The sequence below is a fragment of the Uranotaenia lowii genome, chromosome 3, assembly GCF_029784155.1.
Source record: "Uranotaenia lowii strain MFRU-FL chromosome 3, ASM2978415v1, whole genome shotgun sequence".
In the NCBI taxonomy this organism is placed as follows: Eukaryota; Metazoa; Arthropoda; class Insecta; order Diptera; family Culicidae; genus Uranotaenia; species Uranotaenia lowii.
In genome coordinates this window covers 91,120,767-91,192,855 of record NC_073693.1, presented here as the reverse complement: position 1 = coordinate 91,192,855, position 72,089 = coordinate 91,120,767, and the positions used below count along the sequence as shown (strand labels likewise).

The window sequence follows — 72,089 nt, the reverse complement described above, 5'->3', positions numbered from 1 at the left end:
GCAACTTTCAAGTTCATTAATGAGTACATAACGTTCACTCAAGTGGATTGGGCAGTTGATTCTCTTTGACAGCCAATATGTAACTTTCAATGCCTTCATTCAAGTAAATATGTGACTTTTGATGGCTTGGGTGCTACCTCACTCACTCACACGCTCTCTCGCAACACTGACAAAATTTTCGGGACACTACCACCCGATGGCAGTGCAACACCAGGTCAAACCCAGTGCAACATTGTCCGAATAAACAAACAGTTTGACAGCACTTAGTGGTGCACCAGTGCAACACTCGCCATAAACAAATACGGTATGACTATCACCTATTAATTATTTTGTGAAGGTTTCATGATATTTTCAGTAATTTACAGCTTTGAAAATAAAATCGGAAGCCGCCATCTTGGATTAATGATGGTGTCAAGCAACATTTTTTTTTCTTTCTATTTGGGCTCTTTCACTCAATACTCGTATTGTAGAGATATTCATTCCACTTCGGGTAATGAGAAGTTTTCAAAGTTTTTTATATATTTTTATTATTTTAACTCAAAACCACCACACATAACTTATCAAAAATGTGTATAAATGGGAATTCCAATTCAAATATGTTCTATCTGATCTGAGCGTGTCTTGGTTTTGACATCTCGATCGAGAACTGTCATTAAGTTTTATGGCGGTTTAACAATCAGGCACTGAGTGCTATCATAAAACATGCAAACGGAAGCTTTGTGTTTTATTATAGTTTATACAGAGCATTCATAACTCTTTCAAAACAACTAAAAAAGTTTGTTTAATAAAAGCTTTATTAGCGTTTTCAAAACTATCTGAAAACATAGACCATAACTAAACCGTCATAAAACTAGCTGCACAAAAAATGCCATAATGCCATAAATTGTCAATCGCTGTCAGAAAATGTAAAAGACGGTAAGTTGCTAAATTTTTCCAAAAGATATGATGAAAACTAGGAAATGGGATCAAGTCTCCCCATTCTCAAACACTTTTTTGGATTTGCTCTTAAATTGAGGTTAAAAAAAATACCTATTGCAAATGTTGAATTGAGCCAATAAAAAGGTTCTTTAATCCAACGAATAAAAGGAACAAACTCTACTGACCTACTTACTTCCGGGGTCGACATTTGCTGAAAGATAAAGCAACATCCTTTCACTTTCTGCCAGGGACAGACTTTTCCGTCGAAAGAGATCCTTTTTCAGAAACGCACATTTTCCCTCTCACACCCTTTCCGGATGCAACGGTTCTTTCTCCTCGAGAGCGTGAAATATGTTCGTGTCTGGAATGCGTGGCGGCGCTACTGAGCCTGAAACTGACAGCGCCACCTCCTTCTGATGGTGACGGACGAGATGATGTTTATGAACCGACAAAAGTTGAAGGGCTTTCAGTTCATATGTACATACATACATACGGATATCCCTCCCGGTACGTCCCCGGAGAAATGACATTCCCTTTGACTGTATCCGTGTTTCCTTTCTTCCGGCAGTTTGTTGATATGGAGTATCTTTTTGATGATCCAATGTTCTTATTTCAGAATTCCCTTAAGTTTGTGACGCATTATGACACATGTGGGTTTGTAAAAAAAAGGTGGAAATATTTTGAACCATTTTTGTTTTTCTAATATTTTTATTAAAAAGGATTTTTGAAAATATTTTGTTAGTGAAGAGACTTTTTCATTTATTAAAACTCAATTCGGAATCCAAAAATAAAAATTAATGAGAAACATATTTCCAAACTCACTGTGCCACCACACAACGAACCTCAATTTTCCCTCTAGCCAATTCATTCGCAATTTCTCCGTTTTATCAACTGAATGAAACGTTGAAGCTCTCGAAAGGCCTGCAATTCGAGCCATCATGAAGAAGGAAGGGCGACTCAATCCTCCAGGGTTCCAACCCCATTCTTCCTGCTCCCAGAACCGCATTATTGTTTGCGTATTACATTCATAAACGCATACCGAACCCCTTTTTCGCGTCGCGCGCCTTCACGGCAAATCGTATGAATGTAAGTCCTTACTCGTACGACCGACAAACCCCCCCCCCCCTACTCATCGTCGTGTTGAGTTGAGAGGATATAAATCATAAGGATATGCGTGAGCTCCAACGTTTGGCTGTAGGTGTGTGAAAGCGGCAGTACGCCTCAGAACATTCGTTTATTCTGCAATGTTGGACTATTATGAGATCATTTCCGGTGCTATTATCATGTTTGGTTTTCGCTGAATGAATAGGGTTGGAGTGGAAGGAGAAACCATTCGCGAATGGAAACGTTTACGTGCTTTTGATGATATTTGCCTGGCGGGATGACTTACTTGCTTACTTACTTTCTCTCGACATCGTTTGTCGACTAAATTGCAGTTTTATTTTTATGGTCCATTGTTATCGCAGTTCTTGGCAACGTGTTTTTGATGGGTGGATTGGATAGTCTTCATGAATGGCGCTTGAGAAAAATTGGTAATTTTTTGCGTGTATTTAAAAGATATAAAATATAGGTTGTTGAATTCAAAAAACCAATCCATCGTCTTCTTTATTTCGAATTCAATAGAACATTCTACCCTGACAATTATCTATGAATCCACCTTTTTTTTTCAATGTCGAAAGAAGCTTTTTCTAAAGAATTTAAAAGCCAATTTCTTCTCAAACAGAAGGATCCATAGTTGACATTTGGCTGGCTGAATGGCAATCGAGGGAATTTAACATCGTTTTCCCGCGTGGGTCTAGCTTCGATATATGTTTGTTTATTAAGGTGCAAAAAAGACTTCATACATGTGGGCTTTATCAGCTTAGTCGAATTGGTAAGTTGATTTTTTTTTTGTACATTCTTTTTTTGAAACGGCTCATACCTTTAGGCTTTAAGGAGCCAAACTCTTGGTATGTTGATTAGTAAGTTTACCTAGTTGAAAAGTTTTACGTAATTTCAGTTTCAAAATTTTTAAAACTTTAAGATTTTACGATGAATTTTTTGTACTGACAGATAATCTTTCTTAAATGTAAGCAATTTCAAGCAATAAGTTTTTACCGAACTTTTGTGCTGTTTGTACCAAACTTTAGAAACTGTACCATGGCTCATACACAGAGAAAAAAGTATAGTTTTTCCAAGAATACTTCACCTATACTCAACTTTATTGATAATTGGTTCTCGACCAACTATAAATATGAAGATTTCAACTACATACATAAAAGATTATCTGATTGATATTTTGCATTCAACAATATATATAACAGATTCATCTATAGAAGTATGATTGATTTTATGCATGCAACTGATAATAAATTAGATTCAACTATAATCGTATGATTGATGTAGTGCATTCATCAATAAATATAGTCAATATAACTATACCCTGTATGGTTGATTTAACTGTAAATATAATAGATTCAATTATATTTTTATGATTGATTTTATGAGATCAACTATAGGTATTGTGATTCAAAAATGTTTATTTTAGAAGTCATCATATTTATAAGTAAATACTTTTTTCTTGTAGGTAGAAACAGTTCGTTCTATTTTGAAATTCTGATAATGATTATTTATTCCAACTCTCTACTTTAATCACTCGTTCCATGACTAACTTCCTCCAAAGACTGGCTTTTTCTGCCTTGGGCAGGAAGTTTGATAAGAACGCACAGGAACGTTTTCTGAATGCCGAGCTCTCATTTCTGTGTGATCGATCGGATTGATCGGAAACGTGTTCTGCAGGAAAAAATCATATTATAATTTAAGAAAACTCACCATATTTCAAATGATGCCATGGTTGAGAACATGCCAATCAAGCTGCGATGCAAACCAGCTCGAAAAAAATAATTTTTAACTATGCAATTTAAATTTTCCGTTTGATTGAGCAAAAATATGCGGACGAATCCAAATAAAATGAAGAATTATTAGCATAGAAGAAATTAAAATTACTGGGCTGAATCCATTTTTTTTATCAAATATTTTGCTTATTTGATTTTAACAAACAAAAAGTTTACTTAAAGAATGCCTTCAATTTCTATAAATAAAGGTTTTTTCAACGATTTTAATCATCAATTAACATAAATCAAATTTTCAAAAGAAAAGTTTTAGATCATAATGATTCAGTTTAAGTCTGATTCATGCAAATTCGATCCTTGTGAATGATTTTAGTTCTAAATTAGGTTCTTGAAAAAAAAAAATACTGCAATATTTATAATCTTGAGCGAAACGTCAAAAACGTATGAAATTCCCTGAAATTTTTTTAAAAGAAGATACTCGGTTCTTTATCATAAAATACTTTTATTTTAAAATCAATTTCTGAGGACGTTTTTTTTTGAAAATAACCACAGTTTTTCACAAGACAAAACTTAGAAAAAGAACTTAAACTACACTCATTTTTTGACATGTTCAGCTGAAGTGTGCAAACGAAATGACTTTGGTTGAAAATTTAAAAAATTTAAAATTGAACCAACAATCAGAATTATAAGCTTGCGATCTGTTGCTATTTGAACTTCTTTCCGAAATAGCCATCTTGATTATTTTATTTTGATTGTGGAACTCATTTGCGCGCTGAACCATGAGCTTAATGTGGATAGTAATTTTGAATCTGAATTTTGAAAATAAATTCAAAATTTCCACTTCGGATCTATTTCGGAATTTTAAAACGATTTTTGAAATGTACAGAAAACGAAAAATTCCTGATTAGAATTTCAAATATGTGCCAGGAAATTGAATATTGTTTCGGAGAACTCACTCATGAATTCAGTATAATAATTCTGATGTTCATGTTAGTCCTTTATTTCAATCATTGCAAATCTTAAAAAAAATATTTTTTTAAGAAATGAAACTTTATCGCCATTTAAAAGCTATGTTTTGTTTGAACTTTCCATAAGAATTAAGTTCAAGAACTTTGAATGTGAATATGAAACCAAAACACAGCATGGTTTCCAAGATTTTCTTGTCATTTCGGGATTTTTTTATCCAAATTTAAATTGGAACTTTAATCTCTGAAATGAGTTCAATCTTATTCAAAACTTAATATTCAGAAATGAATAACTATAAGTGAGAAAACTTTGAAAGACTGTAGCCAAATTATGAACCTGGGATCAGCTTTCAAGGATGATTTCCTTAAATATTTGTTTAATGACAATGGTAATTAATGGTATTTTTTAAAAAATATCAAACTTGTTATAATATTTTAACTGTCATTTTTATGCAGATGTCACCTAACCAAAAAAATCTCAAACAACACTTATTTAAATGGAATTTACTCGAAAGAGCGTGGAATTTATTGTCATGTTTCATACAAAAAAATGTTTCGAGATTAACTGAAATTGGTCCACGGTTCTATTTGCCGGTATTTTATTGTAATTGTAAGATATTTATGAAAATATACAAATATTTGTCATTCGTTGATTTTATTAAAAAAAAGTCGTTATTAAAAAATCGCTATTTTCAACAGATTTTCAAATTTAATGAAATTTTTTAGTCCCAATCGATCACAGAAGTATTACTGCACTTTATGAACAATGTTTGGGAGAAATTTGCAGAATCGTTCTACAAAATTAACGATTTCAAAAATCATTCCTTGACTTTGATGGGTCATAACTTTCACATGACTCAAAATAGCGGCTTCACACCGGTTCAGTTGTTTATTTGAATTTAAGTTAATATCAATTCACTGAAGTATTGATTGCTCTATCTAGTGGGGAAAACTTTTGCAATGAAGGGTTACAAATCAATGATTAAAAAAGTATTTCGAAATGTTGAATTGAAACGAACATTTGGATCAAACTGAATTTTCCAAAGCCATATTTTATAATGTTCGGTTTTTCAATGATTCATTTAAAAATAACAATTTCGGGTTTTTTGAATCTGAAACTCATGTGTATTCAAACATTTGGAAAAATTGTATTCTAAACTTTTTAAAACACCCTCCATTTTTCGATAATTCGACTTTTTGCTCTTCGAAAATATAAATTTTTCTCGATGTGCCAAGAAATAAAATTATTTTGGGATTGCCCAACACAAGTGCTTGTTATTTTCATATAAATTTTCAAGTTTTATAACTGAGATTTCATTGTAAGCATTTGAAAAAAACATTAAAAAAAATATGAAGCCTTTTTTTAACCGTAGAAAGTTACTGAGGTTTAAAGGTTTAAAATTATGATAACCCTTTTCCATGTTCGCGGTAATTTTTGAGTATTAAATCGTCCAGAAAATTCAATTAAGCTTGAAATGAAGCTTCTCTTTAATACTTGGCAATGCCTTATCTTTAGATTTTTTTTTTTTGGCTGAGTATTTAATGAATAAAGTTATATCCATTTCAAAATTCAAAACCTAAATGCATTAAAAAACTATTTGAAATGGACAGGTTTTGCTGGATAGAGTTTTAACAAATTTCAAGAAATGATTTTTTGAAGTTAAATTAGTCAACAAATTCATTGGCTTTGCAAATCAGTTTTTTTTGCTATTTTCCCTTTTAATTCTATGGTTAAACAGATTTGAAATGAGCGGTCAAAACCGCTAAAATTCAAAAATTATATTTTGATTTTTTTAATAACATCGAATATCTTTTCTGGAGTAAGAGTAAGGTTTGAAGTTGTTCACAAGAATTGTCCTGCGGAATATCATCCGCGCTTGGTGGCCTGGCAACTGGATCTCGAATGAGGAACTACATCGCCGGTGTCATCAAAGGGAGCTAGATATCGAGATTCGGGAACGTAAGTGGAGATGGATTGGGCACACGCTGCGAAAAGATGAAAACGAGATTTGCAGAGAGGCGCTAGACTGGAATCCAGAAGGTCATCGAAGAAGAGGCAGGCCCAGAAACTCGTGACGGCGAAGCCTAGCCGCTTAAATCCGAACTGTCGACGAAAATCTTGACTGGGACCAGGTGAAGACGGATCGTCAACAGTGGAGGTCTTTTACCACGGCCCTATGCACCGGAGGATCGACGCGGGATCATTAAGTAAGATCATTAAGTATACAAACTTCCATTCAAAATTAAAACTCGTTGTGCTAATTCAGAACTGAATGAATAGCTTCCAAAATTTTTATTGCTATTTGTGGCAGTAAAAACAACGAAAATATTTGATGGGAGGTGTAAAAATGTGTAAATTAGGAAATTACATACAAAGCTTGAAGCTGTCTAATGAAAAAATAGAAACATAAATATGTTTTCAGTTTGCTTATTCATGTACGTTCAGGAAAATATTGGCGAATTTCTACTCAAAATGTTTTAAAGTGATAATTGATAAAATTTTAACTCAAAAATATCTCTCAGTGAATCAGTTTTCAAAAAACTTGGAATCATGATTCGTTAAAACAATACAATTCTTTATTTAAACACCTACACAGTAAATTTTTGCCTCGATTTCCAGCAAAAACAAATTGCTGGAAAAATTCAACAATCCAATTTTTGCTGGAAAACCAGAAAGCATTCTCCGTCTTGATGATTTTTCCAGCACTTGATCTGCGTTGCTGAAAAATCAGAAATTGGGCTGTCAAAATCGAATTTGTTTTTGTTTTTGCTAGTTATTTTTCGTTGCGCGCGAAAAGTGTTAGTTCGTTTTTCGTTTCTGCAATGATCACCTAATTTTACTAGGCTCCATATTCTAGTGATGAACCATTTCAACCAAAGGTAAATAATTTTTTTGAAGTGATGAAATATTTCGTTAAAGAAACTAATAATTTTTGTTTTTATTTCAGATAATGTTCAAAACTTGGCGAAAGCGGCCGACCCGACAGATATTGTTTTATTTAGTATTGAAATTTAAATAAATGAAAGAAAAATTAACAAACAAATTTTCATTAATAAATATGATCACCATGAGGGTTATATTGAAATTTAAAATTAAATTTTAGAAACCAAAAATTTCCGGTTGTATTTGAAAAAAAAAAAACTGATTTGAAGCAATATAGATAGCTGGTTTCCAGCAAATGAGATTGCTAGATTTCCAGCAATTGAGTTTGCTGATCGTTTTCAGCAATTCAAGTTGCTGGAAATTTTGCTGGAAAACCAGCGGGACAAAAACCTGTAAAATTTTGCTGGTTTCCAGCAATTAATAATTTGCTGTGTAAGGAAATCTTCCAATTACTTAAATGAAGGACAACTTTTTTTTATCAAAATTTTTCAGTTTCAGTTATCAATAATTCATTTTACTCAAAACTTTTGAATTTTGAACTTTCGAATACATTATCATACACAAAGTGTTACCGAAGTTTTCAATTTTAATATTGGAAAATAAGCATCAAAAGTGCTGTTTTCTAGTGTTTTCATTTAAAAATTTTAAAATCCTTTGATTAACAGTTTTCCTAAAAATGTTTGTAGACTTACGTTGTCTATTTTCATATTGTCATATCTGAAATGAGAAAAGATAAAAATATTGATTAGTATATATATTCTTTAATACATTATTTTTGTGAATGAATTTATGAATGTCTCTCTTTTTGGTGTATTTTTTCACCGAATCTCGAAATTTTGAATTAATTGATAACCTTAAAAAACCGGTACACCACAAGTTAAAAAACATTCGTAAAAACCTAACCCTCATTTTACATTTCTAGGAAAGTATGTAAATGATTTCATTTTAAACCTTGCAAACAAGAAACAGAAGCAAGTAGCACCTCGCTATAAACACATTTAATCGGTTAAAATTAGCACACGAAACCCACATGAAAGGAAACAAAAAAAAAACGAGTCACTTTGTTATGCAAATGAAGTGGTTGCTTTCAGCGTTTTAATTTTTTTCGTTTGTGCCCCTCGGTGTAACCCAGTATTTTTTAGCTTAAACTAAACCGATTATATGTCACAAGTTACACACGCAGAATCAAAGCAATAAATTTCATCATGAAGGTTTACACTGAAAGTACTATTCAATTTTTTTTCAAATGATTTAAATGAATTTATTTTTTGTGCAAAAACAATTACAAATTTAATCTTGTTCAACTCAGGGTTAATGTAAGTTTGACTGAAAATTTGCAAATATTTCTCAAAAATTTAATTTCTTGGTCTCGCCGGCAGACTTTCATCAATTTAATCGTTTGATCTTCATCCAATACCCTAACAAAACTGTCATCGAAAACTCGATGAAACAATACCGTCACTGAATGAACATTCAAGTTATTAACAGTAATGAGGGACCAGTTATTTTCACATAAAAGTTTATAACGATATTACAATTTGCCATTCCGGCCAGGCCATCCCGGCCAGGCCAGCCAGCCAGGCCAAAGTTCACCAATTAAACAAAGTGCTGTGCTACTCTTTAAATGTTGAATAATCTGGCTAAAGTGAGACTTTTTCCCCACACCTTCCTGGACCCTTTTCCATCAACCCAACCATCATCCGGAATGAAATGGGCGAAATGTCCCAAAACCAAAACCAAGCTTGAAGAAAAAGCTTGGAGTACCCAATTACATACATGAGTTTCGAGGAACTAAAAACTAGCCGCAAGCAGTTTGGCACCGACGACGACGACGACCACTTTCGGAAGCAGGAACAAAACCAAAAACGTAACAAGGGCGTCTACAAAATCGGAAAAGGAATGATCTCATTTCAGAAAACCAACCACTCTGGGTTTTCAACTCTAGTATTTTGCCAAAAAGAGGTGGGGGTGGTGGGTTCAGGGACCAGTCCAGCTTTATTCTCTTCAAGCACCCCCTTACATCCGCCCTTTGGAAACAACGGTGTTAAAACGAGCCCCAGGCAAAAGACCAAAAGTCAAAGACAGAGTTTATGAAAGGACACACCTTTGTTCGTCTGGATTGCTACAGAATGAACAGGTGTGCGCTACTCTATCTGGTAGGAAATAGTTATATTTATTTATTTATTTTTTTTTTGATTGAAGAATATTATACAAATATTTCATCTGACGGATCCGAAAATCCAACACAACCGAAAAATAAGTAAAAAATTTCAATGGAGTTTCTATTTAATATTTAAAATAAACTGAAATTAGGGCTAGAATCTTTCGAAAAACACGAAGTCTTTTAAAAGATCACATAGTTTAAGTTTGATTTGGAAATAACTATGAGAATTTGAATAGAAAACTTGTAAACTTGCATTGCATGTAAATACCACTTCTTGAAGCCAAAACATTCAATATCGAAATCCGGGGTAAGATTGATAATTTGTTTCAATATTTTTCGATTTTTTTTTGCTTAGGGGGAATGTTGCATTTTTCGTATTTTTAAAACCAATACTGGACTCCTATGAACGTGAAACATGGTTGCAGAAATTTTCGTCTTTGTTTAGAATTTGATACTTTGGGGTGACGTTCATCAGTCTCTATTTTGACGGTTTTAACGAGCTGATTATAAAGGATACAAAACACCTTCAGAATTCCTGTATTTCTTGGTTAAGATTACATCGCGGTCCAAAACTAAAACAACATCGCGGTCCTCAACGTGTTAAAGCCGAACAACAATTAAAATCGAAAAATGGACAAAGATGTTGCATAAATTAAGGGGTTTAATTTTTTAACTTTACTTTTAAAATTTTAAATTGATTATTGCCTTTATTAAATTATCTAGGCCCTCGCCTTATTCCCTTTTTTTCCCTCTTCCCTACTTTGAAAGGGTTTCTAGCCTTTTGTCCTAGACTCTTGGAAAATATCAGAATTTTTTAAGTATCAAAAACTAACCTCAAATAACAACAAAAACTACACCTAAATTATAAATTTACAAAGGAAAAAAGTTGAGCTCTCACATAAATCAATCTGTTTGCTTCGGAACGCTTTGATTCCATCAGGAAAGGGTGTTTTCTTGCAAACCTTCGATAAAATAGGTATTTTAAAAATTTTAAATTACATTTTTCACTTACGTTTGAATTTTCAAAAACAAAGCAAGTTTTTTTTCCCAATTTGAATCTCAACTTAAAGGGATTTAAGAGTAGAAATACATTCATTGTTGACAGCCTTTCAGTAATTTTGATAAAAAATAAACATATGATAGCTGTAAGAGTGATAAATGAAGAAATTTTGTTCATTATTACCCCACTTAGCCCTGCTAGACATTAAATTGTTCAGTTTTTCTCTTTGTTTATCTCCGGTAGATGCAGGCGAAACTTGTCAAAGAAAAGTTTCAGGTTGGAAACCTGCTAAATAACCGCTGAAGAGCTCGTTTTGCTGTCCATTACGACCTTTTTTCAAGAAATTTCCCCGTTAGCATTCCAAATATTTTGCGCGCGATTTGACCACCGCATTTTGTTTATTTTACAGGTGTGCAGCTTTTCTACTTTGTTGAAATGAAGACAGGCCTGTTTAGTAGTCAGCTAGACGAACCAGTAAGAAATATATATCTTTTTAATCACTTCCTTGATATTTTTGGATTGAGCTTGAAAAAATCTCCTTTTCCTTATCTTCAGGGAATCAATCATCTTAATTTTTATTCAAATTTGAGCTCTCTAGGTCGTCCTGCAGAGCTTCTTCAAGGATTTACCATGTGAATTTTTGTCGAAATGTTAATTTTCAAGCTGTTTTTGAGTGGGAATTTTCAGGATTTTTGTCGATCCTGCTCAACAAATTTTGTCAATGAACTTCAGTATAGGACGCTTTCTCAAAAAACCACTTGACAGATTGAGACAACATTTTGTACACGCACACATTACATTACTAGGAAACTTCACTGAAAGTTTCATCAATTTCCATCCATGCATTCAAAAGTTATTTACAAAACAAAGTGTTGCATTTTTTCGAATTCATTCCTTAAGCAACGCACTATGGAAGATTTCCAAACCAGGAAGCGGACAAAGGTATTTTCATAATTTTTTCAACAACTTGACTGCTTTTTTTAGATCGTACGTTAACATTTCACGTTAAAATTTTGGAAGTGGCGGTTTTCTTATAAAAAATGAAAAATTTAAAATTATGATAAATCCAAGCCAAGCTAATAAACACAAAAATTTGGCATTCTTTATTACAGAATCCGCTTTAAAAAACTCTACAAACGAAATTTCTTGGATTTGCCAAAATTGTGTTTTGTAGAAAAATAGTGTTTTGCAGGAAAAAAATATTTTTAATAAAAAATTACGACACTTTTCCATCTTTATTGCATTCGTGTCTGCATTGTGCATTCTTGTTGCATCCTTGTTGCATTCGTATTGCAATCATTCGTGTTTGCACATTTTGATATCGAATTTTCCACGTCACTGTTTCGAGAAAAACGCGTTCAAAGTTAGACAGCTCCTCAAGATCCCAGCAAAAATTGTATTTAGTAAAATTTTTTTTTCGTGAACCAAATATCCTTCAGTTGACGTTGTACACTCAAAATGTAGGTCTCCGAATGTTCTTTATCACCCAGCTGTTAACTCCATTTGTTTACATTTGGCGCATTCAACCTTTTCAAAATTCACCGATTTGGGTTATCTTTCTTAGTGTAGCGTCTAGCTAACACAATCGAGAATTCTCGTATTTGATTCGCAATGCGTTCAGAATGATACCTCCTAGAGAACTGAAATTTCAGGGTTTTTTTTTCGAATTGTCTGGTTTCTACTATAAGATCAGTTATGTCCACGATTTTTTTCCACGTGATCATTCAAAATGCAAAGTAGTGCCAGGTTTTGTTGATTTTTCTTTGTTTTCTCTGCTATTTTGATGGTGAGGTTTGACAGTTCTATTCGCTTGCAGCGACTGTCGTGATTTTGAGATTCTTATATGTCTCAATTCAGAGTTTCACTCAGACACGTCTTACACTCACAAGAATATATCAATGACTGACTTGTGTTTTTGTTTACACTTTGTAGTATTTTTCCAGTGTTGCCAAATATTTGTTTTAATTATTTTCATAACATTATTTTTTAATGTTGTACATTCTTCATCTCATCTCTACTCTTAAATTAAAACTTTCTTAATTAAAATAAAGAGTTTTTCTCATCCATTTACAACTAAAATTCTCAATAAACAAAAACTGTTAAAACGACGAATTAAATAAGATTTCAACCGGAGCTAAACATACCAAAAACGAAATGAATAAAATCTGCGATTGTTTTTAGCCGCCCATCTTACTAACAGAAAGGAAATGATGGAAAAATAATCTCAGCAGCCTCGACAAATATCGCATTTCTAATGTATCTGTCTTATAACCCGCAGGAAAAAACAAACAGTAGCAACAGACTTAAAAATCTGCTCGTTCCACCCGAAGGCCCAATCGAAACCAACTATCAGCAGCAGCAGCCTTGCAAATCGGTGCATCCTAGGCCAATCTGTCTTTTTCCACCGGAAGGTCAAATCAAAACAAACAAACAGCAGCAGCGTACTTCAAAATCTGCACTTGCGCCAATCCGGCATTTGCCACCGGATGGCCAAATAAAACCAGACAAACATCAGCAGCAATCTGCAGAATCTGAGTTTCCTAAGCTAATCCGTCTTTTTCCCTCGGAAAACCAAATCAAAACAAACAAACAAACCATTCCGTCTTTTCCACTGGAAGGCCAAAGAAAAACAAACAAACAGCAGCAGCAGTTTAAAAAATCAGCGCTTCCAATGGCAATCCATCTTTTTCCACCGAAAGTCCAGATTATAACAAGCAAAGAGCAGCAGCCTTGAAAATCTGCGCTACCTACACCAATCCGTCTTTGATTCGTCTCGACTATAAACGATAGTAAAACACATCTTACTTGTTCAAGATAGAAACCAGAAAGAAATTTTATTGAGTTTTCATAACTTATTACAAATTAACAACAAAATGTTCAAACTGGCAACACTCAAGCATTTTCAAAACAACCAATCTGTCGTTTGCCACCTGAAAACCAAATCAAACAAATTAGTATCAGCAGCAGCCTTGAAAATCTGCGCTAACTAATCCAATCCATCTTTTACCACCGGAAGGCCTAAGAAAACAAACAAACAGCAGCAGCAATCTGAAGGTTCTACGCGTCTGAAGCCAATCCGACTTTTTCTACCGGAAGTATAAATCAAAACAAAGAAACATCAGCAGCAGCCTTGACAATCTGCGTTTCCTAAGCCAATCCGTCTTTTTTTACTAGAAGGCCAAAACAAACAATCAGCAGCAGCATCCTTGAAATTTTGCGCTTCTCTGGCCAATCCGTCTTTTACCACCGGAAGACCAAATCGAAACAAACAAACAGCAGTAACAGTCTTGAAAATCAGCGCTTCCAATGGCAATCCGTGTTTTTCCACCGAAAGTCCGAATCAAACAAACATACAAACATCAGCAGCGGCCTTGAAAATCTGTGCTTTCTAAGCCAAGAAATAGTTTTGTTCATGCCCATTTAAATTACCACTGGATGCAATTTTTCGGGGTTTCTTTTGTTGATTCTGTTCGGCGATATTTGTTTTTTTTTTAATAATTCGCTAGTTTTACGTTTCAGTCTACTTTTAATCGACCATCCTCAGAAAAAAACCATTTCCGTCTGCTAGGGCGGTCTCCCTGCTCTTACTTTGAGCACTTAAAGCAAAGAAACGGCCCTAGCAGGCGGGAAATTTACTTTTTTCCCCTGAGGATGGTCAAATAAAACTAGACTGAAACTTAAAAATAGCAATTTTAAAAAAGAGATCGCTGAACAAAAGAAACTCCGAAAAAAAATTTCAAGGAATAAGGGATAAGGTTTTGAAATCACATACATTTTTCAAAATGTTTACTTTCATGTAATTCAACCATATTTCAAGACATCTGTTAACTTTCTTTCAGGAACAGTTCTTATACCCAGTAGTTAGATAATATGGAAAATCTGATTTATTTTATATGTTATCTCTTTTTCACACTTAGTTCCGCATTAAAAATCTGACTTATATATTAGTCCAAACAATTAATTTTGAATTATAATGAAATATTGAAGTTATACAAATAACTTTACAGTTTGATTCTGAATTCTTATTCGGATTTCGTTCTCAAAATTTTCAAACATTCGAATGAATCATTTCATTCGAAAGTTTTAACGTTTTCTGTTTTGAACTCAAGGTTCAAAGAATTCAGTCAGTTAAATTGATTTTTGTTATAATTGGTATAGAATTTAATTTTAAGATCCTCTTGAAAAATTTCAATCCATGTAGAAAGATAATGAATTGAATAGCTCATACTCTGAATTTGTATTTCTTCTTTCATTGTCTTGAACGGTCAGATGAAACATATACCGTAAACTGAGGGAACTTTGATCTGCGGGGTAACTTTGATCGACATGAAATTTTTGCAGATAATCATCATTAACTAAGTATAAAGTTAAAATACCTGAAAACTGTTTACTACGTTTGAAAGCCTGTAGATTGAGTTACAAATGAGCTTAATTTGGTTTTTATAAGAAGATTGTTTATGTAACTTAAAATATAATTTTAAAATCTTAAAATAACTGTTTTTTTGAAGGCTCACAAACAAACATCTCTCCTGATCAAATTTAAGCATGTAGGAAGCAAATGGGCTGTTTAATGTGAAAGTTCAACTCTTTTCTTGGTTTAGGTTAAGTTTAAGTGTTATTTTTATGGTCATTTGATGATGATTTTTGGATATTAAAAAAATGGTCGTTTTCCATGAAAAAGCCTGTTTAAAAAAATGGCTACAAACCCTTTCAAATTGTTAAATTTGAAGAAAAAAAAAGAACATGGGAACAGTACGAGGACTTAAGGAATTGCATGAAAGTAAAATTTTATTTGTTTTTGAAGCCAATAAAAATTAAGGAATTTTTATAATTTTTGCCCCTGAATGTATGCAGAAACATTTTCCATCTTTCGAATATATTTGTTTTTGAAAGAAAACGTTGAAAAATTCAATTGAGTCCAAACAAAAAAATACTGTTATCGATGTTTTAAGCTTTCTGTGCTTAATGGCATCAAAACAATAAATTTGAAGATGTTCAGATTCGTTAATCTCCAGAGCGATCAAACTTACCCCGAAACTTGAAATCTGGTTTTGTAACAAACATTTAATTATAACCACCGATGTCGTTTGAATTAGCTGCAATCAATGATAATTTTTAATACTCCTCACCTCAGTAAGGGTTTTAAAGCTTTTAGGTTTTACGAAAATGCAACCCCTTCCAAAATATTCAAAAATGAATGAAAAAAGTGATCAAAGTTCCCCCAGTTTACGGTATCAAAAAATGTTTCTTCCAACTAACAGTCCTTCCAAGTAATAATTCAAACAATTACCGCCCAATTTCGGCTGTCACGTTCAATTTAGCCCCTTTTCTGCCATCCTTAACCGAAACCAACACATGTGTGGCGTGGAAACTAATTGAGAAGCATTTACTTGGAATTCAAAATGTGAAAACTTTCACACCAACTCCGGGGCTCGGATTTTTCTCTCTCCGCCACCGTACAAGAATTCCTCCCTTGAAAACCCTGAAGCATTGAGTCGGAAAAGCTTGAAATGAAAAACCCGGGAAAGCGAATGGAGAAAAAAGGTGGGAAAAAATCTCTTCCACGTTCGAGCCAAACCAAAGCTAAGCGCCCTGGAAGCCATAAATTTGGACCAGTTAGCACTAAAACGTTTTATTTATGGACTTCGGGCCCCGGAACTGCAAACAGCCCCGTTCACAGATTCGTATTCGAATATGTTTGTTTGAATTCACTGAGATTATATGTTTACGCCCTCCCAACCGCACCACCACCCACCCTTTAGCTCGCTCGTTGTTTGGGATTGTATTTCCGGCTTTCCGGTTTTTGCTTTCGGATTTTTGGTTTTTGCGATGCGTTCTACAAACGAGTTTGTGCGTTTTTCTGAATGGGGATGTGTACAAACTTGGCTACGTTCATATCAACATGTGGCATCGGCCCTATCTCTCGTTTGTTGGGGCGAAAAAAAAAATAATCTGAAGCGAATTAGCAACATTCATATACATGTCGAGGAGCGATGCTATCGTTGGATTTATTGGTTCAAGGGCTGTGGTGATTTTGTTTTGGTTTTTTCTTTCGGTAGATGGAATTAAATTACTCTATCAGCCAACGGTTTATAGCTTTAACGGAGATTACTGAAATCAAGGAAACATTTTCAGTTTGAAATGTGATGAAATTGTACTGAATATAATAAAGTTATAATTAAAAAAAATATTTTACTCATAATACGTAATCGATTCAGAAAAAACGAGAAAAGGGTTTTTTCCTGATAAATGAGCAAATGAGCAAATGAATAATTGAATAATTGAATGCAATTATGCCACAAGAAGGTATTTCAAGTTTTCATTCATTATAATTAATCAATTAAAACCATTTTTTTAAATTCTAGCCAAGCAAACAATTTTGTAGGTATATTTCACAACAAACTTTGTTAAAGGTTTCATATACATTATAGAATCATCGCATAAAACTCGAAAAAAAATTCGTACTCTCTGAAACTATGTGAGAGAGCTCAAGTTTTGCTCTCAATGCATGTAAACCGTTGCCAGTGACAATATTTTCTGCTTCTCACATTGTACAATTTCTCCAAATGAGCCATCTGATTTTTTGCAACCTGGTTGCACTGCTTTTCGCAGAGAGAACATCAACGTTGTTTTCTCACTTGAATCCCGTGTGAAATAACAAATTTGCAAACATGGCGGACTCTTTATCATATCCGACTTATACCGACCTTAAACAATTTTAACGATCGTATACTTTTTTGGTAGGAGTTTCGAGTCGCATTAGCATTATTAACTATTTGAGCTATCATTTCTAATGCGATTTTATGTTTTCTGGAAAATTTATTTAAAAACGATTTTTTTTTCTTCGAAAAACTGTCCAATATATAGAAATAGGTTGATGATTGTTTGATTTCATTCATACTTTAAACTTGTTTAGTTAATAACCTGAAGTTTTCCCGAAAAGAAGTGATATTAAGAAAATAAATTTGATTTTTTAAATATGAATAAAAAAGAAAATTAAAGGCGAGAGTGAGGTATCGATGGCCACTCTTTATATCTCGGATGTGTGTTGAGATGAAAATCTCAACCAACTGTCATTGCCATCTTTTTGCGTAAGCATATATTTCTATTTGTTGTTAACTTGTGTACGCATCATATACTTCTTTTATTAAACTGGCTAAAAAAACTCACATACATAACTAAACAAGCACTCGCGAATAACACCGGTGGAAAACCTAAAGTTGATAACAAAAATATGCTCATATGCTTATCACCTTAGTCCCAGAAAACATTTTTGTAGCTTTATTCTTATGCTGGTTTGATATACGTTCCATTTAAATTATAGAAAGATTGTATTAAAGTTGAAAAATAACATTTACCTTATAAAAGTTGAGGCATTTTGCATAAATAAATTTCATTTCTTTCTAAAACAATGAAAACTACCTCAATTGGGTGCTATCCGACACCTTATTCGTACCCAGCGTTGTAAGATCTACAGACTTCTTCGTAGATCTACAGAATTTCAGCATATCCTATGGATTTTTTGCGGATAATCGGATTCTACGGATTAACGAAAATTATACTTGACGACCAAAAAAACACATCAAGTTTCATTAAGCAAAAACAGTACATTTTTCGTTTTTCGTCTCAAAACTATGGACTTGAGTGGTTTCCAATCTGGCAACGTTGATTCATACCTATCGGAAGAATGTAAGAGAGAGCTAAGTTTTGCTCTCAATGCCTTCAAATCGTTGCCAGCGACCGAATTTTCCAGTCCTCTCATTGGTCAATATTGTGTGAATGGATTAAACCGACCCTTGGTCATCCCTCATGAGCGTGTACGCTGGGCAGTCAGTCAGTCAGTCGGCAATCTAGCGAGCGAGTTAAGTGGTGTGTGCATTCCCCCAGTAGCTCGTGATCCGGTGATTCAAGGTGTTGTTCCCGAGCTACGGAGCTCCGGACAGGTCTGCACAAATATAACTCAATTCCCAAATGATTCTTAGCCATCTGGATTCACTGCTGGTTGCAGAGAGAACATTCCGATGATTTTCTTACGTGATGCTCGCGCGGGAGCAAAACCATTTCAAACATTAAACATGGCGGACTTTATATCATATCCGATTTAAACTGACTTCAAATGACATTTTATACGATCTTTTAACGATTATTTTTATTTTACGATTATATCTTTTGCGATTGACTACAACATTGCACAGTGGTCAGAAATTACAAAAATTGGAACTTTTTTCTTAATGCCTTTGTGTTTCATTTGAGCTTTAACGTGTTTTCAGAAAATTTGCTCTTCCAAACATGCTTCATTACTTGAAAGCATAAAAAATTATTAAAAGCCTGCTTTAAAAAAAAATAACATTCTCACTTTTTTTACTTAAAGAGACAGCTTTATTTTGTTCTACAAAGTTAAAGATACGCGATAAAAGACACATTGTTGAAAACATCAAAACTATATCGCTGTTCAAAGTTATTTCAAAATTTCTTCAAAGTAGCTTTTCAAACTTAACTACTGTAAGATGAGGATTTACATGAAAGATATTTTAAAAATTTGTAAGGACCTTCAAATCACACGTTTTGCACTAGATTTTAATACTCTACGACAGGGATGAGCAACCCGCGGCCCGCGGGCCGCATGCGGCCCTCGAGGCATGTCTGCGCGGCCCGCGAAGCTTATCTCAAATGAAATTTATTTCTCGATTTCTTCCACGATTGATTGTTAATTATCATTAAATAAACAGCAGTCCCTACTAAACCAAAAAAAATGAAATATATCGACCACTTGATCATATATGCACGTCAGTTGTTTGCAGTTTCACTTGTCTCATAATCATCCAGGTTGTTGACTTTTTTGTAGGATTTAAGCTTTTTTTGAGTTCTTTTGAAGGCATGGATGCAATATTTATTGGAAAAAGGTAAAATAGTAGTTAGTTAAGTCATAACTGTTTGTTTCAAGCGAAGTCAAAATTTCATGATAAAGTGACATATTTTTGTTCTTGATTAATGACGGAGTAAGGAAAGTTTTATAATAAAGACTGGATGGACGATTATAGATTTCAAATCGACATGACTCAGAAAAATTCTGATTTCTTGACTAAAACAGTATTGGTAATTCTGTGATTCATCCCAAAAAATTATTACGATTACAAAGGGGAACAGCATCCCTCGCGTGTGGAATTTTTTAAATTAATCAGTTGTAGGTAAAAACCTATCTATCATAACTGATCAACAAATAAACTCGCTTTAAAACCAAAAGCTGATTTCAATAATTTACTACCCTTCATTCCAATAAGGACTCAGATATTGCCCAGATATTCTTGTTTCAGAGATACAACGCTTTCAAAAAATTTAATTCTACCGCAATTTATAGAAATTCCATAAAAAAATAAGATAACAACTTCTGCTGACATCATTAAAGAAAGTCATTGAATATTGGATATACACCCTTTGAAAATCATTCAACAACTTTGTTTAATACTGTGAAAGGATTTGACTTTCAGTTTTAAGAAATATCAAAAATGCAGATAGTTTAATTTTGTTTTTGAATTTTGTCGAAATTCCCTTTTTTGCAGGTTTCAAAATAAAATAAAATAAAAACTACCATTACTTTTTTCTCCGAATTCAAAATAACTCGCGGTCTTTGGGAAAGTTGATCATTGAGTCAATAAAAATTTGTACTTTACAGTTTCGTCAAAAAAAGTACTTAAATTTGTGTGATCTCGAACACCGGCGGGAAATCACCCGAGCTACGAGGGTACACTACACGAGGTACAAAGGACTTGCCAGTTAGACGGCTGATGCACGACGAACGGAGGTGCTGGTGATAGCCTGTACACCAGAGTACTGGTGTTCGCCTGTGTGCGAGATATCGTATACAATTATAAGATAACACAGTGAATCTCTTATTGTTCGATCGTGTACCACACATCTTCCTTCTTCCCTAAAAAAAAATGTTTAAAGAAAAAAAAACTTTTCTACACTAGCTTCTCCAATTAATATAGCTTAAAGTATACTGTAAATAAATTCAGTGTTGCGCCCACTGTAATGGATTCCTATTAAAGTTCATCTGTTCACATAACCTGTGGTCTGGGGTTTTTTTTTGTACTAACATAGGTGGTTTGAAATTTTCGTGAGTACCAATCTCAGGAGGCTTGTCAAAATCAAAATTGTAAACAAAACAAAAACAAAACTGAACTGTTTGGTTATCCTAACTAATTTTGATTTATTCCAAAAAATAGTTGATTAAAACTTTCTTTTTTTTTTAGCGGAAACTACAACTAGTGCATATATTCAGCTAGATATGCTGGAGTTCGTTTCTCCCTAGTAGGACGTTCATTATTTTCAACAGCACCATTGAAGTTCTCGTTGCTCTGCGAATTGCCAAGTGCTTCGGCTTGGACTCTCCATGGATATACTTTTTTTGTCTGCGAAACGTGACGCTGGAGTTTATGCCCATCGGAGTCAATCAGGATCAAATTTCCGTTATCTACCGAATCAACTGCGAAACGTTTCGGATGGAACCTAGTTTGTCCTTTGCTTTTGGATTGCCGCTCAACAACTACAGTGTCACCTTCTTTGACTCGGCATGGCCTTGCACCACGTCGCTGGTCTTCTCGGTGTTTTGAGCGGATTTTATTATCACGGTCGTGCCTGTCCAAGGTTTCATTTGTATGCACTGTATCTGGAATGTGATCATCATTAAGGATCGGCAACCCTCGTTGAACTCTACGGCCCATGAGAACTTCTTCAGGGGACATCTTTGTGGTAGAGTGGTCCGCGGCGTTATACGCGTCTACCGCTGCCTGTAGTTCGCATCGATAGTCTGTGTTAGAATATAATGCAGTGGAGATAGCTTTATTTACCACTTTCATGAAGGACTCCACCAGCCCATTTTGCTGGGGATAGAAAGGCGTTGAGAATATCGTTTTTATACCGCGTTTGTTACAATATTCTTTGAATTCCTCTCCATTGAAAGGTGGCCCATTATCACTTTTAATAGCTTTAGGAAAACCTTCTCTCCGAAAGATACTATCTAACACCGCTTTTGTGTATTCAAATCTTGTCGATTTCACAGGCGAAGCTATCGCATATCTTGACCGTAAATCTATCACCACAAGGATTAAGATTCCGCCGAGTTTGTGATATGGGCCGTTGAAGTCGATTGCTAACGTGTCCCATACCATTCTAGGGGCAAATATTCGCTGCATAGGTGTGGGCTTTTCTGGCTTGCCGTTTATAGCACAAGAGGCACATGATTTAACCCACTGTTCGGCATCCTTTGCCATTCCCGGCCACCAGACCCTTTTGCGAAGAATGCTCTTGAGCTTAGCTTCTAGTGGGTGCCCCAGGTGGGCTATGTTTAGGACTTTTTCTCGAAGTTCCATTGGTATAACAGCACAGCCGTTCTTCACCAAAATATCTTCAACTACATGCAGATCGTTCGCCACCGTTTTGTATCTGGATATATTAGCGGGCCATTTGCCTGATTCGAGCGAACAGATAACCTGTAAAAGTGATCAACAAGTGTTAAAACAAAAACTTTTCCTAAAGGAAAGCTTTATTTTCGAGTTTCCACATACCTGTTGCAGAATTTCGTCATTCTTGGTGCAATCCTGAATTTCCTGCCTCGTTAAGAATTCATAGAAGTTGGTCTGTAAGTGGCAGATTTCCCAAGGACTTACGTCTTCGTTGAATGCTTCGTCTTCCCCACGATATAGGCGCGATGAAGGGTCGGCAATGTTATCCAGACCTTTTATATATTCAACTTCATAAATATAGGGACTTAGGCGTAGGGACCAACCATCAGCCCTTGTTAGTGCTCTTTTGGATTCTTCACGAGGTCTACTAATGATGAATGCCATACCCTGGGCATCAGTTCGTAAAGTGAAGGGTCGGCCGGTGAGGAAATAAGAAACCCGTTCCACTGCCCATACTGCTCCCAGAGCTTCCCGCTGGTTCTGGGGGTACTTTCTTTCCGTCTCCGTTAACGCTTTGGATGCAAAGCTTATGATACGGGGAATCTTATCTGAATTTTCCTGCACTAGCACCGCTCCCAAAGCATGAGGTGAAGCGTCCGTGTACAGTATAGTTTTATCCGTTTCAGAAAAGAATCCAAGGGAGGTCGTACAGTGGATGATTTGATTTTTCACGAGATTAAAAGCTGTTTGTTGCTCCTCTCCCCATCTCCAAGCATTGTTCGCGGTTGCAGCCCATAGTGGTGCGGTCAAGTCAGCAAAGTTTCTTATGTGTGGACTTATGAACGACGCTAGCCCAAGAAAGCTCCTGAGCTCTGATGCGTTTGATGGACTCTCAAATTTTTCAATATCTTTTATTTTTGAGATTTCAATATTGAAACCGTTTTTATCGAGATGATGACCCAAAAATGCTATTTCGGTTCGATCGAATTCGCATTTGGCAGTATTTAGTGTCAGGTTGTTCGATTTAAATATCTGCAAGACAAGGCTAACCGTTTCTCGTAGCACCTTAAGCGTCGTAGCGTAAATGAGGACATCGTCTATGTAGACTATTTTGTTCTCTATGTGTTCCAGTATCCGGCACATTTCCCGCTGGAATATCTCGGGAGCACAGTTCACCCCGAACATAAGTCGAGTGAATCTGTACATCCCGTTATCAGCTAAAAAAGTAGTTAAATCGCGAGACTCAAGACCTAACTCCAAGTGATAATAGGCATTTGATAGATCCAATTTGGTGAAATACCTAGCCCCGTGTAGCTTCACTCTCATCTCGTCGACCAGTGGCAGTCGGAAGTACTCCCGTTTAATAGCTCTATTGGGAGCCCTCATGTTAACCACTAAACGGAAATCATCTTTCCCCTTAGGTACTGCACTCATACCACTTATCCAACGAGGTGCATGCGTTATTTTTTCAATTATACCACTGGCTTCCATTTGCTCGAGCCTTAAGCGAGCTGCCTGACGATATGCTGCTGGTATATTGCAGTAAGCATTTTTAACTGGCGGGATTGAGGTATCTATGCTGAAATTAACGCGCACTCCGGGCATTTTCGGGAAGATTTTTGTTTCTGTGCAGCTATTTATTTCGACTCCTACCCTTAACAAACCCATGTCGCTTGCAGTAGCCCTACCTAACAGCGATTGTCTTCCCTCTTTGACTACAATAAATTCGGCAGTCATGATCGATTTCCGAGATTTAACAGTCTCAACGGTAGCTTCAAGAATACACTCAATATTCATAGGTCGCCTAGTGGCATACGCCTGAAGGTTACGATTAGTGTGTGAACTTTTAGAAATCACGTGAGCTTGTCCAGCACATATCTCCTGCTCAAGCTTGCTCCAATCGTTGCCTCCGATTACATTGACGTCGGCTCCAGAATCGATAAGGAACTTTATCGGGGTGGAAGATCCAATGCGGCAATCTACCAAAACATCGCATAAGGATAGGGAATTGATTTGCTTTTCCGACAATGAGAAAAAAAAGGGAATATGTTTTTTTTAATATCTCGCAATGTAATGAGAAAGATTTTATTTCATTTATTTAATGATAGTACGATAAAACTACTCAATTTATTACCTGTTCATGCTCATCGTTTTCTCTCTTAGGACTTCGATCGTGTCTCAGTTCATTCACTCTATTCAATCTGCATGCTCTAGCTATGTGTCCTTCTCTGTTGCAGTTGTAACAACGTTTTTCCAATTTCGGACAAATTCCGTTATCGTGTGTAGAACGGTCTTCGAAGCACCTGGTGCATCTGTATCTGCGACTGACTGAAGAATTATCGGAACTGCTTCTGCCTCTACCATAGCTGCGATTATCGGTGTACCTGTACCTCTTGGTGTGTGACGCAAACTCCTTTGCTGAATCTGATCTACGTTTGTTTCGGGACCTGCTATCACGAGTTGAATAACTGCGTATAGCCATAGCACTGCACTCGGCAACTCGAGTTTTAACTTCGGTGTGAAATGCTTCGGCGCGGGTTGCTGATACAACTATTTCATTCGTTTTTAACCCATAAATACGAGCTTGTTGTTTTACTTCTTGGTTACGCAAGCCTCGCATTAGCTGCGCTCGTACGAACACATCCTGATCCGGTTCGCTATAGCCACACAACCTGACTTCCTCCGACAATCTTGCATGGAACCCAATCGCAGATTCCCCTTCTTCCTGCTGCATGCAAGAGAATGCCTCATGCTCCGCTGCTGGATCCGTCATCGATTTCAAATATTGATCGATATTCCGTACGAATGTTTCATAGCACTCACCGTTTTCTACTGTGGGTTTAAGTTTCGCGGCTCGTACAACTCCCTTCAGGTCGTCTCCCATGTACAACATCAGTAAGTCTATTCGGCGCTTGGGATCGTGGGCGTTAAGCAGGGTAACTGACAGTTGAAAGTCCTCAATGAACTTCGTCCATGCTTCCCACATCTTACTAGCTGGGACGTTTTTGGGATAGGGTTTTATATCGCATCTGATACTGCCTTCGCCCGATGTTGTGGATTTTGAAGAAGAGTCTGGAATCGGTTCATTATTTTCGAGGCATCTGTTGGTATTTTGCATTTGTTGAATAACTTCTTCAAGCTCACGGATTTTGTCTTGTAATTGCGTGTGGACGTCTTCTTCGGCTTCATTATAATAATGAGCGTACATGTTTGCGGCCTGTTCTTCTGATTCTGATATCACAGGTGCACGGACGTATCTCCCGCTGCACTCCAGGTGATTTCCTGCGGACTCTTCTTCGTTCGATAGAGAATTCATTTTGTTATCTCTAGCATCATCTCCTGATGATGGGGCACGCACATACTTTCCTGCCATTATGCTGCTTTCTAGTGCTCTAAAAGTGGACATTTCATATTATATTTATGCCACGCGCTAATTCACAATAAATCATATAAATACTTGATATAAACTTGGACGCTTACTCACCAGAAGACACAACGTCTTATTATTGTTAATAACACCTTGATTGTTTTCGAATTACGCCTTATAAACTTCGAATGCTTTTCCCTTAGCAAAATGGCTTCCCACGCGTTTTCAAATTTCTGCTGCCTGAAAATTTGTAGCTAATACTCTCGCCGATACACACAACTACTACCGTTCCTTCCTACATTATTTTTTAAATGTGTTGGTTTTCTTCAAAGGTTGATTCTCATTTCCTTTCGTTCTCTCATCATGTTGGAGAAATCAATCTCTCTCTTCCTCTTCATTCGGCCAACCTCACTCTGTTTCTCTTTTACTGTTGCTTTCGCTCCTCTCGTTCCTCCTAATTGACTATCGGCGTGCTCGCTTTTCTGAGTGGATTCTCGACAACTTTTTCCCAAGACGGACTCTCAGCACGTCATTCTCTTTTTTTTTTTTTTGCAAGCAGACTTCCAACTCGCTTTACTATTGACTACCAGCGTGCTTTTCGATTCGTACATTGTGTAAGCGGACTTCCGCTTTACTTTAGACTATGATGCGGACTCCCAGCACGCTAGTCGATTTGTACATTTCATAAGCGGACTCCCAACTCGCTTTACTTTAGACTATGATGCGGACTCCCAGCGCGCTAGTCGATTTGTACATTTCATAAGCGGACTCCCAACTCGCTTTACTTTAGACTATGATGCGGACTCCCAGCGCGCTAGTCGATTTGTACATTTCATAAGCGGCCTCCCAACTCGCTTTACTTTTGAATTTGAAGCGGACTCCCAGCGCGCTATTCTATAACAATACATAAGCGGACTCTCAACTCGCTTTTATTATGTTTGTTAGAAGCGGACTCCCAACACGCTCTCTTTCTATCGCCGTTATAGTATGAGCGGACTCTCAGCGCGCTCTTGCTAGTTTTCACAGGTTCGATCTCGGCTAAAACAAAATGGCTGCCCGTGGAACAATTTTGAATTCTCCTCGTGCCCGGGTGATTTCCCCTAAATATTCTCTAATACTATGGTAGGCTAGATTTTTCAAACATACCGGGTGTCCTGTCCTGTCACGGTCGCCAAATGTGTGATCTCGAACACCGGCGGGAAATCACCCGAGCTACGAGGGTACACTACACGAGGTACAAAGGACTTGCCAGTTAGACGGCTGATGCACGACGAACGGAGGTGCTGGTGATAGCCTGTACACCAGAGTACTGGTGTTCGCCTGTGTGCGAGATATCGTATACAATTATAAGATAACACAGTGAATCTCTTATTGTTCGATCGTGTACCACACAAAATTAATGATCTAATTTTTTTTAACTATTTTCAAAGTTATCTCGAAAACTAGAGCTGACAAAAAAATATTCAATATTTGGACTCAGCGCCCTCGAATAAGTCGAAATCAGTTCTGAGATTCCTTGCACCTCGGAAAAATAGAAATTCGTTCAATTGTGTTATGCTATTTTCAGAAATTTCATGGGCAAATCATGCCAAACATTGATCAGTTAAATTGGTTAAATTGAGTCATTTTTCTTCAAAATTTTCATGATTCAGCCTTAGAAAGTGTATCCCACACACAGGTATATAAATTAAATTAAGAAATTTATGAAATCTTTAGAAAAAAAATATGAAATCAAAAACGCAAACTGTAACATTGACAAACTTTGTTGAAAATCTGTGAAATTATGAGTATTTCATGAATTTGAAACCACGCTCACCATGTCAATGCAATGATTTTATACGGAAGTTCAAATAAATAAAAACACTGTTAAAAGGAAAAAAGGAAGCTTCACGACAAAATTTAATTAAATTGTGAAAAACTTTTCGAAAATGGGCACACAAAAAATCGTTATGGTTGAGTTCCATGAAACTTTTAAATGGAAAAGATGACGAAAAATGCCATCGCATCGGGTCGAACAAAAAAGGGTTTTTTTTCTGAGAAACGGTTAATTTTTTTTACGAACCATAGAGAGACTTTCTAAAATTTTCTTTTCTAATAAAAATGGAAGCAAACAATGTTTCCTTTATGTAAAAAAAGAATATTCGTTAAATTTTTCAAATCAATTAAAACATTGAAATTATTGAAAAATCATCAAGATTTAGTGATGAACGCATTCAATTTCGTCCGGTTCAATCACCTTATATTTAAAAAAAATGTTTATGCAAGTACATGAACTCGTTTTATTTATTCTTGTTAAATTTTGTTTTTTTCTAGAATTTTTCAATATAAAAGTTATGTAAAGCTCTGAAATTTATTATTAACCTTAATTGTATTTCTATTGCGGCCCGTCGAAATAATTTAGAATTAAAAGTGGCCCGTTGCTTCAAAAGGTTGCTCACCCCTGCTCTACGACGTTCCCTAACTAATTAATTGCAACTTGACGTTTAATTTTTATCAACTTCACGAGCGTATATTGCAAAAACGTGCAAGAGTGCATTTAAAAAAAAAAAAAATCACATTGAAGCTTTATTCAAGTGCAACAAATTTATGTTGAAGCTATTTTTCTCTACGTGCTTATATTTTAATGATATAGGAAGTGGAAGAGGGGGGGAGGAGGCCTCCAAAATGGTAATTTTTACTAATCCGATTCAAAATAAATCAGAAACAAAGTTTTAAAACAATGTTATTTCCGATAAGTTATTGCTAAATAATTGAACTGATGATCCCTATTCGGAACTAGAAATTTTTTGCCAGTATATGCGACACACCATAAAAAGAATTAAATTTAAAAAAAGAACATAATTTAAAACTTTGGACATAAGAATAAGAGTACATGAAAAGAATACATAAAATTGAACAAGATTTTAAAAAAAAATCAAATCCATTTTTGAAAAGAAAATTTAATTGATCATGATGAACTTTTTTTTTTTTTCAGAAAATGATTTTAATTGTTTACTATTAATCAACCTACATTTCCTTTCTTCTTTTTCAATGGAAGAGTTGAATTAAAACTATTTTTCAATATTTTAAATTAAAAATTATATTTAATCACGTTTTGAATTTATTCAATACACATGGATGATGATTGAATATAGTATGATTAAAAGAAAAAAATAATACATTTGATTTCAAAAGTGCCAGGGATCAAAGTCAGAGATAATATTTTTTTGATGTTCAAATTCGTACGATTATTAAAAGGCTCTAAAATCTATTAACTAAAAAAATCAACATGTTCAGTTCATCATAACTGACAAAGTACAAAAATAAGAAACCAAGTTTTTCTTATCACAAATTATGAATTATTGATTCAGAAGAAGTCTATGATTTCAGAACACAAAATTTCAGAGTTGGAAAACAAAGGCAAACTTACTGAAAATATTAAGGAAAAATTTATTAGTTATACTATAACAGTCGGTAAAATCATTTGAAAATTTAAAAAAAATCAACAGTTAAATTTAGTACGTTTATTCGAATTTTTTTTTAAATATGATTTTTCCATGAGGAACTTATTATTGACATATGATGAAAATGCTTCTAATAAAATTCTACTCGCTTACTTTCAATATTTATTCGTTTTTTCTAACTTTTTCTTATTACTTGTGATGACTGAACTCTTAATAAATTCAAATTTGATATAAAGATGTAGCGATACGATTTGACATTTTAGAATGAATTTTTTCTTTAAAATCATCTTGCCGTTATTAAAACTAATTTATGCAACTTAATTGATTACTCTGTAGTGAGGCACCATTTTGATTCTTAAATTTTTACAATTGATTTGGTAGATGTTGGCGTCCTGAGCTCGAATCTTTTGTCAGATTTGATCTAGCACCTCTCATTTTGGTGAAATGTAGTTTATAAATTAAAAAAAAAAAAATAAATCAATTGTGAGTGAAATAAAACATTGTTTACTGGTTAAATAACAAATATACATGGATAAACAGTTAATTTTGAATTTGTTTATTGTTTTTCGATTATGTAGTTATATGATGATGATGTTGAATAATCTTAAAAGCTTCAATTCTACAGTTTTTCCTTAAATTTCGAAAGGCAAGTATTTCTGAAATTATTGATAAATTTATAAAAAGAAGTTTTATTTCATTCAACAAATTCTCTGAAGTCTGCAAAATGAATTGATGTTTTAAAATATCTGAAATTTAATTAAATTAACAGTTGTTCAAAAATTTGTTGAAAATTTAATAGAACAAATAGAAAGTATTTTTTTCGAAGAAGTCAAAATTACTTGCGGTCTTGAAGAAAATTTATGAGAAACTACGTATTTTTTTATTGTAATATTTAAAAATAATGTAAGAAAAGTGCATAACATTACTTAATTATGTTGGCCTATTTCTTCAATTTGAGGGCAGCAAAATTAACAAAATTTGCTTTTTTATTCTCATTTAAAAAAATGTGAGTTTATGGACCTATGTAATCAATCCAAACCCTTTTGAATGTTTAGTTGAGCGTTGAAAGAACAAGAAATATGAAATAAAATTGAGGCTCAATTTGGTTTCTTGGAAAATATTCCATAGTAGCATAGTATTTGAATGAATATTTAACAATTTTTATTATTATATAAGTTATAAGTTAATGATGATTTACGTTTGATACATTTCTAAAAAAAACCATTTTAAAGACGATGCAGTGTTTATGTGTATCAAAATTTGAGGTTCATTTAAAAAGATTTAGGGTAAAAACACTATATATTGTACATCATCTTTGGGATTCAACGTATTTGTGGCCAATAGACAATAACGAAAAGTTTTTCAAATAAAATTTTGATAGTGTAGCTTAAGCATGTTTCTCAGCAATGTTTTGAAATTATCATTTAAGCCTTTTAATTGTGTTATCTTATTTTGACCGCCGCGGAAATCTTATTTAATTTTAATCTGAGTTGGCATTTCAGCAAATTTGTTGATTCTAAGTAGAATCAATTAATTCCTTTTAATTCAAAATTACTTTTGTCCCAATGATTGAACACAATGACTCAAATATTGAACAGGCAATGTTCTAATTATTGAACACGTAATCATTGAAAATCATGGTATATATTAAGGAGTATTTCGCTTGATAGTATGCTTTGCAGGGGCGATTTTGGTTTAGCTGGCAACCAAGAAACAGTTTGTTTATATTTCCAAACACCAACCAATGTTTGTTCAATAACTGGTGCATGCATTTCTTTACGAAACGAGTATTGCAAGATTGAACGTTCAATAATTGAAACATTGGCGTTTTCTGTGATCCAATGATTGGACACTTTAATTTGTTTAATTTTAAGAATATAGGAATAATAAAGACTGCCACTCTTCCAGAAATCATTCAAAAAAACTTGATTGAAAACATTCATATTATTATCTAAGATGTTTATTTGTCTTTTATATAATGGGATTGTGGCTTTAAGAGTCCGAAATTCTTCAATTTTTCATTACTGTATTTTGTTGTTTTAATTGGTTAGTGTTTTACTAATGTTGAACAACTGGTCCCTGTTCAATAACTAGTGCTTCTACCCTATTAAATTGTAAATAGAAATTTACAATCGAAAAAAAGTTTATATTCGTGAAAGTGTAAGAGTGTCGAAGAATGCAGTGCCTTAGTTTTATAAATACCGCCGAAGGCGATCCAATTGTGTGAATGGATTAACCCGATACCGCGTCATTCGTCACAAGCGTGCAGCGAGTCAGTCGGTCAGTCAGTCGGCCAGCAAGCGTACTAGCCGAGTAGCGCACAGTTTCCTCGGCAGTTCGAGATCGGGTTGCTCACCGGTGTTGCTTCCGGGTTGCAGACCTCCGGACAGGTCTGCACATTTGGCGACCGTTACAGGTAATTTCTTGTCACATTGCATAAAAACAAGAAATTATAAAAACCGAAAAAAATACCGAACCGAAAAAGTAAACAAACGTGGTCATCGATTCACGCTGAGTTTATTTTCATCAAACTTGATTGAAAATCAATCAGTTTGTTAATTACCGTGATAAAATGAGTAATTCGAATACTCATTAAGTGAAATGTAGTTACCGGCGGGTTGTGAAATAATACCGAAATTGGAATTGGTGAATTAAGTATTGAAGTTTCGTTGAGAAGACAACATGAAATCAAAATTAAATTTCAAGCAAGTCGTGAGGACAGCTTGATCATGTTCACAATTTCAAGCGGGTTGAGAGGACAGCTTGAAATTGGAAGGCGAGTTGAGAGGACAGCCTGAACATATCGATAGAAATTTCAAGCGAGTTGAGAGGACAGCTTGAAATTGGAAGGCGAGTTGAGAGGACAGCCTAAACGTATCGATAGCAATTTAAAGCGAGTTGAGAGGACAGCTTGAAGTTGAAAGGCGAGTTGAGAGGACAGCCTGAAAGTACCGATAGCAATTTCAAGCGAGTTGAGAGGACAGCTTGAAATTGACAGGCGAGTTGAGAGGACAGCCTGAGAGTACCGATAGAAATTTCAAGCGAGTTGAGAGGACAGCTTGAAATTGACAGGCGAGTTGAGAGGACAGCCTAAACGTATCGATATAAATTTCAAGCGAGCTGAGAGGACAGCTTGAAATTGTCAGGCGAGTTGAGAGGACAGCCTAAACGTATTGATAGAAATTAGAGCAAGTTGAGAGGACAGCTTGAAATTGAATGGCGAGTTGAGAGGACAGCCTGAAAGCATCAATAGAAATTTCAAGCGAATTGAGAGAACAGCTTGAAATTAGAAGGTCGGTTAAGATGACAGCTTGAAATAAGAATGAAATTTAAAGCGAGTCGAGAGGACTACTTTCAATTTGAAAAAAATCGTGTTGACTTTTTGAAATTAATTTGAAAATCTAGCGAGTTCGGAGAACAGCTTGAGAAATGATGCACCTATGAGCGTGTCGAGGGGACAACTTGAAAGAAGAAAGAAAGGGAATCAAGAGGACAGATTGAAGATTGCTTATAATAAGAATGAACAATAAAGCGTGTCCGATGATGTGGTGATAGCTCGTATAAATTGATGAATTGATTTCATGCGAGCTTACAGGAGAGTTTTGAATTGACAAAACACAATTTAAAGAACAGTTTTCCCATTCAAGGAATAAATTTGAACTAAACAGTTTGATATAAGAACTATGGAACGTTTCGAGAGAGCAGCTCGATAGGATTTCAACTAAGTAATAACTGCTCCTGGAAACGAAAAGTATGTTGAGAGGACGGTTTCGGTATCTCATTAAATTAATAATCAAGTTGATTGAGGAGACAGCATGAGATAATAGAAAACAATGAGAAAGTCTAGAAAACAGCCTGAACAAATAGTTTGAAATTTCTAGCGCGTTGAGTTGACAATTGAAAAAAAATGAAAAAGTGTATTTCGAGTTTTAAGGGTGAATAGCAAACCTCGATAGCATCTTGAGGGAACAGTTATAGTTTTTTAAAGCGCCGAAAGGTTATTTCGTAATTTTACCGATTTGAACCAAGCGGGTTGTAGGAAAGTTTGAGAAAAAAAATACAAGATGAGTACTTACAATATACAAAAGTACAATACAAAATAAACCATGTTTTGTGCGTGAGCTTTGAGCTTATCCTCATGAATTTGGATCGAAATACACAATTAGTTCGTTAGATATCTCAATTAGCCAATTAGAAATTCATCACACGGGGTTTTCCCCGGCAGTTTTTATCGAAAGTTTTTGTATATCGCGATTTAATAATATTTTGATGCAGTTGATAACTGAAGCTTTAACGCTGGTAGTTTACAATCTTGCCAACCAGAAATGGTAAAAAAAAATTATATCAATTCAACAAACACTTTGGCAGTCGACAGCCCTTGCTGTTGTCCGGTACCGATACTTGGAAGATGTTTGTTAGACGTCTGGTCAACATGATATATCGTCAATGAATGTCGCCGGTGCTGATTCAAACAAAAACTCCGGTTTTAGGATTCAGCGACAATAGCTAAAATTCACGTTAAACTTAGATCTATCATCTTCATTCTAACTGCCCGCAATAAAATTTTAAAGTTTCGTGATATGCAGTTAAAACGAGAAAATGAATAAAAGAAATATGGAAAATAGGTTTTCTCGATTAAACTCAGATTTCAAATGAGTAATGGTTGATTTATAATACCATTTTATAGATTATATGTTAACCGTGTATCAAATCTGTGGAACGCAAACAAAAAAAATGCAATATAGAAACAAACGTGTGACTAAGTTTGAAACCACTACAACCCAACTTGCTTGCATAGTGTTATAAAATATCTATTTGAGTTTTTTCATAGTTCGCAATTTTTTGAATAATTGTCGCTTAGCTAGTCGATGTACAAATAGAGATCATCGAAGTTTTTAGGATGATTTCGTTCAACGGAAATTGAAAGAGAGGTGGAAATGAGATATGAAAGCATCGGCCATGAATTGTAGCGCAAGTTGTTTGTACCTACTTCACATCAGTCCATCTATGCATCCTGGCAAATGCCAAGTAGACGAGTTTTCTAAAACAAAAACAAACTTATTGTCGATTTGCATTTTTTTTAATTAATAAAAAAAAAAACGATTTCAAAACAGTTTCTTTTTAATTATATTAAATCATTTTGTTTGGGATAGGAGGGGGATGTGTGAATGGATTAACCCGATACCGCGTCATTCGTCACAAGCGTGCAGCGAGTCAGTCGGTCAGTCAGTCGGCCAGCAAGCGTACTAGCCGAGTAGCGCACAGTTTCCTCGGCAGTTCGAGATCGGGTTGCTCACCGGTGTTGCTTCCGGGTTGCAGACCTCCGGACAGGTCTGCACACCAATTTTCAGACATCGTTTTTAATACTTATCTTTTAATACCCTTTGGGATGGAGTAATTTTACGTTTTAACGGTACATTCATTTCTTGAACAACTTGAACTGAATTTTTTTTCTTGGTACAAAAACCTCAATGGGGAGTTCGCACGGCTTTGGAAACCACGGATGAACAGATGAACAAGCTAAGCCTTGAAAATTGTGTTAACCCCCAACGACCATTTTGAATCAATTTTTTGATTTTTGGTTGAACCACCAGATATCTACAAGGACATTGAAGAGAAATGTTAAAAAAAGAATTCAGTGTAATTTAAAACCAATACCAACATATTGTCAGTTATGAAACTAATTGTCACAGTAATTTTTCTTTTTCTCTGACACTTGATGAGTTTCGATAAAATTTCCTGATGAAGTTTCGAAATTCATTCATGATTTAGTAAATGATGAATTTTAGCATGTAACTTGTCCGCTATTTCTTTCGAACTTGCTTGAAGGACTAAATGCTGAATAATTTTATATAATAATGCTGTACAATAATAAGAAAAACAGAAGACACAAATATGATGGCGCTATCTTTATCAGCTAAAGTTATAGTCTTATTATATCTGTTCGATATAATAAGACTTTAACTTTAGCAGAGATAATAATTTGAAATTGTATAATCTTTTGAAGCACACAGGTTTGAACATTTATGAGCTTATACGATTGCGCCATTTTGAAAAATTGTTACTTTACAAAGAGCTATCTAAAAACAGTGCCATCTATTGCCCCGTTGAAAATTAATGAACCAATAAATGGCATTGTTTTCGTAAATTTAAAACGGATTCTTAAAAAGAGAACAATTGAAATTTTACACAAGTTTTTGAAGTTTTCTGTTCATTTGTGCAGAATCCTTTTTTCGCACTTCTATGCCACATTTGGTTTTCTTTGCTGGTTAAAAAATTGTATGAGAGCCCTTCTCCTCTCCCCTTCTTTTCTCCCCACTGAAAATACCAGAATCATCATGAAAATATTTCGTTTTTGCCTTTCATATATCCCGCCATGCCAAATTTGGTACAATTTTGTTCTCAAGCTATGCTCAAAATTGTTTGGGGATCCTCAACCCCTTTCTTTATCTCCACTGGAAAGAAGGAGAGTTCTCTCATATTCATAGAAACATTTCTCGTTCCCATTTTCTCGTTTTCAATTTCTCGTTTCCAATTTTTCGTTCCCAAATTCTCGGTTCCAATTACTATACTGAAGAAATTTTGCTAAATAATTCAAACATTGTATTGGACACTCTTCTCACATACATTGGGAGGAAACAGGATTACCACACCAGCATAGAAATATTCCTTCCAAATTTGGCTCCTTTTCCTCGATAATGAGGTTACCAAAAATTATATGTGAGTTCCCCTCCCCTTTTCTCATCCCTCCACTGGAAAGAAGAAGGACCTACAAACCATCAGAGAATCTTTTTTGTAAAGTTTGTACCTTAATAGACTGAGTTGATTTGGGGTCATTTTTGAATTTCTCAAACCCTGGGGTCTCAAAGCTTTGTATTGGTCCAAAACCCATCCATGATTTTTTGTAGAATTTTTAAGTAACGTTTACATGAGTAAATTTGAACTTTTTGGTTTGTATGGGATAATTGAATATTTTGTATCGAAAAATCAACATCATTTTTGTTTCTTCTGTGGAATAGAGCCATCTGATGTTTTTTTGTGCCAATTTATAAATTTCCTACAGGAAATTTTCCACTAAACAACTTTGTCGAAGATTGTAACTTCGTATCTCATTAGACATAAAAGTGCCCAGCGAGGTATTGCATGACTACTTTTCAAACAATACTTCGCGTGACTCCAGCAGTGATGTCAATTAATTTTATTGTTAATCAATGCGAAAAGACATGTCCCTGTTGAACAGCTAATAACTTTTTTGTCTAATAAGATACGAAGTTACGATCTTCGAAAAAGTTGTTCAGCGGAAAATTTCCTTTCAAGAATTTATAAATTGGCACAAAAAACATCAACTGGCTCGGTTCTACAGACGAAACAAAAATGATGTTGATTTTTCAGTACAAAATATTAAATTTTCCCATACAAACTTTAAAGTTCAAATTTACTCATAAAAACGTTACTTAAAAATTCTGCAAAAAATCATGGATGAGTTTTGGACCGAAACGAAGCTTTTGAGACCCCAGGGTTTGAAAAATTCAAAAAGGACCCCAATTCGACTCAGTTTAGTACCCTAATTCACTCCCATGCAAAATTTGGTTCCATTTGCTTCATTATTTCTTGGGTTATAGAAACAAATATCATTTACAGAAGTTCCTCCCCCCCCCCCCCCATTTTTAGGAACAGACATGGGTCTCAAACCATAATAAGAACCTTCTCCGGCCTCAAAAGTCTCAACATGCCACGTTCCACTAAAATTGGTTCAATAGTTTCCGAAGCTATAGGAAACAGACAGAAAGACAAACAGAAATTCATTTTCATATATAAGGATATTCATTATTTCTTAACCACTGTTTTTTTCTATTCGCGTTATGCATATAGATGCAGAAGGAAAATTGCGAGATTTTTTTTATTTCTGAACAGTTTTAATTTTGTTATTGTTGTTCTAGCATTAAAAAAGGGGCAATATTTTGGATTTTTTTCTGAAATCAATCAAAATTGTTAAAATAAAATTATGGTTGACAGTCTTCTCAAACTGAATAGCAAACCAAATTTGTCTGCTCTTTTTTATTGCAATATTTAATATCAAATCCTTTAAAATTAAGAAAAAAACTAAAAATTAAAATTTATTAACATAAATTTGGTTATTATTTACAAAATGCTAATAATTTAAAAGCCAATCTTGCCAAATGTCAATTCTTGTGCAAATAAAGTCTGTTCTAAAATATTTGATCTTCCTAACTCCGGAAGAGAAAAATTTAAGCTTAGAAATCAACTTAAGCAAGTTTTACAAAAACTAATCCGAATCCTTGCGAACGGTTACTTATTCCTAGTGGTTGTAAAGAAACAACAAGGTGGAAGAGTATTTATAAGCTTGTTTTTTATCTTACAGTCTTATCGTTGCTTGCATCTTGGACCAAACATCCGGCATCTGACATCGGAAACAGTGAGCAAATAATAACTAAATTCTAGTTAAAATTATTTGCTTATACCAGCATACATATTTACAATCAAAATTGAACAATGTTGTAAGCTCGAATTTGAAGCTTAATAGTTACGTCAAAATCCTATAATATAAAAAAAAAAACTATTTAAAAATTTTAGCTTTTTTTGTAAATCTTAACATGGAATATACATAACCCAATTAAAAATAAAATACAAACTAAATTCCAACTTCATCTCATTCTCGCGAGTAAGTTTCCGGGGTGTAGTCTGTTACATTGTGCCAAAATAGTCAAGACTTAAAGCATCCATTCGGTCCAAGTTCCAGCTTCCTAACTCTCAACTCAGCTTCCGGAAATCCAGGAAAGAGACCAGAAACTCTCTCTCGGCTTTCTGTTTGTATTATACAAATGGATTATCATATTACGATTTAAAGCTTTCGTTTTTTATTGTAACCATTCGGGAACGATTCTGGTTTGTTGATTCTCCACCCACCACAGTAAAACGCCGTGTGTTCTTTCCTATTCGTAGATCAGAAGCTGAAACATTTTCGTTTGCAAAGGAAAAACTTCTTCCTGGGAAGCGAATCCTTTGGCTTGACTTTGCTCAGCTCAGCTCGACTTGGCCAGGAAGAAACGACATGGAAGTACAGCAGCAAAAGGAAAAACAACAACGAAACTTATACGGCAAAGGCTTAAGGCAAACACACCAAGCCAGCAGCTTGTTACAATGTTTTGTGGAAGGATTTTCGGGCAGACACACTCGGTGTATTTTGGTGTGTTTATCTTTTTGTTGGCTCCTTTTTTAGCCTGAGCGATCTTGGGAAAGCGATAGCCTCCGGGATAAACGATTGGTCTTTTCCGGAGTTTTCCTTAACTTACTTTTCCGGGTTTGAACAATAAAATTTGGAAGCAGAGCGTTCTTTGCTGTTTCAATCATTGCGAGTGGATTTTGGTTAGCGATATTTTACGGATGATATTAAATAACACTGATCTTAAGGGCGTTCACCGGTAAACAAGGATGGTCAAAGCAACAAAAACGTATCTACTTTACATTTTTTTTCATTCTTATATGGGACTTGGATAAAAGGTATTTTTAAAAGACAATAATGAGAATTTATTAAAATAGAGAGCTTACACAGATGTAGAAAAAAAATTCTGTTGTCCGTAATAATTTAATTTAACATTTTTTGCCAGAATCTAATAAAAGTTTGAATATGAAATGAAGAAATTTAATCGAGTGTTCGATTTTTTAATTTGCCGAATAGAATAAATTTTTGATTTGAACATATATTTGAAAACTTTTTCCTTGGGTTTTTTAATATTTTTTTTGTTTTTTTAATTATAATTTTAATGATATTTTTTTTAAAGATTTATATACAAATGCACATGTGAGCATACTTAAACAAAAACTATCAATTTATATTGTATGAGTTGAGAGGCTGTGAATTTCACCAATCATTTTGACTGGTGACGGTCCGAGGACCCATGGCGAAATTATTTCGTTTATTAAAGTGTTTAATATAAAATACACGGAATTGTAGGGATTCAAAAATGAAGAAAAGTCGTATGAAACATATAAAACACTAGCTGACCCGGTAGACTTCGTTCTACCATTAATTTTGTTGATAAAAGAAATAAGATAATCCAGTTTTGAATGGTACACATACTTAGTAATGATTTTATATGGACCCATCCCGTTTTGAAAGTGAGAGGAGGTTTTCGATACAATAAGTCATCTCATTCATGCCTAAAATTTCATTTGAATAAAATTTTTTGAAAAATGCATACACATGATTTATTTTACTTAAGAATTATGTTGTTATTGTTCGGTGAAACAAAATCTACAAAATCCTAAAGTATAATAAAACGGTGATCGAAACACGTCGAAAAAAATGATTGACTTTTGTAGTTCTCGAAGGCGTTTCTAATTAGAATAATATCAAATAAAAAAATGTTCGAGCTTTTCAAAATTTGTATAATATGTAAATTCCTCCTTTTGAAAGCGTGAAAAGTTTATCAATTCAATGGAACATCTATACAACTTGTGTTTGTTTTTCCAATTTCTTAAAAATCTCTTGAAAGTTCTTTACCATGTGCAGTGTGTAATATCGATTTTTACTCATACTACTCGGTTCAGAAACCGCTAGAAGTTTTTAAATATAATTAATCATATGGTTATGCAAAATTTTCATAAAATTATTCAAATTCTTCTGAATTTTATCGTTTTTAACATTGATTTTCTATAGAAACATACGCGTTTTTTTTAAAAAAAACTTGGTTATTAATGATGTTGAAAACGCAGGTTTCAGTGGTGGAATAGAGTTATCTTTATTCATGTTTCGTCTGTGAGGTCAGTAGAATACAACTATATTAATTAGCGATAGCTAATTGTCACTTTCCACTTCTTAAATTCCCTAACCGGGAAAGTACTCATTTCTCAATGAGTACTTGATATTCTTACCCAGAATATTTGGCAACACTTTTGTGTTACTACAAACCTAAGTTGAGTTGTTTGGCTTCACAGTGTGATGATGTAAACATTTGTACCGTGTTTACCATCATCAGCTGTCATCATCAATCATCACCGCTATTGTTTCAATTTCGAATTGACTCAAAGTATGCGGAAAAAAAAAAAAGTTTTGGTTTCGCCGACGGAACGGCATCGAAAACCGTAAGTATCAACACCTCCCCTCAATTCGCAGATTGAAAATGCTTAACAGCTTCGCGTGCCTCGCCCTTGGTAACGCCTTCGTGAACGCATCAGCTGGCTGATCCTCAGTGGAGATGTGTCGCAAAGATAGCTGACCGCTTCTTATGATGTCTTTGATGAAAGCATACTTCACAGATGCTTCATCCGCTGATGAGTCCGCGCCTCTTCCAGATACTGGATGCAAGGGATGTTGTCCTCCATTAACGTGAAAGGAGCACCCAATTCACCAAGGAAGTTTGTTAACCACAAACCTTCCTTGACCGCATGGCAAAGGACTCCTATCTCAGCTTCGGTCGACGACAGACTGACCGTCTGCTGACGTTTCGTTGACCACGAAACTAGATTCCCGAATATCATGTAAGCGTAGCCTGATACAGATCTTCGATCATCGGAGTCGTTGGCAAAATCTGCATCAGCATAAACGATGAGTGGTTCCGATTTCGTGTTTCTGCGGAATACCAACGCCGTATCGGTCGTACCTCGAAGGTATCGCAGAATACGCTTCAGGCCTTGCCAGTGCCTATCCGCCGGGCTGGCCTGGTACTTGCTTAGTGCGCTAACCGCAGCACAGATATCTGGTCTCGAAGATGTCGCCAGATATTGTAGACAACCGATCAATTCTTTGAATGGTTGTTCGGTGATAACCTCACCATCGTTCAGCTTCGTCCAGCGAACGTTTGTGTCAAGCGGTGTGCTTACGGGTTTACAATCGGCCATACCGAATCGTTGCAGAACCTTCTCGACGTATCCTGGTTGCGATATCTCGATTACGCTCTTCGGAAAGTCTCGCTTGATGTTCATCCCCAAGAAAGTCTTGACTTCTAGGAGATCCTACATCTGGAATAGCCTTCCAAGCTCGGTCTTGATCCAGATAACCTCTGAAACGTCTTTTCCGGCAATCAGGATGTCATCCACGTTCAGGATGAGGGTGAGTCCTCGCTTGCAGGATCGGTAAACGCAGCAATCACTCTTCAACGGATAGAAACCAAGCTTTCTTATCTCGTCGTCGAATCGCTGGTTCCAAGCACGACCCGCTTGCTTCAAGCCGTACGGGCTTTTCTGCAATCGAACGACCTTCGATTTTCTCACGTCATCGTTTGGCAACTGCATGAAGATAACCTCTTTTAAATTTCCATTCAGGAATGCAGTTTTGACGTCCGTTTGATGAACGACCATGTCGTATTCGTTCACCAACGCCAAGACGGTCCGAACGCTCTCCATCTTGACTACCGGCGCATAGGTTTCCCAGTAGTCCAATCCTGGTCATTGGGAACATCCTTTCGCGACCAATCGAGCCTTGTAGCGACCATCGTCCTTCACGGTAAACACCCACTTGGACAGGATAGGTTTCCTATGACCCGGGGGCAAGCTAACCGCTTCCCAAGGCTTGTTCTCCATCAGGGCTGTCATCTCCTCGTCGATGGCGACCTTCCAGGAATCCCAATCATCCCGGCGCTTCAGCTCAGTGATGTTCTGAGGTAGCTCCTCATCAACAACAGCGGCTACGTTAGCCACGTAGCGTTGGGTAGTCCCTCTTGTTCGCTGACTTCGTCTCAGGGCCGGTTCAGGGGTGACGGAATCTAGGTCATCATTGTCCGGGAATTCCTCGCTGCTCTTGTCTCCCAACGTATGCTGACTGGCACCAGAATCGATGACGAATTTTCGTAGATTCTGGTGGCTGATAACCTCAGCATGCGAACGAAAAGAAATTCTTGGCTGTTGCTTTCTGGTAACCCCAGAAAAACAACTTCTTGTAGCTAACATGCTGTTGGCTTCGATGGCTTCGAGAATTAGCAGTTCTTCGTGAGGGAGCACTTGCCCGTAATGCCTTGGAAATCAAGGAATGGCTGAAATCGCTGGCAACTAGCCGTCGCCTTAACCACCTCATCCACAGCACCAGGAACAGCTTCCAAACATCGAATACAAGCTTGCGCATGCTGACCGCAGCGCAGCTACAAAGCACGAAAATAATCCTCTCGACTTGCAGCTTCATGGCTTTTCGCTCCTTTGCTCCAATGCATCGAGCGCTCCATAAAACCGGAGGGCAACAACGTTCGGCAGCAAAACATCTTCTCCAAAGCCACAGAAAAATCGTACTGTGGGCTTGGATGAGCTCACGCGTCATCACAAGAGTAACCCTTTTGGCAAACAGCTTCCTCCTATCTCCGATGCGGGCTAATCCTCCATCTGGAGCATTAGTACCTGACCAATCCCGGTTGCAGATTCCGAGAGTCCTTCTCCCGGCCGTCGGAAATAAAATTATGCTGCTAACCGCAGTGCGGCTTATGTCGGCATCGAGAGTAGCCCTCTCGGAACCTGACTTCCCGGCCTTAAACTCAAGTGGCACGTTCTGGCCGACCTGGAGCATCTCATGGCCTCTGCGCTGCCGATCCTCCACGCTGGAGGTCGTCTGTGCTTGGATCAGCTCCTGTATGCTGACCGCAACGCACAGCCAAAGCACGAGAGTAACCCTCTCGGCTATCAGCACCACCCAATTAATTCGGGGTGTTACTTCAGCTGGACCTGTCCATCCCTGCGCAGCCCGGTTGCGGATCCTTAGACTCCTCCCGGCCTTCGTACGTGAGCTCACGCTTGCTAACCGCAGCGTGGCTCGTGACGGCATCGAGAGTAACACTCTCGGTCCACGAACCTCCCCGGACTCGACCTCTGGCGGAACCTCCTTGCTGGCCTGGGACATCTCGTTGAATGGTATCTGGGCTGGGTCGTCTCGGCTCAGGCTGGTCATTCTGGCTGGTGGCCCTCTTCTTGGTGGTCCTCTGGCTGCTGGCTGCTCCACTTGCTAACCGCAAGTTAAATACTTGAGAGTGCCCCTCTCTAACTAACTCGAAAATTTCTAATCCAGACGTATCTGGGCCCATAACCTGTTGAAAACGCAGGTTTCAGTGGTGGAATAGAGTTATCTTTATTCATGTTTCGTCTGTGAGGTCAGTAGAATACAACTATATTAATTAGCGATAGCTAATTGTCACTTTCCACTTCTTATATTCCCTAACCGGGAAAGTACTCATTTCTCAATGAGTACTTTGATATTCTTACCCAGAATATTTGGCAACACTGTTGTGTTACCACAAACCTAAGTTGAGTTGTTTGGCTTCATAGTGTGAAGATGTAAACATTTGTACCGTGTTTACCATCATCAGCTGTCATCATCAATCATCACCGCTATTGTTTCAATTGCGAATTGACTCAAAGCATGCGGAACCAAAACAAAATGTTTTGGTTTCGCCTATGGAGCGTCATCGAAAACCGTAAGTATCATTAAGTATCATTATGTAATAAATTATGTAGTCAAACCATGACTTAACCGAATTTTATTGAAATTCACTTTAAAATTACTTAAATTGTGTCATTTCAAATTAAGCTTATAAAAAAGAAGCACTCATTCTCCCCTCTTTCAACAAAAAAATATAAGTCTTTCAGTTTAATCTTCAAAAAATGGTATAAAAACTTGTTTGTATTCCAAATTTGATAAAAATAGCTTAATAATTATTCCAGCTACGTTTTTTTTTACTGATTTTAAACTGAATTCTACTGTTATGAAAAATAAATAGTTTTTCTTATGGCACCAGTTCGATAGAAATCTTATGACATGAATAGTAGTATTTTTCTGAGTGTAGAGTTGAATATGCAATTGTACAAATATTGAAACATATTTAAAACTCTTATAGATTTTCTGTTCAAATCAGACATCTTTTTCAGATTAGCCAAAAAAACTCTAGTTCCAATGTTGGAAAAAAAAGTAAAGACCTCATATTTTCGATACTTATTTTCAACATTGAATACCGGTTTTGAAGTTAAAAATGGATTCAGTTAACGATCTTGTGTCTTATTTGACTTGTCTCATCGATGTTTTTTTCTATCTGCGAAAGATGGTAAAATTTTTATAAAATGTAAGATATTTTAAGAAGAATTTAGAACAACTACATACCTCTAACGAAGTTTGTTAGATGAATGTTTCATTAATAAATAGAATGTTTCATATATAACTTTTCTGTTAATTTTTGAATCCAATTTAAGATTTCCATAATTTATGTTAAATCAATTGAAACCAACATTAAATGTCAAACTCTCAGTTCTCAAGCTTTTTTTTTTAAATAGTTTGAGATTGAGAAATACCCATCATGTCCTTGATTTTGATCAAGTGAAAGGATCAAATTTAACCGACATTTCACCCGGGATAGCTCGTTTTGATTGATTTTGGTTGACAATTTTGAAGCCAAATGCCCGGAATTTGCCAGATTTTAAGACAACATGGCCCGGAACTGTCCGGCCCGGATGCGTGCTGAAAAAAATTCTTCCAATCTTATATTATATGCTTTAAATTCAAACCACGAAAGGTGAACAATTAACAAAATTATTTAATTTGACAGTGTGAATTTTTTTTTAAGATTTTGAATCATTGTCAAACAGACTGAACATTTTTGAAACTTCCGAATTTATAAATAGTTACGTTTGATAGGGGAATTTTACAGTGTTCGGCATCGCTAACTGACAAATTAGCGGCGCTAATTAAATCGCTAGCTCAAAAAAAAATTAGCGATCGCTAACTAAATACGCTAAATGTACCGAAGAAGTTACCGTCAACTGGGGCAACATGCAACAATTTTCAACTTCAATGGCTTCTAAAATCTTAATGCTTACAGATTATCATACCCCTTGTACATCAAAAGATTTAAGGTAGATGGGTCACCAAACTGACGTAGTCAGAAAAATTATTGGTTTCACCAGTTATTTTTAAATTTACAATAACATGCGATTTTCACCCTACTAAGAAAAAGGGGTAAGTTGCAACAAACTCTGTAATTTATGAAAAATCAAATGAAAACGATTGAAAATTCATAGTTTTTGATACATTTGTGATGTAATAACGCATAAAGCACCAATTGCAGTAAATTTTGGTTTTGTTCGAATTAAATTTTTAATTTTTTCTGACAAAAATTTTTTTAAGAAGAAAGTGTTAATCTTCTGCATACATTTAGGGGTAAAAATACTACAAAATATTCTATTAGCTCAAATCATGAAAATAAATCTAGGAATGGATGAAATTTTAATCATAACTAACGCATAATGCAAAACAATCAAATCCCAGCATATGGAAACGCGATTTATGAGATTTAGTTCCGATTTGAATTTTGTTGCATTTTACCCCAGACGGGTAACTGAATTATAAAAATATTTATTTAAAAAAATTGAGTAATTGTTCGAAAAATATTTCCACATGATCAATGTTGGTATAGGATGAGGAAACCAGTATAAAGTTTGTAGGTGATATTATCAAGCCAATTCGTCATACTGGGTAAAGTTTTTTACGGCATCGAAAAATGTTAAAAATTGTACATTCATTGTTCGATTTTTCAAATTTTATATGAAAATCGAAAACTTAAAAAAACTATCTTAGGATTCAAGAAACTATGTCATCATCATTTTGTAATCATTAAAAGATAACATTATCTCATTACATTAAATTAAAAATTGAATCTGTGTGTTGTTATATAAATGATGCATTCAACCCCGCTGTTGCATGATGCCCCGTTTGACGGTATCGCTTTAAGTTTAAAGCGCTAATCGCTAACTGTTGACCAACATTGAGACCAGAACAAATATCAAATTCTCTTTTAGTCACGCCTTTCCTTCTTTTGATTTTCAAAACTCCCCAAGAGGGATTAAATGAAGTTTTGAGTATTTAATTTAAAATTAGATAAATCAATCGAGTTTTCATAAAATTATATGAACAAATCCAAAACTGTCAAAGATAGGAATTTAAACAAGTCTTTGTGTTTTACAAATACAAACAATCGAATTTTCGAACATTTACAAGAGTAAAAGAACAGAATGTGGAAGATGAGAGCTATATCTCTTTTTTTATTTAAATTTTGGTTAAAAAATTAACTCGATTTATCGGTTTTGTGCAAATAAGCTTTTGTGCAATTCATTCAATTTTGTTGTTTTTAGCAATATTTTACATTATCCTAACTTAAAATCTATAACCTGTTTTCCCTTTTTTTCAAACTTGCTGGAGCACAGTCAAACGTGAACAATCATGAAATTTCTATTTGAACTTAAACGAAGGCTACAATAGTGGTTCTATCAAATTTTAATATGAATTGATCTGAAAAATCTCTAAAAAACTGTATTGCGAAAAGTAAATATCTCAACCACTTGAAATGAAGGAAATGTTGATTAAGAGATGCTTAAAATAGTTTTATATTGTTTAACACCTTTTATTGTTTATTTCTTCTGAAATGTTGCGAAAAAAAAGTGAGAAAAATGACACTAAATACATCTTTTCTCTAACTCGAGTACGCATTCCTCCAATGAATCCAGTTAAGCAATTAGAATGATGCCCAATGTCATTTTGACTTGATTAATTAAAAACAGTTTATTTTATCACTAAGAATTAGAAAGATTGATACAAATATATGGAAGTTAGCGGTCTTCAATTAGCGGAACAAAAAAATAGCGGAAGTTTTTGATTCGATAAATCAATTAAAACTTAGCGGCAAAAATAAACCGCTAACGAAAAGATAGCGGACTAACTAGCGAATAGCGGATTAGTGCTTTTGTGCCGACCACTGGAATTTTAAATTTACAACAATTGATCTGAGATAATTTTCGAAACATTTTGAAAACAAAGGTTCTAAATTTTCACATTTTATCCCGGAACTGACTTTATTTCATAAATCAAAATGAATTGCGGTCTTTGGTAAAGTTAAACATTGATTTGAAAGCTTAATTTTCAAAAATTTCGAAATGTTTTATAGTTCTGTTTAGAGTCGTAGGAAGCACTGACTCATGGAAGGGGAAGGGAGCTTTGTGAAGTTTTTTTCGATGACATTTTTGCTCAAACAATGTATGAATTAAAAATTAAAAATGTTCTCATAAAATACTATTTGATAATTCATTTAAGCAAATTGTTTTTCGTGTTGATTGGATAACTTCAGAAATGAATTCTAAAATCTTTTTTAAAGAATCCTTTAGTAACAAAATAGGAAACTTCCTTTCATCGATGGTTGAAATCTTGAAATTTGCCCCAAAAACCGAGTGATTAGTATAAAATTTCCAGAAGTTCTCCCACACGTATCCGGGCTGCGGAAATCTGAGCTATTTTATTTAAAACCTGGCAAAGTTTGAGCATTCTTTTTCCAAATTCTATTAATCCGGGCAATATTCAACAAAAACCAAGAAAAAAAAACTTGACTCATTTTTTTTCATCGAAAAACATGACCAGATTTTAAAACGTAAACAGCTCTAAAAATATTTTTTCTATATTACATGAAAAATTCCAATTTTGGACGATGCAATTTGCATTTCGATTTTTTGTTTGATTTTCCTAAAAATAAATGTGAATAAATCTGGAAAAATTCAGGATATTTTCCAACAAAATTTGGGCAATGGGCCAGGTCCATTATTTCCCAATTTTTTCTAATAAATACCCGGCAATTTTAAGTAAAACTGGGTAATCTGGCCAGTAGAATTTTGCATATTTGATTTGAACGGACAATATATTTTTAAAGGAAACCCTCCAGTTTAAAAAAATCCAGTTTCAAAAATAAATCCATTTTTCAAAAGTAAAAGTTAAGGATTGAAATGGAAGCTCGATTGTAGTTAAAGATTTTTGTTTGAAATTTGGTTCTGAGAATAACTTTTAATAATGTTGAACAATACGCCGGAACATATAGAATTTCCTGCATATTCTTTAAGTGAAGATGCATGTGTCTTTATTATCAAATACCTTTCATTCACAATCAATCCCTGTGGTTGGTTTTTTTTCAAATAATTTTTTCATAAGACAACACTAGCGAAATTAACTCAAATTCTACTGTATTTTTGTCATTTTTACTTTGGTTCTGACTCTGATTAAATTTTAAAATCGACCAAACAATTCAAATTAAAAGGTTGCGATCGCTTCCAATTTATATTGCTTACCAAATTAGTCAACCTGATAAATTTATTTTGATTGTGGAAATCATTTTCGAGCTGAATCCGAATCTGAGTTTTTAACCTTTTTTCAAAATATAAATTTTATAATCTGTTTCAAAATGTCAATACGTTTTCTGAAACGAACATAAAAATGGTTTCTGAAATTAGAAATATGAGCCAAGAACTGAAATCAGTTTCAGAAATCAGAAACTTTTGCTGAAAATCATCATTAACTAAGTCTGAATTTGGAATATCTTAAAACGTATTTCTACGTTTGAAAGTGTATAAATTGAGTTTCAAATAGGGTTTTTTTTGTAGATGAAGTTTTTTTATATTACTAAAAGTCTAATTTTAAAGTTTTTAAAGATCTGGTTTTTAGAAGACTCACAAACAAACTACTCTCCTGATAAAATGAAAGTATTTAGAAGCAAATGGGTTGTTTTATATGAAAATTCAACTTTTTTCTGTTATATAGGTTTAGTTTGAGGGTCATTTTTATGGTCATTCTATGATTGTTTTTGTATATTAAAAAAAGGACTTTAACTTTCTCATAGAATCTTCTATGAGAAATTTAAAGTGAAACATTTAAAAGCCTGTATAGAACAAATCGCTAAAAATCCTATCGAAAGGTTAAGTTTGAATTAAAAAAAAAACATCGGAACAATTAGAGGACCTAGGGAATTGGATGGAGGTAAAATTTCATTTCTTTTTGAGGCCGAAAAATATTGAGGAATTATTAAAATTGTTGCCCCTAAATGTATGCAGCTACATTGTCCATCTTTTGAGTAAATTTGTTATTGAGTTCAAACAAAACATAACTGTTATTTATGTTTTAATCCTTCAGTACTAATTGGTATCAAACCAATGATTTGATGATGTTGAGATACTTCAAAACCTTAGTGATCAAAGTCACCCCGAAACATGAAATCTGGTATTGTAGCAAACATATAGTTATAGCCACTAATTTCGTTTGAATATTCTGCTATCAATGGTCATGCTTCATACTCCTTACCTCAATACTTTTTACTGTTACAAAAAAGCAACCCTTTCCAAAATATTCGGAAATGAATTAATAAAGTGATCAATGTTCCTCCAGATTACGGTATTTTTAAGTCGACTTGCAAATTTTTATATAAATAAAAATATCGAATGATGAATCTTTATCACCATTTTGAAGCTTGTTTCTACTCAATTTTGCATATGATTTCAAAATTTTTCATTTGCATTCGGAAAAAAAGCGTGTGAGTTTCGAAAATCATAAATCAAATTTTGAAGAAAATGTAAAACCAAATATCAACGACGATTTCAAACACAGCTTTTTATTTCAATTTTTAATGATAAGACAAACCGAAAATCAAGAATCATAAACCGGATAAATAATCCGAAATATGAAAACACATAATTATAATTACAAATTGGATTATAAGGAACCAGCATCTCTGAAATGAGTTGAATCTTATTTAAAATCAATCAATCAATCGAGGTTCTGACCTTACTCCATCATCAAAATATTATTGAGAATAACAAACTTTGAGTGTAGAGTAGAGTACCTCGCTTGTACTTCCCGTTCCTACGCCCATGGTTTTTTTCAAACAAGTTCAAATAATCCTTAAATAAATTTTTCTCTAGATTCAACGATGCCGAATTTGTTAAACCCAGCTCTTTAATTTTTTTCATTGATCTTTTTACTTAATTTAATGTGTTTCATTCATTTGTATCTTTATTGGGAAACTTACAATCAATAGCAATGCAAATAGAAATGTGTTTTCAAATTTTCCTCAAAATTTTTAAAACAATTTATTGCCTGATTTTTTGAGAGAGTGTCCTCCTTGAATTTAATTAAAAAATATCAAATCGTATCGAGAAACTTCCATATAAGCTTGATATAGAGTTTCTTAAACTTTTTTTTTAATAATCCCATTCTAAACTGTAAATTCTTTGGAAAGTTAAATTTTATGGTCTTTTCCCAAAAGTATGTGGGCGAATTTAAGACTGAGTTAACACGCACATTTAATCGGAACCTCATCAATCTGTCCATCAAACCTTCCAGGGGGCACGGCTCCAACTTGTTACAAATCAATAAACCCAATTTTATCAATTCACACTTCACACTTCACCTCGAAATACACCGGCAGCCATTCTCTAGAAATATCCGATTGCAGCTTAGGGATCGTTAACCAAAGTTAGAAACTCCCACTCGGAATCAAGCTCCAAGCTCCCAACTTTTCCCAAAAACCGTCCCGTCCGGTTCATCCTCGATGACGTTGGTCAGAAAAGAATCCTCATCTCCACTGACTAGCCCCCATCATCATCAGGACACACAGCAGGACACACGTCGAACTGTATTGAGGTTAGCCGAAAACTTTGAACGAACGGAATAGATATAGTGGGTATGGGACGGATATGGGTTAACCATTCAGTTGAAAAGTGAATCACTCCCTGGCTTCGGCTAGCTACTAAAAGACCGACAGGACCAGAGCGCCCCAATTCAATTACCCCACTCAATCATTTGAATCGAACTCCGGAGATGGTTTGGTCCCTAAGTTGGTCCCATGGAAAAATCTCTGTTCTTAGGGAAAGGGGGGATGATTTGGTTTTTCCTCATTCTCTCTCTGGGCGCTCTGAGTCAAGAAGAAACCGGGAAAGGGGGGATGATGGTTGGCCACAAGACATACCGCCAGCCGGGGACTTTGGTTTGGTTGGTGGGCTTCATTTCCTCCTTGCTTCGTTTCTTCCTTGCTTGGCCGGCTTCCACTGACTTGCGTCAGTTCTAAATATTGGCTGGCCGGTTGGAAAATTCACTTTTCAACTCGTTAGTAAGATGGGATGCAGTTCCGGCCGGTGGAAAGGGTGCAAAAAAAAAAAAAAAAGTTTCCGTCTTTGAAAATTGGAGAATTCGTAGTCCTCGGTTAGGTTGTTGTAATAAAACGTCTCGTCTCGAAAGATGAGAAAGAAAAGGGGTTTCCTTCCAGAAAACAAGACCGAGCTCTAAGAAGCGAGCAAGCAGGTGTGTCGTGAAAATGGTTGAATTCAATTTAGGGAAGACGTTTATTCGATTTCATGGTTTTTCCGCCTCGTCTTCGCTCGACTGAATGGGTTGTGTACTGTGTAGTGTGGTTTATTCCGTTGTTTTATTATCGTGTTTTTGTGTGAAGTTAAATTCATATAATTGCGGCACCAGGTGTCGAGAGTACTTCATTAAATCTGAGGAACCAGAACAACAATTTGGGCACTGACTGGAGGGGTAATTGATTTTTTTAAATCGCTTTTAACGATTTTACCTTGTGACAGCAGCTATCCCGGTTTGATAAATGGGAAGATGATATCATTCAGGTAAATGAACAGACAAATTTAAGCGTTTTTGTACAAGGAAACGGCATTCTTGGTTGAAAAACTGATTTTGAAGGATATCTTACTTCCGAAAATTTCTCGATTCACAGAATTGAGAAGAATTAACAAAAAGACATCTTAAGTAACAAAACCACAAAAACTATCATCAGGCTCGGTTCTACAGATGAAACAAAAGTGTTTTTGATTTTTCAGAAAAAAAAGATTTAATTTTCACATCTAAACTTAAAAGCCAAAATTTAGTAATGTAAACGATCCTTATAAATTCTGCATAAAACCATGGACGAGTATTGGGCCAAAATGATTTTTTCTAGACCTCAGGGCATGAGACATTAAAAAATGACCCCATATTGACTAAGTCTACAAAACAGTTAACAGGTACAGTCGATATTTGTGCCTTGGAAATAGGAACTTTGGAAAAAATGGTATCTTATAAGCTTTTCAATAAATTTTTAAACTTCGAAAAGTTATGTGTATAAAATGAGTATCTAAACTTTAGTAGGTTTTTGAAGTTTCTGATTCAAGATTTTGATCGCAGAATTAAGAACCTGAAAAAATGTTTAGTTGTTTTCCAATTATTTTCAAATATTAAATATTTCTTTTACGTGAAATTTTCTCGAAAATTCAAATCTGCCGTCAGATTTGACCGGAGACATATCAGTTGGGGTTACTTACCCTTTATTGCTCAGAAACAAGCTATATTTCCTACATGTCTTAACATAAGTTTGCCAGATTTCCTGGTTTTATGCGTGTTTGCCCAGATGTTTCAAACAAAATTTAGAAAAATTGCACAAATTTTATTGAAAAATGCCCGGATTAATTCTTTTTTTTTTTCTTGATCACACAAAAAAAAAATACAAATTGTGTAGTAAAAAAGACTTTAAATACCTTAAATCACTTGAAACGGATCATTTACAGATGAAAGGATCTCAAAAAACGATCTTATTGGCTTCCTTTTACCCCTTTGGCGATATTTTCATTTTATAAAATAATTGTTTGAAATCTCACTTGAATGTTGATTGATCCTAACAAAATTAAAATCGAATTCAAGCTTTGGAATGTTTAGAAAAACTCTCTAAATTTAAATTTCATCGATTTTGCTTTAAAAAAAAACTCATGTAACACTTCCTAGATCTTCATGAAACTTTCGCATATCCTTATAAAATTTCCCAAAAACAGTTTTGCTAAAACTTGTTTCTGCTGAAATACATTTTCACGAAGTTATGATTATTTTTATCTTCTGAGAAATAAAGGTCATCACTCAGATGTCTTCGGTCAAATCTTATAACAGATTTGATCTACTGATATAAGTTCAGATGCGACTTCGATTTTTTTGGAATTTTAAGTCCAAATTTATCCACTGTTCAATGACAGGCATCGAAAGCTTTTGTCTAGTAGTAAGAAGTAGAACGCCTTTTTTTTTTTTTTTTATAATATGTCTTTATTAGTCTTTTAATCATTACATTTAAGTTACATTATTAAAGTTAAATTAAAGTGTTCAGATCAATTATACTATACTAAGTATACTGCCCTGAGGGACCCCAGCTCTAATGGGAGTCCTTTCAGAGCATGAATTTTGAAAGCTTACTTGTAAGGTTCGGCTAGTCAAATAATTTTGAATAATTTTGGTGAGATATACAGGAAAATCAAATCGAGCTAATTTAGCTACTAAACCTTTGTGCCAAACACTGTCAAAAGCTTTTTCAATATCAAGAAGAGCAACACCAGTTGAATAACCTTCAGATTTGCTAGCGTTAATCATATTAGTTACACTCAAAAGTTGATGTGTAGTAGAATGTCCATGACGAAAACCAAATTGTTCATCAGGGAAAATAGAATTCTGATTAATGTGAATCATCATTCTATTCAAAATAACTCTCTCAAATAGTTTACTTAAAGAAGGAAGCAAACTAATTGGTCGATAACTTGATGGCTCTGAAGCACTTTTTCCAGGTTTCAAAATTGGAGTTACTTTGGCATTTTTCCATTTATTGGGAAAATAAGCCAAGTGAAAACATTTGTTGAAGATTTTAACTAAAAAATTTAAAGTGCTTTCAGGCAACTTTTTAATAAGAATATAGAAAATCCCATCTTCCCCCGGAGCTTTCATATTTTTAAATTTTTTGAAAATCAATTTAAGTTCATCAATATTTGTCTCACAAGAACTTTCAAACACATTTTGCTTTGAAAGAATATCATCAAATTCTAGGGAAATTTGAGCGTCAATAGGACTAACAACGTTTAAATTAAAATCATGAGCAGACTCAAATTGTTGGGCTAATTTTTGAGCTTTTTCTGAATTAGTTAAAAGAAGTTTATCCCCATCTTTCAAAGTAGGAATTGGCTTCTGGGGCTTTTTCAGAATTTTAGTTAATTTCCAAAATGGCTTTGAGTAGGGTTTTATGTCCTCTACTGCTTTAGCAAAATTTTCATTACGAATGAAATTTAAACGACGTTTGATCTCTTTTTGAAGGTCGCAATAAATTAATTTCAAATAAGGATCCCTAGTTCGTTGAAATTGGCGCCGACGAATGTTTTTCAGTCGTATCAAAAACTGAAGATCATCATCAATTAAAGGTTGATTAAATTTTTGTTTAACTTTAGGTATTGAAGCGGCTCTAGCATTGACTATTGAAGTTGTCAAATTTTCTACAGCCAAATCAATATCTTCTATTGAATTCAGTGGAACGTTTACATCTAAATTACGTTCAATAAAATTCATATATCGCTCCCAGTTAGCCTTTTGAAAATTAAAAGTTGATTTTAAAGGGTTTTCGATGGGACTTTGGGATAAAGAGAAAGTTACTGGAAGGTGGTCTGAATCGAGGTCCGCATGAGTAACTAATTGACTACAATGCTCGCCTAAATCCGTTAGAACCAAATCAATTGTGGAGGGATTTCTAATTGAAGAAAAACAAGTATGCCCATTAGGATATTCAACAGTATAATAACCTGCAGAGCAATCATTAAACAAAATATTCCCATTAGAATTTGATGAAATATTATTCCAAGATCGGTGTTTTGCATTAAAGTCACCAATAATAAAAAATTTAGATTTATTTCTGGTGAGTTTTTGTAAATCTCCCTTCAAAAAATTTTTCTGTTCACCGCTGCATTGAAAAGGCAAGTATGCGGCAACAATTATAATTTTCCCCATAGAAGTTTCTAATTCAATTCCAATTGTTTCTAAGACTTTTGTATTGAAAGAAGGAAGAAGTCTAAATTTGAGACGACTATTGATGACAATAGCTACACCCCCACCTTGTCGATCAAGTCGATCATTCCGTAAAATTTTAAAGAAAGCATTGCTTTTCAAGTTATTGTCTGGCTTTAAAAAAGTTTCAGTGATGGCAGCAATATGTATGTTTTGAGTTTTCAAAAATAAAAAGAATTCATCTTGGTTAGCCAGCAAAGATCTAGCGTTCCAATTCATAATATTTAAACATCTATTTGGATCCATGAGGGAATCGTAAAGTCATAATAATTTTGTTAGCATAATTAAAAGAAGTTTGAAAAGCTTCAAACATTGAATTTGCTTTCAACATAAGTTGCATCATTTCCATTAAATTTTGATGCAAAAATTTTAATTTTTCCTCAGTAATCTCACCCAAATCAACAAAATTGTTAGGATCAGAAAATGAAGGAGAAGAACAAGTATTTGAATTTCGGGGATTTTCCCAAGCCTTCGCATGAACGTTGAGACTTGGTTTTTTCCCATTTTTATTAGTTAAACCTGAAGAGGGAATCCCATTTTCAACCACCTCTGAGAACGATAAACAACGAGTCTGGGGCGCAGAATCAGCCCAGGTAACATTAAAATCACTTCGGGTATTACCCAGCCGTGATTCCAATGTAGGCCGAGGCTGACCGCGAACAGGCAGGTTGTTTGCCGGCCCGACGTGTGAAGACGAAAAAGAGGAAGGAGGAGAAGAAACTTTTCTGGAAACTTTGGGATTTTTCCTAGAAGCAATAATTTTTGCCCTGATGGGACAGTCTAGAGAATTCGAGGAATGATTACCTGCGCAATTCGCACACTTAAAAAATTCTGTTTTTGGCTTATCACCACCAAAAAGGCATTTAGATTTTTCATGATCGAATGAGCCGCAAAACATGCATCTGGCATTCATTCTACAATTTTTAGTGCCGTGACAAAAAGCTTGACAACGACGACATTGCGTAATATTTTGTAAAAAATTGGTAGTAGATTTACGAAAAGGTTCAAATTTTACTCGACAATGAAACATAAGACGAGCCTTTTCCAGAATTTTTAAATTATTAACCTGATCCTTTTTAAAATGGATCAAATAAAGTTCAGGAGCAAAACCAACACTACTGGTATTATTCGTGTTGGTTCTTTTCCTCATTTGAATTACTTGAATTGGAGAAAAACCTAACAAAGAATTTAATTCAGCTGTGATCTCATCCGGTGTCTGATCGCCAGTGAGACCACGAAGTACAACTTTAAATGGACGATCACTTCTAGTGTCGTACGTAAAAAATTGGTGTTTTTTATTATTCAAATAATTTAAAACCTTTTGAAAATCATTAAAAGATTCCGCCAATATACGAGCAGTTCCCCTTCGACCGATCTGAAAAGAAATCTTCACATCCTTGACGGAAGTGACGATTTCTTTTCGAAAGGCATTGAAGTCAGGAATCGTGACCGTTATTGGTGGAATCTTTTCGTTTTTAAGAGTATAAGAAGAAGAAGGTTTCTTAGTACTCTTATCAGAATTAAATATGAATATTTCCTCATCACCGATGTTATGAAGGACATCGAATGAATTGGAAATTTCAACTTTTTTGGGCGATGGACCTGAATTAGGTTCGGCAATCCGTTTTCTTCCGGCCCTTGACCCGGCCGATGACTTCCCCATGCTGGAAAGAAAAGAGAAAATATGAATAAAAGAAAATGAAAATAATTTTAGCACTGAAAAGTGCTGATTGAAATACAGGTAAGGAAAAAATAAATAATGTAAAATGTTCCTGCAGGTACACAGCAACGATACGATGCTCCGGCGTACGTGTTGACGGCTCAACGGTACAGATGGAAGTGAAGTAGAACGCCTAAATTTTGCATTTGTATTGCGATCAGTTTGTTAGGCTTTTTAAATTTGAATTGCACATACTCGTAATCGTTTTTTGGTTATCTTTCGACAAACGAATTAGCATAACGTTAGTATAAACGAAATATTAGAAAAATTAAAGGAAAAACTGTGATTTGTATGTGACTGGACACTATAATGTTTTCTATGATTGGACGTGAAAATTATCAATATTAAACATGATTTCAACTTAAAACTCTCATATTTTCATCTCTGTAGCGCTCAAAATGGTTAGAAGCAGATAAGGAATCAAAAACGAAAATATTATGGTCCTCTGAGAAACTTTAAATTTTACTATCCGGTCACAGGCCCATGCGAAGGACTTGTTTATACGGGGGCTTTCGAAATTTAAACTAAGCTAGGAAATTCCCAGAAAAACGTATTTGCTGTTGAATTTTCTATCACAGTTTTTTTTTGGATCATTTCTTGATTCTCTCTTTTCTCTGAGGTCATAAATTGAATTAAAAAAAAGAATAATCACGTTTTGAAATGAGGAATCTCGATAAGCAAAATAATAAAAGTTCCTTTTTAACTTCAGAAAATTTATTCAAAACACAAATGATTAAAATTATTAGTGATTTATGTCGGAAACAATTATTTTTTTTTATATTCATTTTCTCCTAGTTATCAAAGTAATAGACAAATCATGCCTCTTTTTAAGTTTACTATACAAACTTTTTTTTAATAAGACAACATGTTCAAAAAAACTGATAAAAGAAAGAAATTCTTAGTTTTGTGGAAAAAATTGAAAGTACAAAGCAAATATTAATTTAGTTAAAATTGCGCGTAAAAATTTTACTTTGGTGGTGCTACTTTGAATTATTTTTAAAACTTTTCAAAGATAAACTAAAAAACCATGATCGATTGAAAAAAAAAAAGATTTAAATGATAAAAATAAGTGAAACGTTAATAATTTTCCAACGCGAATTTCATATTTTCAAAATTTTCAGCTCTGAATATTTTGCTGCCGTTTATTGAATAATCGGGTCCAGGAAAGGATTGAAGGTTCATACATATTTTTCTTATGCAATATTTCAAAGAATTTATTTTCGAAAAAAAATGCAATTGAAAAACAACCATACTTATTGAAAAAAAAAATCAAAAATTCAAAAAGAATGTCTTTAAAACTAGATGAATTTTTTCTAACATTAATACAAAATATAAAAATGAAAAAGACATGTTTTTAAACAGTTAGGGCAAAAATCAAATAATTTTGTTTAAACATATTCATAAAAACTTTTTTGATGCTCTGGAGATCAGCATTTTTGTCTATTTTTAATGACTGATTTGGATGAATTAAGCGTCTGGAATCTGAACCTAACGTCAAATTTGGTCTTTCACCTCTTGTTTTGTTCATAAGTTTCATAAGTTCTTAAGCTTAAAAATGAATCAAGTTTCAGTGAAACCACCCTTTGATAACTGATAACACAAAAGACCTACATACATAACAAAAACTTATTCTGAATTTTTTTTAATCGATAATTTTTAAGCTTAGGTATTTTCATTTCAGATTTCAGAGATACAATGATTTCAAAAAGTAAAATACTACAATTTTTAGAAAGTTGAACAGATATCACTACAAGTTTTTTTTTACATTACTAAAGAAAGATTTAATTTAATATTTTGAATTCATTTAACAATTTTTTTGAGGATGGCCGAACGAACTTTTACTTTAAAATACATCAAAAATTCAATTCCATATAGAATTATTTTAAAAATTTGTCCAAATTCTCATATTTTACAGAATGGCGGGAAGTAAACAAGAAGAAAACTCCTCTAACTTTTTTCGCAGAAGCCAATATTGCTTGTGGCTTTCGGTAAAATTGACCATTGGTTTAAAGTATTTGTTTGTAAATTTTTGCTATTTTCCTGTTTATTTGTGACACTCATGTCTTAAAATTTTTGCTATAAATGACAGTTCTGTTTATTTTTTTTTGTTTCGATTATAGTCGTTTTACCATCTTTATGGCATTCGCGACTTTATCAACGTTGCAGTTGGCGGATCGTCATTGAAAAACTTATCCGGTACAACTGTGTTCGATATTTACTCTTGGGCCCGAACTCGCGGACTTCTGCTCAGGAGACAACAGACTTGCCAACAGAGCTTTATTACAAGCCCAATTTTAAGTTGTTAAAAAATCAAATTGTGATTAAAAAAAAATCTATTTTAATATTTGGAATCAGAGCACCTAAATCAATCTAAATTATCTCATAAATTCTTTGCACCTCGGAAAAATATGAGTTTTTTACCTGGTTTATCAGAAGCCCTATGAATGTTTAGTTGAGCATTTAGAGGAACAAGAGTCACAAAATAGATATAAAACTGAAATTGTTTTTTTAAAGAATGTTTCAATAAAGCAAAAATTTGTAATTTCATTAACAAATTGTATTATCAATGTTATTAGTTATAAAGCAATGAATCCTTAACCAGAACGCCATAAGGATGGTAAAGTGTTACTAATTTAACTTAAAAAAAATAAATCAATGGATTTTCTCTTTTTTTTTGTTCATTCTTTTAACTAACGTTGGTAGTGATCGGATCGCCTGTTTGTGTTTTAAATTATTATTAGGTGAATAAATTTTGAAGTTGAAATGGTGGCATAAAAAGTTTCGTAAAATGAAACGCCTTAACACTAAATTCCGCCGGAGGCGAGCCAATTTCCCGACTCGTTTGTTATCACTTATTTTCAAAAACCTTTTTTTTTTCAAATAATTTCAAATCCCCTCGGTTGACAAATTTTCTTTGAAAAAATATCCATGGGAGGGAGGGGGCTTAAGCCCCATAAACCTCCTTAATTTGCACGGCCTTGCCTGGTCATAGACAGTTTTTCTCAATTTTTAAAAAAACAAATGTTTCATTCCGATTTGTAAAAAAAAAAAACTTTTATGGAAGGCTTCATCGAATTTTTAGTATATAAAAACCGTACTCACCGAATCAAGTGGTGATTTGATCATTTTTCTACGTTGCTGGGCCATAGACAACACTACTAGAAATGAATGAAAACTGACAGAAATGATTATCTAACCACATGAATATGTTGAAAATTTTTTTCCAATCACTTTTGTAAATTGTTTGAACTCATTAGGCCGGAACAAATTTAAAATCCTTCATTTGTCACTGAGGGGTGAATTAAACATAATGCGGAAAACAAATAAATTGTAATAAATTGCACGAAATCTTGTAAAATAACTCAGGTCTCCCGTCTTCCACAATTTGGTTTTTGGTCTTGTTATATTTCGGAAAATTGAGTTTTTTTTTAGAAATTTCCATAAAATATTTCATAGTTTTTTTTATTCCCCCTTCAAATTTTTTGGAAATTTCGAAGAAGGAGGGAGAGGGAGTTGATAAAAGAAGAAATTGATATTTGTTTCAGACTTATAGCAGATAAAAATACAGTTATGTTGAAAGTTTAAGGATTTATCTGGAATGAATGAATGTCAATTTGTTAAAATAATACAAACTTAACTGTATTTACAGCGCTAACGATGCATGTCATGTTATTTCAGGAAGAAAAGAAAATAAAAATTTCTCGTAAGTTTCCATGTATAATTTTTCATCATTTTCATTCCTTTAAATTTTAATTTGAAAAATTTAAAATTTGAGTTTCTTGAAAAAAGTAGATCGAAAAATATCAATTCAAATTTAAATATACATGCATTCCCTATATTGAAACTATTATCTATATTCCAATTATAAATGAAATGTAAAAAATTCTGATTCAAACGACATATATGTACCACACATTTACCATTTTAAAGATATTTTTTCATTCAGTTTAATTAGAGAGAGCAACGTTAAAATGTTAACAAGAATCAATCACACCAAACACATTAAAATAAAGAATCAATACCATATATTGTGTTTAATTATTTTTGAAATTAAGCTTACTTTTCTATATTTTACCTGAAATGAAACGGAAAAAAGAACAATTAGTATTTATATTCTGTAAGTTCTGGAATTAGGAATTTTCGTTTTTCAACAAAAAATTTTAATTTTATATTTCGAAGTGGCATTCATCTTCAGGAAACCATTATTTTAGGAGTTTTCGTTTGTGTCAATGATTAATTTCACTGAAAAATCCAGATCGATATGTTACAGCAATCAGCCTTCAAAGTTTTCATTAAAGAACCACTTGAAATTACTGAAAACAACACTCTTAAGTCATCGACAGAAGCGCTCACTCGCTCACGTCAGCCCATTCATTTTCGGGGGCGACAAATTTGTCAACCCGGAAAACTTTCACGCTGCCTGCCAGTAGTCAACACGTCGACGTCATTATCTCCGGATGTCCCTCTATCTCTCCCTGGAGAGAACTCCAGAAACGGCCATCATCATCGTTGTCGTCGTGTTCTGGTAATCGTAACACGTCCGACCCATATCCTTGTCCTTCCACCAAATTCCACTTTTCATTGAACTTCCACGGCTTGAAGTGTGTAGGTGTGTGTGTTTGTGTGAATGAAAGTGCGTGTCGGGTTGTAAACTTTGCTCCATTAAAGAAAGTGATCCAACCCCCGATTTCGTCCTTAAAGTCCCATCATTGTTCCACGTCGTAGTTTTCCAACTGAAGAAGTGGGAACGCACACGGGTTCCGATGGGTTGCAAAAGAGTTTCAAGGACTTGCGAAAAGCGGGCGTCAACGATCTAATTTAATTAAGCAATTTCAAAGCGCGTGAATCCCTTTCTGGCCGTTCCACTTCCACTTCCCTTGTCGACTTACAAACTCATCGGGGGAGGATGATTTCAAAGTTTGAAAGAAAATCCGCACCATTAACCCAAACAACAGCAACAAAACACGCCGAGCGACGGCGAGAAGCAACTTTGGGATGAAAATGGAAGCCCCACCCCCCGTAAAATTGCTGGGAAATGATCCCTTGCGAAAACTGGTGGGGTTGAAAAGTCGTACATCGTACCAGATTTTGCGGTTTTATAATACCTTCCCATATCATCCCCCCATACTTTCCCAGCTTTCGAGCTAGGAAGGAAACACACCTGGGAAGCGATGGCGAAATTAAGTGAATCGTTACCGTTGACGGTGGTGTGATTTAGGGTGTTTCGCCGGGGTCGGTTTAGGGAAAAGTCGAAAAAAAACGGCGTGTCTTGTTACGCCTTTGGAAAAGGTTCGTATTTTGCACCCCCAGTTTCACCTTGATCCTGAGGTTTACCGCAACCCTTTCTTGGTGCTGTTTTGATTAGAAAACTCCTGGCTTCCGATGTGACGTGACACGGGTAATGAAGTGGTTTGCGGATGATCCCCGCTTTTTACGACCGGCGGCGCGGCGTCAATGTCTTTGGTGTCTTGGAAATAGGATATTCCGGTTAATTTTATCCCTTTTCGGGTAGTTAGATGGATTTTAAACTTAAAAGGATTAGTTTATTATGACAAATTTTATATGATACGGGTATGCTTTAACTATGCTCAAACTAAGATTGCTAGATTGCCAGGTTTTATCCGGGTTTGCCAGGATATTAGATATGGAATTTAGGAAAAGTTTGGTTCAGCCCGGTTGCCTGGATTTCAGTGGAAAAAACAGATTTTGCTCGGGTTTATTATCATTCTCATTCTTGAATCAAACTAAATAAAATTGTGTTTTATAAATGTAAGTAAGGCATCCAAAACGAAATTTTTTGAGCAAGTTGCATTAAAGTATTTATTAAAGGTTTTTTGAAAGCATAAAATCCGATTTCAATTTGGATTTTATCAATGTTTTATGTTGTTCAGATTTCGACTGGTTTTTGTTGATGTGGTTTCAACACAATTTTATTAATTTTACAAAAAAATTTGTTTTAGATTTTTGATGAGTAACTCCTAGGTTTTGACCAAATTGGCCCGGCTATTGCCCATACTTTGGTTGACAATTTTGAAATCAAATGCCTGAATTTGGCCAAGTTTTTAGATAAAATACTCCAGATACGTGGAGCTTCTACTAAAGCTTAAACAGTATCATAAAAATGGGGTTTGCAACCTTTGAATTTTATTTTTTTTTTTGCAAAAAAAAAAGTTTGAAAAAGTTGTGACAATTTGATCCTCTTTAATAAGGTTTGGCCCACAGCCACGATTCAAAACCATTTGTTTACGGCATCTCCCTCTTTCTGGCTTTATCTTTCTGGTATTGCTCCAAATGCGCCTGAAGAAAACATTCTGCGGTTTGTGCGTTCACAATTAGGTACCGATGAAGTCCAACTGAAAAAACTGGTTCCCCTGGGCAGAGAAGTTAGCACCTTGTCATTTGTCTCTTACAAAGTTGGAATTTCTCTCGACCTGAAAGAGAAAGCTTTGTCATCAGAGACCTGGCCCGCTGGAATTCGTTTTCGCCAGTTTGTAGAGAATAGGGTAACGGACCTATTTTGGACCGCTTTGGGAAGTGGCTATGCTATTTTCTGAAATAAAAAGTACATGTTACAATTTTTGACTGCTTTATCCGTTCATTACGAAGATCAAGGCTTTTTCTATCGAAACATATCGTCGTTTGTTGCAATGTAACAAGATTTAAGCCTAAAAACTTGTTTCTTTAATCATTGCTCTGGTCGGTATTTTGGACCACCAGGTTTCTATTTTGGACCACCCTCTGGACCTATTTTGGACCACCCTTAGCCTGAATCAGTTTTTTTCTAAATTTGGCTATACTTACAACAGCGATTGATGCGCAATTATAACAATAATTCAGTTGATCTTTATCCTTCGTATTCTTGTAATCATGATTTGTATGTTCACGTTAATTTATTCATGAACTCACTTTTTTTAATTTCTCCCCACCCTCTATTTAGGTACGCTTGCTTGTTTAATAGATCCTACTACAACCTATTCTGTTCATTTTTCAATAACTTCTAATGCTTTTAAACAGTAGTTTTTGATAAGAATAGATTAAAAACAGAAAAAATCCTCAGTTATCTTTAGGATCAATTTTTAGAACGCAAATCTCCTTGAAGCGATTCAATGATAAGTCTGACATCATCAACTCCGCAACATCAATTGATGCATTTTGACTTCCAAAACCTCAGTGGATTTGGTTTGGCTTCAGTTCTGTACAATACATAAATAAATATAAAAAAAGAATAAAATATACGAAAATTATGCGATCTTTTAAATCATCTAAAAGCCAGATTAATTTTCGCTTGAAAATTCACAAAAATTGAGTTTTAAAATAGCTTTTGTTCTACGAAAAAAAATTATCGTTGGAGTAAATTCTTAAACAGTTTTTTTTTCAGAAATTGCATAACCTAAGGGGCTGAAAAACTTTTTAGTACTTTTTCGCTTGTAATTTTTACACATTCAAAATTTTTTTTTAAAGTTTTGAATCATGTTAAGACTTTTTCATAGCTATGGTTAAATATATCTTTATTAAAATTGTTCTTCTATGAACCGAGATATTTCAACTGTTAAAAATATTAAAATCTGTTACATATTTGCGATTTGTTGTCGTTCTTTTCTCAACCCCTACTTTAGACTGGGTTTATATTTCGTCTTATACATAACCTAACCTAGTGAAGCTGCATTACATGTAGGTTCACTATAACCAAATTTTTTTTTCTCGAAAATAAACCCTGTATGGTTGAAACTTTTTGACCAAACTGTTAATAATTTTTCATGCAGCATAAAAAATAATGACTTAATAAAAAATGATGCCTGTTTTTAAGCTTCTTGCTGTAGCTTTTGACAACTGTTTATCAAATAGTTGCCATTAATTTAACGTAGTTTAAAACATGGTGCACGAAAAGTAAGTTAAAACAATGATTGGCTTGGTGTTATGCCGATTGAAGTGAGCCCCGTCTGAAGGCGGGTTTGGGCTTTAGCGAGTTGATAAAATAAAATAATGTCAAAATTCCAAATTTTATGTATATCAAACAATTGAAATAGTGTGCATTATACTTTTCATATCGTCGTACAACGTTTTATTACGTTCATGAACTTTTAAAAGCAAGTTCAATACTCAGGTTATGTTGGGTGGTCCAAAATAAGTCCCTAAGGAATTATGTAGGACCTATTTTCGACATGGGCCAAATTGCTATCAAAACAAGTTTTTTTGGTTCTTGGGGCTTGCAAACTAGTTTTCAAGTGTTTTATCATAGCTGTGAACATGTTTGTAGTTGTTAAATTTATCACAGCTAGGCAGAAAACTTCTTAGAAGTTGACTCTGATAATGACACGTCCTCCTGAAATGGGCATGATTTGGCCCAACCGTTAAAAATCAAAACTTTGTTTTCAATTTTCTCTCTCTTATCAGTTTATTTAAATGGAATCTTAGATATGATTAGAACCATTAGAAGTAGCTTTACCTAAATTTGATCAAAATTTTCATAGTTAACATGATTTAAGAGAGAAAATTGGAAAAAAAGCTGCAAGGTGGTCCAAAATAGGTACCTGGTCCAAAATAAGTCCGTTACCCTACCTCCGAACGTTTTTTTCCCAACCCGAAGCAGCCCCGTTTGGAATTCAAACCGAACCAAATGACACCTTTCGCGACTCCAATTTGAGCGAGGCGACCAACTTCGATAATCTACCGTACCTAGAAACTCAACCCGCCACTGCTGCTCCTTCTCCGCCAACTCCCGCTTCATTCAACACATCAGTTCCCGCTCATTCCGCCACAATGAACTCAAACGCCCAGCTAATGGTGTATTACCAGAACGCCGGTGGTATGCGTACCAAAACCAATGAGTTTTTGTTAGCACTGTCTTCATGTGACTATGATGTCATCATGATAACAGAGACTTGGCTAAAGAACGACATCGGCAACAGTGAACTAGCCTCTAACTATAAGATCTACCGTAACGATAGAAATGCCAATACAAGCCATTTAAGACGCGGAGGAGGTGTGTTAATTGCAGTTCGACACGGTATAGACGTAACCTCTGTGGCGATACCAGGCTGTGACCACCTAGAGCAAGTAGTTGTGCGAATCAAAGATCGGCGTCGCAATGTCTATTTCTGCTGTGCCTATTTTAGGCCAAACAGCGAAACTGCCATGTATGCGTCTCACATGTCTGCTCTCGAACTCCTGATGAATATGGTTAGTAATAATGATATAATCGTCGTAGCTGGGGATTACAACCTACCGAATTTGCTTTGGACCTTCGACGAGGATGCAGACGGATTTTTACCAGCGAACGCCTCCACCGAGCAGGAGCTTGCGGTCATCGAATCGACGATAGCCTGCGGGTTGTCTCAGATGTGTTCGCTTCCGAACGCCAATGGTAGAATACTAGACCTTCTGTTTGTGAATAGACCCGATTTAGCTGATATTTTACACCCTCCAAACGCAATTTTAAATACCGATCGACATCATCATCCTACTGTTTTACTGCTCGACTATTTTTCTGATGAGCTTACGGATCCCGTTAGCCCTCATAGACTAAATCTAGATTTTATGCGCTGTGATACCGATCGTGTTATGGAAATGTTACTGGACACAAATTGGCAAATACTTTTCGAGGGTCTGAACATCGATGTTGCTGTATCAACCTTCTATGATCATCTCTGGGACGCTTTACGCATTCACACGCCGCCTAAAAGATTACACCGACACCAGCCTTACAAGCTCCCTTGGTGGAATTCTGATTTACGGAGAAGCCGCAACTTAGTTCGCAAGGCCCGCAAACGCTACCTTCGTGACCGAACGGGCCAAAACAAGTCAATGCTCTCAAGGCTAGAGATTGAATATTCGACTCTTCGCAACGCTGTCTTCAACCAATATATTTCTAACATCGAACGCAACGTAAAACAAGATCCTTCGACATTCTGGAAATACATCAATAGCCGCCGCCTTACTAACTGTATCCCATCGTCTGTGACGCTTCAAGGACGAACATCGGAAAGCATCAAAGAGTCAGCTGACTTGTTTGCTGATTTTTTTAGCAGCGTGTATAGCCCAGTCACTCCTGATTGTAATAATGTATACTTTGATACACTTCCTAGCTACGACATCAGTCTACCGCAACCCGTTTTCAGTGAACAAGAAGTTCTAAAAGTGCTAAATTCTCTTGATCCCTCGAAAGGATCTGGGCCTGATGGGATTCCAATGTCGCTTGTTGTAAAAATAGCTGCTTCGCTTGTCACACCGCTGTGCATGATTTTCAATCGATCGATCTCGGAAGGTTCTTTTCCTACTCCTTGGAAAATCGCATCAATCTCACCGATCCATAAGTCAGGAAATGCTCATCGTGTGGAAAATTACAGGCCAATATCGATTCTTTGCTGCTTTTCCAAAGTGCTAGAAGTCCTGATATACGAGAGAATCTATTCAGCAGCCACTCCAATACTCACCGATGTCCAGCACGGGTTTATCAAGAAACGATCAACTTTGACAAACCTAATGATCTATGCCAGCGATTTGCATTCTGCAACAGGTAAAAAACTGCAAGTGGATTCAATTTACGTAGATTTTGCCAAGGCCTTCGACAAAGTACCTCACAGAATCGTAAAAGAAAAACTTGATCGATATGGATTTCCCGAGTGGGCAACTAAATGGCTGTACTCGTATCTGCTGAACCGTCAAGGCTATATAAACATTCGTGGGACTCACTCCTCCTTGTTCGACATGCCGTCTGGTGTTCCGCAGGGTAGTCATCTTGGACCGCTCATCTTCGTGATTTTTATTAACGACCTGGCTACATTCCTTCAGTCGCCGAAACTGCTGTTCGCAGATGATCTTAAAATCTACCGGACCATTGATTCGATATTGGATTGTGTTGCGCTTCAGGAGGACGTCGATCGATTATTAGTATGGTGTGGATTACACGGTATGGAAGTTAACGCCAAAAAATGTAAGTGCATAAGCTTTTTTAGGACCAGAGCCTCTGTTGTCTACGACTACGGTTTGAGTGCCACCTCTCTCGAAAGAATTACCTTTATTAAAGACCTCGGAATAACGTTTGACCAAAAGCTCTCATTTGTTCAACACACCGCGACTACTGCCGCCAAAGCCTTTGCTTTGCTCGGCTTCCTGCGGCGGAATACACTCAGCTTTGAGGACCCGTATGCTCTGAAAACAGTTTTTTGCTCATTGGTACGCAGTGTTCTGGAATACGCGGTACCAGTCTGGGCACCCTACCACTCTGTCCACAGCGAAAGGCTCGAAAGGATTCAGAAAAAATTCCTCCGCTACGCACTGCGTCGATTGCCATGGCAAGATCCCGTACGGTTACCACCCTATTCTGAGAGGTGTGCCTTGCTATCAATGACGTCTTTGAGCCAAAGAAGAACTTTTCTACAGCGCACCTTCGTGTACGACATCTTGACTAATGTCGTTGACTGCCCGCAATTGCTCCAGAGATTGAACATATACGTTCCAGCACGCCGACTGCGTAATCAAACCATGTTTTGGCTGCCAAGAAGCAGGACAGTATTCGGACAGAATCACCCCCTCTTTCGATGTTGTGAAGTTTTCAATGCTGTTTCTCACTTGTTTGACTATCATGTTACTAAATCTAAGTTTAAATGTGCAATCCGTGACGTCACCTAACTTAATTGCTATGTAATTTAATTATAAGCTAATCTTAAGCAATCAGTCTGTATGACAATAGTCAAAGACTTCAGAAATAAATAAATAAATAAATGTTCTACACATCTGCTAAAGCTCCACCTGAAAGCGAAGTTTCTGAAAATATCCTTTTATTGCAATTTTTTTTATGCAAATCTGAAAATATAAGCTTTGGTTTCTAAGTTATCTTCTAAACAACACAGACTTCAAACTTGAATTGATTCTTCATTGATTTCATGTGGAATACGTAGGACTGAACCACTTGAACATGACTCATGATTTTTATATTTTCGTTTAACATTTAAAAATTTTTTACAGCAACCAATCTACTGGAGGTTTAAATAAGCTAAATTAGTAAAATCAGCTGATTTATTTTAAATTTATTTGAGACATTTTACTAACTTTTTGGAATTTGTGGGTCAGCTGGTTCATGATTGTGAATGTCTCCTCTTATTTTGAACACATCCAAAATTTCGGAGCAACTTCAAGGACTTTAAGGTTTGACTAGATAAAATTTATGTTCAATCTATGTACATTGGGGTGGCAGTCAAATGGGCCTGGTTGAATTTCGCAAACCAACCATATAAATTACCAGAAATTGACTTGCACCAAATTTCAGCTCAATCGGATTTGATTGAAAGATCCCTCAAAGTTTTGGTTTTTCACTCTCAAAAATCGCCAAAGGAGAAAACTAGAAAATTCGAAATTTTAATGTTGTTGCCAAATGAATTCTGATTCAAAATCCGATGTTATCTCGAAAAAGGAATTTGGCCAAAAATGGATTTTCTGGGATTTAGTTGGTTCTCCAAAAAAGTCCCAGAACGTCGACTTTTGACCAAATTTTTTTTTCGAGATTCCACCAGATCTTGACGTTTCAGGAATTTCTTAGTCGTGTGGCTTCAATGTGCCGCCTACCGTGGCCTAGAGGAGAGAGTTTAAGTCTTCTAAGCCAGAGGTCATGAGATCGAATCTCGATCACGGCATACATAGTACTCCTTCTGTGGGTTGGTGGTTTTAGTATTTGTAAGATGCTAGCCATCATATCCTTGAAAAATGTACGCCTTAGAGTTAAGTAAATTAGATCTCTTTAAAGAAACATGAAGTTTCACTGAGATCCTATAATAAAAAGTTCGAATTTTCCGGTTTCCTTTGGTTCCCCCTTTGATGATATTTGAGGGTAAAAAACCAAAACTTTGAGCGCTTTGAGGCAAACCTAAATCGAGTACGATTGAACTGAATTTTGGCACAGGTCAGTCTTTCGGGTCAATCTCCAATTTTTTTTGGTCGGTTTTCAAAATTCGATCATTTAATGTTTCCCATATATATATATATCCATAGCCACCCTGAAATTGAAAGATAAAAATGGAGGCGTTGACACCAAAAGTTAAAAACGGGTGGTCAGACTAACATGAATTTTCCTACACGAGGGTTTTTTTTTGCCAAGGAAAGTTGATATAATAGATTCAAAACTTTCTTTTTTTATGGAAGGAAATCTAGAATTTGTACAAGTTCGACTTAAAATTCAAACACGACTCAAACGAATGTCAGATGATTTAAATGGAAAAATGAGCCCAGAAGCAAATTTTCACAAAAAAAAATATTGATTTATTTAGCGATTCCCCCTATTTTTATGGAGCCGGATTCTTCCATTTCAATTGATCTGAATAAAACGACAGAACTCATACAATTTTCATGAAATTAAGTAGGAATGTATATCTTGACACTAAAAAAATAATTTATTTTAATGAATATTGACTATCATCATGAGTGAACTTTCCTCCTTTGAAAAATGGGTGCTCTCATACATAATAATAGCAAAAAAATTAACATTTTTCCGAGACTAAATTGGAATTGATTAAGACAAAATTGGGTGTTGATTCAAAATATGAAATTCAGCAGCTCCTGTTTTCGAAATTACTTTTGGAAAATGGGTAAAAATTCATTTAAAAAATTTGCTAACTTTTTGGGCAAAACTGACGAACATTTCAAAGATAAGGAAGTAAAGGGTTTAATTCAATGTTCAACTTTTCGAAGATCGCGACGAATTTTGACATTTTTGAAAAAAAGTAATAGAAAGTTTTCTTATTAAAAACTTTTCAAAATTTTTGCAAATGACGACAATTTTGACAAAAAGTTTAAGAAATTCAATCCCAAATTGAATTTTGGATATTTTTAAAACCAAAAGTCCCATCGTTTTGCAGTCTTCAACAATGTTCTTGAATGAATAAAAATCTTTGATATAAAGTACTCGAAGATTTTCTCCAGCGGTGACAGAAATAGTTGTAATATTATCTATCAAAATTTACAATAAATGTAGAATTGAATATTTTTAAAGCATATCTTTGAATCTATAATATCTAAACAAATTCCAAATTCTTGATTGATTGGAGCATAATAAACAAATTCGAAATTATTTTTTGTTTTTCATGTTAGTTTTTTGGTTTATCAGTTAGTGATCGATTTTACTCAAAATAAATTTCGAAATTTCCACACGTCATATCACTTACACAATAGGAGATATACAAAATCTGAAAAATGATTCAAATTCAGGAAGCAAAAATCTTACAAAAAAATTTTTATATTATAGGCACCCAAATATTGTATAATCATCATGGAATTCGAGGCAACTCAAAACAAATTTTAAGCAATTTTCACAAAAATTGATTTACAAACAAGGTTTGACAAAAATGCTGGATTATTGTTCCAAATTGATCTGAACAACTTATTGTATTAAAACACTCCCATTTTTATAAGAAAGATTTTATAGAACAATCTGTTGATAATAATGAATGATCTGATCGGCATGAATTTTGGTCTCTGGGAATTTCGCATAACAAGTCAATTAATTCTATTGCATGGCTCACCTTTTTCTAAAACATAAATATAAATAGGGAGTGCACCTTTTTTTGACATTAACATTAAATTCGATAATACTAAAACAATTTTCTATATATTCTAATTGATTCGAATTCTTTATCGAAATCCAGTTTTGTTGTAAATATACATATGTATATGAATAAAGATTTCCAGAATTTTTTCAGCACGTATATGGGCCGGACAAATCCAAGCAATCTCATCTAATAACCAGGCAAAATCTGGGCATTTGATTTAAAAATATTTGAGTGAAATCCGATCAATATCCGGACAGATGTGGTCAAAACCTGGTAATTACTCATCAAAAATCCAGGAAAAAAACTTGATAAAACAAAATTCATCAAAACTTATCAGCACATTTAAAATCGTATTTTTGCATTTCCAAAATCGTTTTTGACGCAGTTTGATTTAAGAATGAGAATGAGTTTAAACCCGGGCAAAATCCGGGCTTTTCCAATGAAATCCAGATAGGCGGCTGGACCGGACTTTTCCCAAATTTTATAGTAAACATCCAGGCAATTCCGAAAAAAAAAACGGGAAATCTGGCAACCTTAATATAAAAGAAGGAATTTATACAAACGTGCGAACACGAATAACTCTTGCAGGGTTCATTTGATTTGCATAAAATTTTTTTGTGTTCGCACAAACAAAAACACAACGGAGAAAGAATTTCGAAAATGTTTTTGTGGAATTTTATAGTTTTTTTTTTCAATTTTATTCGTATAAAAGAAAGTCGTGGCACCCAATTTCCATATTTTTGTTTTTTTTTTTTTCATTCATTGATTCATTCATTCTTTTTTCATTGGGGTGAAAAAAAAAACGCAATTAGCCAGCAAGGAGCACATTGTCGGAAGAGATCATTTTTGCTTTATAATTATGAAAAGGCTAACATTTTTTTAAGTTGATAAGCTGATTTTATTTTGACAAACTCAAAACAACTTTAAAAAAATGACCAGGATATATTCCATTACAAAATCTTCTTCAAATATTTATGGTACCAAAACAAAATTGTCTTAATTTAATCTTATTAGAAAAAGAAAACCTTTAATTGATTTGATTGATTTGTGATTCCATAAAAAATATTAAGAATAAGGCCTAAATGAGGAAAAAATGAAGAATCTTTTCCCCTTCATGATTGAATGCTTAAAAACTATACGGAATCTACAATATCAATATGGTAAAATCTCTACAGCTAAAACTCATAATCTGATTCAATCCCCA

At 34.8% G+C, this 72,089-nt stretch overlaps 1 protein-coding gene across 1 annotated transcript; it reads right to left on the bottom strand.

The window, feature by feature from the left end:
* Positions 1 to 21,027: 21,027 nt before the first annotated feature.
* Positions 21,028 to 40,923, bottom strand: LOC129752400 (uncharacterized). Its single transcript, XM_055748187.1, has 7 exons — positions 40,773 to 40,923; positions 31,300 to 31,369; positions 26,681 to 26,854; positions 24,302 to 25,559; positions 22,432 to 24,183; positions 22,330 to 22,371; positions 21,028 to 22,254 (listed from the first exon to the last, which is right to left on the bottom strand). Exons 1-7 carry the CDS (start codon positions 40,921 to 40,923, stop codon positions 21,028 to 21,030), a joined length of 4,674 nt encoding a protein of 1,557 aa, XP_055604162.1.
* Between the last annotated feature and the right edge of the window lie 31,166 nt (positions 40,924 to 72,089).

Excerpts from the sequence above, each read along its gene's own strand:
- LOC129752400 (XM_055748187.1), bottom strand. The coding sequence starts at position 40,923 with ATGAACATCAAGCGAGACTTTCCGAAGAGCGTAATCGAGATATCGCAA. Across the intron at positions 31,370-40,772 it reads CTGGACGAAGCTGAACGATG|ACCTGTCCGGAGGTCTGCAA; the intron begins GTGAGGTTATCA and ends CCAAATGTGCAG. Across the intron at positions 26,855-31,299 it reads CTCGAACTGCCGAGGAAACT|GCGAACACCAGTACTCTGGT; the intron begins GTGCGCTACTCG and ends TCTCGCACACAG.